The sequence below is a fragment of the Eulemur rufifrons genome, chromosome 1, assembly GCF_041146395.1.
Source record: "Eulemur rufifrons isolate Redbay chromosome 1, OSU_ERuf_1, whole genome shotgun sequence".
Lineage (NCBI taxonomy): Eukaryota > Metazoa > Chordata > Mammalia > Primates > Lemuridae > Eulemur > Eulemur rufifrons.
In genome coordinates this window covers 91,259,948-91,332,036 of record NC_090983.1, presented here as the reverse complement: position 1 = coordinate 91,332,036, position 72,089 = coordinate 91,259,948, and positions in this window count along the sequence as shown.

The following is a 72,089-nucleotide window of genomic DNA, read 5'->3' as shown; positions in this document are numbered from 1 at the left end:
AGAAAATAAAACACTTCCCAACTTTATTCTTTGAAGTCAGTATTGCCCTGATACCCAAACCATACAAAGCCATCACAAGGAAACTACAGACTGAGATCTCTTACGAATATGGATTCAAAATTCCTCAATAAAATACCATTAAACTAATTGTAGCAACACACAAAAATATTGAAAACCATGACCAAATGGGGTTTATCCCAAAAATAAAAGGTTGGTTTAACACTCAATAATCAATTAATCTAATAAAACATAATATAGAACTTTTTTAAAAAAGCGATCTTCTCAATAGATTGGGAAAAAGAATTTGACAAAAAGCACCACTCTTTCATGATATAAACACTCAGCAAATGAGGAATAGAAAAAAACCTTCTCAACCTCTTAAAAGGCACTTACCAAAAAAATAAAATAAATAGTACTATACTTAATGGTGAAAGACTGAATATTTCTCCCAAAAGATCAAGAATAAGAGAAGGATGTCTGCTCTTCCTACTTGCGTTCAACATTGTATTAGAGATTCTAACTATGGCATTTAGACAAGACAGAAATAGAAGTCATCTAGATTGAAAAGGAAGAAGCAAAACTATTACTGTTTGAAGATGATATGATCTTGTACACAGAAAATACAATGAAATACGCTAAATCACTATAAGAACTAATAAATGAGTTGATCAAGTTTGAAACAAAATCAATACGTATTGAAATATGAAATATTGAAATAATATATTGAAAGATGAAAGTACAATTGATTTTTATGTACTGATCTGTATTAAACTTGATCAAATCATTTTTCATTCTCACAATGATTCAGTGTATTAATGGATAACAGATTTAATCCTAAGGCATGAAATAATACAATTTTTACATGAAAATGTTGGAAAAACTCTTATAGATATCAGCATAGGCAAAGAATTTATGAAGAAGACCCCAAAAACAATCACAGCAACAAGAAAAATTAATAAATGGGACCTGATCAAATTTAAAAGCTTCTACACAGCCAAGGAGACTATCACTACAACCTACAGAATGGGAGAAAATATTCACATGCTACACATCCAATAAAGGGCTGATAACTAGAATTTGTATAGAACTCAGGAAAATTAACAAGAAAAAAATCAAACAATGCCATTGAAAAATGGGCAAAGGACATGAACAGAACCTTTTCAAAAGAAGATAGACTAATGGCCAACAAACATATGAAAAATTGCTCAACATCTCTATTCATCAGGGAAATGCAAATAAAAACCACAATGAAATATTACAACTCCAGTGAGAATGTCTTTTATCAAAAAGTCCCCAAACAACAAATGTTGGTGTGGATACGTAGATACGGACACTCATACAGTGCTGGTAGGACTGCAAACTAGTACAGACTCTGTGGAAAGCAATAAGGAAATATCTCAAACAGATACAAGCAGAACTACCATTTGATCCAACAATCCCATTACTGAGCATCTACCCAAAAGAACAAAAGACATTCTATAAGAAAGACATTTGCACTCAAATGTTTATAGCAGCACAATTCACAATTGCTAAAAGGTGGAAACAACCCAAGTGCCCATCAACATATGAGTGGATTAATAAAATGTGGTATCACCATGGAATTTTACTCAGCCACAAAAAACAATGGTGATCTAGACCCTCTTGTATTATCCTGGATAAAGCTGGAACCCATTCTACTAAGTGAAGTATCACAAGAATGGAAAAACAAGCACCACATGTACTCACTATCAAATTGGTGTTAACTGATCAACACTTAAGGGCACATATAGTAATAACATTCATCAGGTGTTGGGCAGATGGGATGGGGAAGGAGGGATGGGTATATTCACACTTAATGGGTATGGTGTGCACCATCTGGGGATGGACATGCTTGAAGCTCTGACTCGGGTGGAGCAAGGGCAATATATGTAACCTAAACATTTGTACCCCTGTAATATGCTGAAATAAAAAAGAAATTAAAAAAAAAAGAATTGAGAGTTCAGAGATAAACTCATGTTTCTACGGTCAGCTGATTTTTTAGAAGGGTGCTACAACCATTCCATGGGGAAAGAAGAGCCTTTTCCTTAAATGGGGCTAGGACAACTGGACAGCCATACACACACACAAAAAAATAAGTGAGGCCCTGACTTCACACTGTATATGAAAATTAAATATATCAAAGACCTAAATGTAAGACCTAAAACCATAAAATTCTTAGAACAAAATGCAAGAGTAAATCTTTATGACCTCAGATTTGGCAATGGATTCTTAAATGTGACACCAAAAGCACACATAACAAAAGAAAAAATAATGGATAAATTGGAGTTCATAATTTTTTTTAAACAGAGGCTTTATAGGACACTATAACAGAATGAAAGAAAATATTTGTAAACTAGGACTACCTGAGCAAACCAGTATGTACAGTAAACCTCCTAATGCTCTTCTTAAAAATTTCCTAGAGAAACAATATGCTGCGTTTCTTACTTCCTTCTCCCTCTGAATGGTTTAGTACTAAGAGGAGTATATTCTTCATATAATGCTGTGTAACAAATTACCCCAAAACTTTTCAATTTAAAATAGTATGCATTTATCATCCCATTTTCCTGTGAGTCAGAAGTCCAATTCTGGCTTAGCTGGGTCCTCTGCTCCAGAGATTCTCACAGGGTTACCCTCAAGGTGTTTGCTTAGGGCACAGTCATCTCCAGTTTTGACTGTGGAAAGAACTGCTTCAGGCTCACTCAGTGGTTGTTGACAAGAGTCAGTTCCTGTGGGCTCTGGACTGAGAGCCTCAGTTCCGTTACTGGCCGTTGGCCAAAGTTGTTCTGAGTTCCTTGCCATGTAGTTCTCTTCAATATGGCAGCTTTCTCAAAGTTAGCCAGACAGAGAGTGTTTGTTAGCAAGACAGAAATCACAGCCTTTCATAACCACATCTCAACACTGGGATATTGCATTCCTGACAGTGAAAGAGAAATTGCATTGCCAATGCACAATGAGGAGAGGGGTAGCACGCCTGGTTACAAAATATTTCCTGGGAAACCTTTTGGTTCTTGCTGAGTTTGGTGTAGATGAGAGATGGACACAGGTCTAGTTAGTACTTATGGATTCCAGTTAATCTTCACTTCCCTGCTATATTTCCATCTTTTCTTTCTGACTCCTAGCTCTGTTGACCCATGACAACTTCAAGTACACCTCCCCAACCTTCCATGGATGGCTCCACCACCTTCCACAATCATGTGGTATCTAATCCCTACAGTGAATCCCTTAGTCATGACATTTATTACAGATTTGCTTCACAGAACAAACCTTAATGAATAGAGAAGTAGCAAAAGAAAGGTAGAGGTAAACAATGAGAAAAAAATAGGAGAGGAAGGGAAAGAGGGAGAGAAGGAGGAAGTAAGGGAGGGAAGGCAGGAAGGGAGGGAGCAAGAGAACATATAAATTCCAATTACTAGGCATGAAAAGTGATAAGTAATATCAAAACTAATATTTTTGAATATCTGCTAGATGCTAGTTTAATGGATTAATTTAATCATAAAATAGTTATTTACTGTGTACTCATTATAATGTTCTATAATGTTTTACCTGTACTGACACACTTAAAACTTATAAAATATTTACAGTGTAGGTACTATTATTGGCTCTATTTTACAGATAAGCAAATCACAAGATACAGTACTTATTTTCATTGCTCCACATTGCAGAACTGGTAACTGGAAGATCTCAGATTCAAACCCAGGCTGTCCAGTTCTAGAGCTTACGTGTTTAAACAGCCTGTTTCTTCACATCTACCATCAGTATCACATTACAAATGAAGTCATAAAACTACCAATTAAAGTAACTTTCTAAAGAATGAATTGGAAATAAGGGCTGAGCTGTGATTTGACCCCAATCTGTCTGACACCAAAATCTATATTCTTGTCCAATATCAAATAGTGAACTGACAGATTGCTATCTGTCTAAAAGTATGATATGTAGCTGAAACTACATTCAGAGTTTCAGTCATAGTTTAATATGTAGCATATTCTCACTCAAAGATACATGAAAATCAATGGAGTCAATATTCAACACTATTTCGAAAAAGAACTCTCAATATGAGGAAAAAATAGAAGAAGTCTACAAATAAAACAGTAAAATTAGTTAAAATATAGAATAACCACATATTAATAAATATAACGGTTATGTATTTGAAAAGACAAAAATAATGAATCAGTTTTTGTAGACTGATCAAGGAAAAAAAGAGAGATAATGAATATATAATATTAAAGATGATAAAGGAGATAAAAAGAGGACTTCCAAAAATCCTTAGGATACAATGCTCCTTTAATAAATTGGCAAGGGTTATTGAAATGAAGATTTGACAGAAAATTGTAAAAATTTTAAATGAGAGCTGTAGAAATAACTACAATAGTCTCCCATCATCCTCAGGGATATATTCAAGAACCCCAGTGGATGTCTGCAACCACAGGTAGCACTGAACCCTAAAACATTCACAAATGTGTTTTTCCTTCTTCACAATTTCAAGGACAAAAATTTGTTCTTACAATAGACCTTAGCAACCTCAGCATATGATATTTTTTCTTTCCTTGTTAAGTCAAGAACTTTCACTTTTTCACTTAAAAGAAGCACTTTCTGGTTTCTTTTGGCATATCTGAATTGCCAGCATCACTACTCTTGTGCTTGGGGTCATTATTAAGTAAAATAAGTGTTACTTGAACACAAGCACTGCGACAATAGGACAGTAGATCTGACAACCAAGAGAGCTACTAAGTGACTAACAGCAGGGAGCATCTACAGCGTGGACTCGCTGGACAAGGGGATGATTCACCTCCTGGGCGGAACGGAAGATTTCTTCATGCTACTCAGAACAGTGTGTAATTTAAAACTTATGAATGGTTTATTTCAGTAATTTTCCATTTATTATTTTCAGACTGCAGTTGACTGCAGGGAACTGAAACCACCAAATGTGAGACTGCAGATAATACTAATGGATCTTGAGAAAAACAAAACTCTAATGTTAGGATTTCAGAAAAATAAAATGTGTCATCTGGGTGGGAAATAATTTGGGGATAGTCAGACCTTCTTGTTACATTTTTATATCACACTACTCAGGAAAAGTTTAATGTATTTATCCTAAAATATTATCTGTGGAACCTGATGATGATTAATTTTTAGTTGGAGAAGGATAGAACACTAAAACTATCACAGGCTGAACATCACAGGATCAGCATTCTCATCTCCATGACCTTCAACAATTCTTCTCACTCGGTTCATCTTCTGTGAAGTAAAGAGGTGGGACCCAATGATATCCAAGATTCCTTCCGGTTGTGCAATTATCTGGAGCGTCAGCTTTCTCTTCCCTAAGATGAAAATTTAAACTTTATTGTGAAAAAAAAGGCGTGTTCCTTTGAGGTGTGATTTCACTTTCACTTTATTATTATCCTTTATATGGAGAGGAGGTTTATTTTTAACAGTAAATGCTTCCTTTATATTATATGAAATTCCATTTTTAAAACCATGGAGGAACTTAGGAGAAAAAAAATCACTAATTTTTTAAAATAAATATTTAAATGTTCAGATTGCCTCTGTCTCTCAAAATTACTGTTTTGGCCTGCTACAAAGGTATATTTGATAGATTGTCAGAAAAATTATACAGTACTGGTGTTACTCAGAGTCACACTCCTTTGTGCATAGTGTCATGTGAGAAGCGATGGCCACTGAAGCATGGTAAGGAGGCAAATTGCTATCATCTTTGTTCATCTAGAGCTTTAAATCTGAGCTACCTTTTTCAGTGCAGGAATTCCTGGAAATGCATTAATTCTATCAGATCTCATAGAATCATAACTCTGAAAAGTAGCTGAGTAGTTATTTTCCTTATTTTGTCAGGGATGTAACTAAGGGCAGGAAGATTAAGAGACTCATTTGGGGTCACCTTGTTAGAGCCAGGACTTGACTTCAAGGCTTGGGACTTGCCGACCACTGACCTCACCTGGCTTTATGCTTGGTCAGTGCTCAAATGCCTTGAGGACATATTAAATCACTTTTATTTTCTCTATTAAACACTGTTAATTTTTTTTTAAAGAATTACAGTAGAAGACAAATTAATACATGTAGCAGAAATGATGAAGTTAGAATAATCAACATTTTGCAATTATTATGGTAATAATTTAGGCAAGAATGACCAGTCAATGCTAAAATTAATGGGTAAGCATTTAATGAAGAACAGAATATTCAGATAATATCAAAATATGTCCCCACAAGTTATCTATTAATACTAAAGGGGAAAATAGTAACTTCATAGTGGAGAAATCTGGCAAATACCTCCTTAATTGGGTGATCAGTTAACACCATGAGTAATGTTGCTTCTATGATGTTCCTGACAGAATGTGCATAGCCTGAATCTAGTCATGATTACACAAACCCAAAGTCAGGGACATTCTGCAAAACTGACCTATAAATTTTAAACATACTAGTGTCTTGAAAGACAAAGAGAGACTAGAACTGTTTCATATTAACAGAGACTATAGAGAAATGACAATGCAGCTTTGAGATTCTGGATTTTATCTTGTATAAAAAAATACTATAAAATATAATATCGGGAAAACTGGTGAATTTTGAAGATGAACTGTCTATTCATAACAGCATTGTACTGATAGTAATTTTTTCATTTTGATAATTGTAGTTATATAAGAAAGTATATTGCTTTTAGGAAATGATGTGAGAAGGAATAGGGACAGAGAGAGAGTGTTAGAGAGCAAGTGCACACATGCACACATGCAATGTGTCAAAATATTAATAATTTACAAATTATAGTAAATAGGAGCTCTTCTTGCAAATTTACTATTAAGCAAAAAAAAAAAGCTTAAAGTCATCTCAAAATAAGCAAATTTTTTTTTTTTTAAGTTCTAAGGTTTTATAAGTCACAATGTCCCTAGAACAATAATCCCAGTGACAAATCCTGAGCCCACTGCCTCCAGGCTACATTAGAATCACCTGAAAGGTCTATAAAATTTCTGATCTCTCATTCTGACCTAGGAAATTTCAATTTATTAGTTATGGAATGGGGTTGAAAGACCTATTTTGCTAGTATTATTTTGTTAAACAAGCTCTTGAGGTTTTGAGATTCATTGTTCTGCAAGTTGTTTCATGTAAGGAGATGAAGGGATTAAATGAGCTTTATTCTAAGTGACTAGGATGTTACTCTTGACTTTGTGCCCAATCCCAGATATTATTGCTAAGGGGACATAGGAGATTACTCGTGTTAGAGTAGAAAGTGACATGAATCTTGGCAACTCTTTGCTGTGTGACCTCAAGTAATCAGATAACTTTTTTGGGTATTAATTTCCTTGCCTGTAAGAACAGGTTTTAGACAAGACAATGATTTTTGCTATCTTTGATCAGGTGACAGGATGTCCTTGGAACTTCTTTTGGGATCACTCCTGTTACAAGTCTGGGCAGTGGTTGAACAAACCAGGCCACACAAGGGTCTCAAGTCGAGCATTCTTCTTTCACTTATTTACAATATTAAATAGGATTGTGTCTGGAGAGACAGCTCCAATGTTAAAAGTCTGGACAAGATGTCTCCTAGGGCCATTCTGGCTCTGCTGTTCTGTAGTTCTGTACAAATAGCCATTAAAAGGAAAATTATACCATACGCTTTGTATGGAACCAAAGACCTTGTTTAGCAAAAGCAATTTTAAGCAACAAAAACAAAATGGGAGGTATTAATTTGTCAGACTTCAAGCTATACTACAAGGCTGTGGTTCTTAAAACTGCCTGGTATTGGCAAAAGTGCAGGGACACAGAGCAGTGGAACAGAACAGAAAATCCAAATATAAAACCATCCTCATATAGCCATCTAATCTTTGACAAAGCAGACAAAAACATACTCTGGGAAAAAGATTCCTTATTTAATAAATGGTGCTGGGAACTGGATAGCCACATGTAGAAGAATAAAACAGGACACACAGCTTTCACTTCTCACAAAAATCAAATCATGGTGGATAACAGACTTAAACCTTAGGTCGGAAACTATTAGAATTCTAGAAGAAAACATAGGAAAGACTCTTACAGACATTGGCATAGGCAAAGAATTTATGAAGAAGACCCCTAAGGCAATCACAGCAACAACAAAAATAAATAAATGAGACCTGATCAAATTAAAAAGCTTCTGCACAGCCAAAGAAACAGTCACGAGAGTAAACAGACAACCTACAGAATGGGAAAAATTTTCGCATACCACACATCAGATAAAGGACTGATAACAAGAATCTATTTAGAACTCAGGAAAATCAGTAAGAAAAAATCGAACAACCCTATCAAAAAGTGGGCAAAGGACATGAATAGAAATTTTTCAAAAGAAGATATAAAAATGGCTAACAAACATATGAAAAAGTGTTCAACATCTCTAATCATCAGGGAAATGCAAATCAAAACCACAATGAGATATCACTTAACTTCAGTGAGAATGGCCTTTATCAAAAAGTCCCAAAACTATACATGTTGGCATGGATGTGGAGAGACAGGTACACTCATACACTGCTGGTGGGACTGTAAAATAAGCAAATATTAACCAAAGCTCTCAAATTAAAATATCAATGTGCTCTTTCCTGTAACAAATGAAATAATCCAAAAATGTATAGAGAACATTACCAAATTCTCCCTTATGGCTCTCATCATTCTTCTCCTGAGATAGTAAATGTAAGCAGAAAAGTTGCAGCATTCTACACATTGCTACGTGCTCATCCAAATATATATGCAGATGTTCACATCAATTCATACATATAATGGTTTGCTCTTTTGTTTTCACAAACAACTGTTTGCACATTACTCTGTAACTTGGATCAGTACATCAAAAATATCTGTTCAGTTTAATATATGTAGAAATAGCTTATTTGCTTCACTAGTTGTGTAATATCCAATAGCATGGAGTGGTCCACTCTTTATCCAGCCATTTCTCTAGCTGTTTGAAATTTAGGTTGCTAATCTCTCTATACTACAACACTGCTGCAATAAACACCATTGCGTGTGTGCACATGTATACATATAAATCCGCATGTGCGTGTTTCTCTCTCTCTCTCTCTCTCTATATATATATATGGACCTGATACTGCTTTAATTCAAATAACAGAGATTTTCAAACATTAGATCAAGTAAAAAATGTATATTTCTATAAATATTGCCATATTATTTTCCAAAGTAATTTCACAATTTTCATTTATAATATATTAAAGTTTGGATTTCTCACACCCTACAAAACATTGAAGCTTCACATATACCACATTATAAAAATGGATATCATTTCTGCTTTTTTGTGATTATTACCCTGATTTCATATGTTTCTAAATATAGTTTTTTTTAAAAAAGAAAACAACACAGAATACATGCCTAATACAAACAGAAAAACAGCAGAAAAAAATGATAAGGTGACAATTGATACTGGCACTGCAACAATTCTAGGATATGTATCTTCAATGCTTATTAATATGATAATGTATTTCCTTTAAAGGATGTATGTGTTCTACTATTGCAAGTCTACAAGCTGCACCAAAGAAATACATTTGGGATGAAGCAGTACTCTTATCTTTCTCTGCTTTATCTTTGTCTTTTATTCTCCATAACTGGCCTTTCTGTTCTCAAGCCACGTCATCCCAGTCACATAGGAAACGTAGGCACTCGTGCTTTGTGGATTCTTCCTGGCACATTGGGACTAGCCTGGCCCTGTCTATCCTGACCCCTCTGATGCTCATGGTGGGCCACGAGGGTTTTACTGGGCTCAGCCTTAGCTAAACTTGACACATTAGGGCTTAAGGCACTGAGTCTCAGGCTTCCGTCTCCAGACAAATAAGCAGAGAAGTGTTTGTTGCTGTTTATGTTTTTTAATCACATAGCTAGAACTTACTCCATAAACTATTGAAACAAAAGCTTTAGGTCTAGAACTGAGTCATATGACTTTTGAAAATATTTTGTTTCGAGGTTGATAGCTGGTTGGTATTTGTGTGACCTATGCTCATTACTTATAAATGATTTGTGCTACCTTTTGCCTTGCCCTTAACAGCTACTACTATATAATTCTTTTATTTGTTCATGACCACATTTTTATGAGTCATCCATTAAAGATGAAAGGGGGCCTTTGTCTTCTAAGGTTAAGTTTTATACACTAATGCTTCTCAAGTTCCTTGTGGTGGAAGTTTTTGGTTTTGTTCTTAATTTTTAAGTTTCCAATTCATCACAGACTGACACCCACTGTTCACACTACAGGTGATTCAGAACTTAAGATCAACCACACCTGAGCTGGTCTCTGACAAGAGGACTCACCTGCGTGTTGCTGCAATGTGTTTTTCAGGGCCGAATCTCAATTTCTGTCCTTTTCTCCTTGTTGATTATTTGCACTTTGAGGTTCACTACTGGGGCCACCTACCACACTGGGATTCAAAGACTGAGAACAATGATTATACTGAAATATATATTTCAGTATATATATATATATATATCTGTGTGTGCATATATATGTATATTTTTGAAACTTCTCTCTTTGCTCACCTCACAAAGTTTGGCTGCTACTACCCTCCTCCTCGTCATTACCATCCACCCATTTTCCTGTCCGTATTATATCTCCCCTCACAAAATGCGGAACTAAACAGTTATATTGAAAGTGATAAATTGGTAAGATAATGTAGAAAATCAGAATAGAAAACAGCAGTAGGAATTACCTAGTTCAGAAAACCATATTCTCCTACCTACCAATCCCCCTCTACTGATTACACAAAATATGTATGATGTTTAGTGTTCTCTGGTTAGACATATGAGTGAAACACCACTCACAAGCTGAAAATATTCAACAATGAAAGCACACAATTGATTTGTTAGGACAATAGGGGGCGGGGGTAATCAAAAGGGATTCATGTGTGCCAGCTTTTATATCTAGCTTTTAGAGTTACATTGTTTTTCCTTTTAATTGAAGCTGATTCTCTGAGTAAGACATTTGTATGACAAAGGCACTTAAGGGGAAAATAGGGAATGTGGAATGTAGATGCATTATAGGACATTAGCTTTTTTCCATGATGGTTGTAAAATATACCCGTACAAAAATACATAGCTTAAACTGTGATATTTTGTTACAGGTACTATTTTTTCCTCCTTTATTTTAAAATCTCATATAAATCTTTGCATATTTCTTAGTTTATTGAGGAATTCTTGCATATGCTCACTATTTGTGCTAGACAATAAATATTTACTAAATTTTGTAGCAAATACCCAATTCTCTTTAATATTTTATTACCAAAACCTTAATTGTGTTGAGATGTTTTTTTCCTCAGAGAGGTGTAAATTAATCGTGGAATCCTTTGTTAATCCTTATTTTAAGAGTGAATATATGATCTAGTTGTGGCCTATTGAATGTGAAAAAAATTTAAAAAAATTATTTTAAGGGGTTTTTAAGAAGGATTTATTAACTTTTAAACAAGAGGCAACTGGGAAGAAGCAGATCATTGTTCCAATTAACATTGTTATGTCTGCAAATGGTGGGTATAATAGCTGTTTATACCCACGAAGAAATCCAACATACTAAGCATGGCAGAACAAAAAGATGGCAAAAGGCTAGGTTCTTGATGACTTCATTTTGTCAAAAATTAATCAACTCTAGAGGTGCTTTATCCCTAGACTTTAGATAAGTGAATTATCTTTTCATATCGTTTTGTCATTTTTAGTTGCAACTAAAATCGTCTATACTCATTACTATACTAGGCATCCATGAAAAATATTTGAACTAGATATCATCTGGCACTTCTGAAATTTGCATTCTGGTGCTGTTTCTCAGTATCTTCAGTGTTAGGTATAATTCATTCTTGTTGATGTTAATTCTGAATTATATATTAGGATCTAGCAATGATTAATAGTAAAATTGGTTATATGAAAAGGATTTAAATCGTCAAGCTATAAGTTTAGACATGGCCACTCTTCTATAAGTATGTAGTTTGGCCAGAAGTTTTATGGCTTATGTGATATATATTTCTTTATAGTTTCATCAAAAAATGTTTTTACCAGGGGGAGAAACCCAAGAATAGGTTGTAGTTCTTGTTTCTGATTAGTGTTTGCTATGTGATATGATAATAATTTGCATCTATGTATAACACTTTTAGGACTGTAATGGATTCTGGAAATAGTTATCAGGTAAGAAAATCCTAAACTACTACTGAAAGTCCTTTGGAAATACCCAGTGCTGTGAAAGTTAAGCTGAATTTTGAAAGAGGTTTACTTATATTCTCTAATATGAGGGCATACATTAAAATAAATAAAATGGGCCAAGTGTGCAATCAACATTAATCAAATATAACAGACACTTCATGTATTAAGGAACAATTTGGGTTTTTTAAATCTCCAAACTCATGCTTGGAAAGATAAGTGACTAAACAGTTTAGTGGTTTTAATATCGGTTGTTTTATTTAGACATACATAGAAGATAGGTGTCCAATCCCGAGTGATACCTAATGGTTAATTTGTAGTGTTGGGAGTATGTGACTACAACTATTGCAGAAGATCACCAATTAGGAATTTTGCCAGTAATTACAAAGAATAAAGTGTCAGAGTAGGTGAGAAACTTGACACTGTAAATTTTTTTCTTAAAGAGAGCATACTTTTTAGAAAAATCTGAAACATTAAAATCTATTAAACAGATGTGGTGTGAAATTCATTTTTAATGAGATTCCTCCTAGTTAATTAGAATCATGGAATATTGCTAGGTGATATAGTTTTGCTGGTCTCAAAACTCTTAGAAAAATCTGATATTTCCGATAAGCTCCCTAAGCATAATTACATTACAGTGTTTAATTAACAGAAATATGCTTTCACACACATACAGTTTCAAACAGAAAGAGAGGATTTGGAATGCACAATCATTGTGTGCGTTTGGTAAATAGAGGCATAAACCAATGTTTGGAGGTCTGTGAGCATTAGCTTGTCCCCCGTAAGCTTCTTTATAGATTATAACCAAAGCAACTGTCCAACCAAACTCTACTAAACATACAGACACTTAATAAAGCAGGCAAAAACAATTGTACAGTCCCTTGTGTAAGCTCGATTACCTTCAGTCTCAATCTTTTTGGATCTCCAAAATACCCTGCATGTCAAATTGACCTGAGGCAAATACAACAGTTTTCTATTAGTAGGACTGGGCTGACCATTCATCACACTGAGGCAACTAAGTGATTCTCCAAATGAGTGGCTCAGCATAGGGTCGGTTGTCAAGCTAAGTAGTCAATACTGAAGAGACTATAGGATTCACGCTTTCTTCATGCAAAATCAGCGGATATCTATAAACTCTTTAAGCTAATCACAATATCTTCAATAACACTAAATTGTCCCAGTGGAAGCCAAATTCTAATAGTTTTAAGCTATTGAATCAATCATTTTCTTCTCCAATTAAAACTTTTTTCTTATCTTCACTATGTTAATTAGAAAATCTTCTGGTATTGATATAGGTATATAACAAAGGTGTCTGAAACATGATCGTTTGGAACTTGCTAGGGGCCATGACTCACAACTTTCTTTTAAAAAGAAATTAGCATTCATGACTCACAACTTTCTTTTAAAAAGAAATTAGCATTCCTGATAAAGTATGTAAGTAATTTCTTGAAGAATTTTATTGGGAATAATATTTGTTCTGAGAATAATGGAGAAAATGTTTATATTCACCACTAGCTGTCTGTCAATATAGTCTAGTGACTGTAACTAGCTTTTGTTTGCTTGTTTGTTTGCTTGTTTCTTTTTCTGCCTAGTGTTGATAACTTTTCCTACAGAAATGCCCTAACAAGAATAACTCTTTAGGTAGTCTACTAGAGGCCTTTTCCCTTTCCAAGTAATATTTTAATATTACTTAAAATTTATTTATTCATTACTTATTTATGAGCAAACTTATGCATGCTCATAGATAAATTGTGTGAGAGGTTTTCTTTGTCTCTTACAATAGCTGACCTTAGAGTGTGATCTTTCTATTAAAATACCAGCCTTGGCGTATATAAGCTACTGATTAGAGCAACTGATTATCCTAAGAATGTTTTTTAACCTAGCTAATAAGCATAGAGCATTATAACATCTATGCTGGAACATTTAAATTTAAATTATATAGACTTGTTTATAGAAAGATGGAGCAGACATACTTTCTGCCATGCTTCCAGATAAGTATAACTAGAAAGCCTGGACATTATATATAAAACCAGCATATAAAAACTCTAAAAGATGGTGAGGAATTAAGAAAAAAAAAAAAAAAAAAAAAAAAAAGACGTTCTAGACATCCCAGAACCCAAGGCACAAGGGAGATGTGCTTGCTGGATTTTCTTTTTGCTTCACATGGCCCAGATTTGATGCTAGAGAAGCCAATAATGTGGAACCACCAATAAAGTGGGGAGAAAAGTCCCCAGTTTCTCCAAAGGACTAGATAGGTAGAAGCAAATAATAGCTCTAAGCTAGGCAAAAACCACAGGAGGAAAAATAAAACCAAAATGGTGGTCCCACTGCTACCCCAACAGCAAAGGTTGATTGAAAAACCTAAATTTTCACCCTCACAAGACTGTAACAAGCCACACCAAATCCCCATCATGGTATATCAGTAAAGGCCGAGCGGGGAGCACGGACTTTCATCCCCACCGAACAGTAATGAGGCCCCTCCCTATAGTATCAGTGGAGAACACACAGGGAACCTGGATCTCCATCCACCCCTGCTGGCCAGTAACATGGGTGCCTCTCTCCCTTTCTGCTACAGTGATGTAAGAGGAGGCCTCACTGTGAGGCCAGACTTTCTTCCCAGTGCAACAGTGATGCAGTCATCTCCTACTCCCCTGTGGTGTTAGTGAAGGCAACATGGAAGTGTTAACAAGGTACTACTCCTACCCTCTCAGCCATAGTGATATCAGTGCAGAACTAGTAGGATCCAGAACTACATGCAGCCAGCAGCAAGGAGGAACTGCAGACCTTGGCGATAACAGGAATTGAGTGGGGAAACTGGACTTCTACCTGTCTGGCAATAAGGAAGTAGCGCACGTTCTTCCTCTGTCAGATAGTGACAGAGAAAGCCAATTTAAACAAAAAGTTTACATATGATCCAGAGTCTCATGCTCAAAATGGCCAGGTTTCAATGGAAAATTATTTGTCACACCAAGAAGCAAGAAAGTCCCAAGATGGAGTGTAAAAAGATAATCAAAACATGTCAACACTGAGATGACAAAGATGTTACATTTTAAAGTAGCCATCATAAAAATAACACTCAAAAACACTATTGATGCATCTAAAACTAAGTTCAGGTAATATATAGGAAAATAATCAAACAACCAAAACAGAAAAGCAATAAACAACAAAGAAACGTCAAAATAGAATGGTAGACTGAAGACTAAATATATCAACATTTACATTAAATGGAAATAGGTTAAATGAACCAATTAAAAGAGATGGAAACTATAAACTAAAAAATAAGATCCAACCCAACTTTATGCTGCTTAAAAGAATCTTATTTAAAATATAAAGAAGTAGATAGTTTGGAAATTAATGGATAGAAAAGAAATGTCATGCAAAAGAATCCTTATTCAATAAATGATGCTGGGAAAATTGGATAGCCACATGTAGGAGACTGAAACAGGATCCGTATGTTTCACCTCTCACAAAAATCAACTCACAGTGGATAACAGACTTAAACTTACATTATTAAACTATAAGAATTTGAGACTAAAATGTTGGAAAAACTCTTACAGACATTGGCCTAAGCAAAGAATTTATGAGAAGACCCCAAAGGCAATCACAGCAATAACAAAAATAAATAAATGGGACTTGATCAAATTAAAAAGCTTCTGCACAGCCAAGGAAACTATCATGAGAGCAAACAGACAACCTATAGAATGAGAGAAAATGTTTGCATGTTACACATCTGATAAAGGGCTGATAACTAGAATCTCTACAGAAGTCAGGAAAATCAGCAAGAGAAAATCAAACAACCCTATCAAAAAGTGGGCAAAGGACATGAACAAAAACTTTCCTAAAGAAGATAGACTAATGGCCAACAAACATATGAAAAAATGCTCAACATCTCTAATCATCAGGGAAATGCAAATCAAAACCACAATGAGATATCACTTAACTCCAGTAAGAATGGCTTTTATCAAAAAGTCCCAAAACAATAAATGTTGGCTTGGATGCGGAGAGATAGGAGCACTCATACACTGCTGGTGAGACTGCAAACTAGTACAACCTCTGTGGAAAGTAATATGAGGATACCTCTGTCAACGGAAAAAAACTAACAAACAAACTCTGTAAAATAATTTTAAAGAGATTTACTCTGAGCCAAATTTGAGAACCATGACCCGGAGCCATGCCCAAGAAACCTTGAGCAAGTGGACTTGGTGTGGCTAGGTTACAGTTTGGTTTTATGCTTTTCAGGGAGACAGGCATTACAGGTAAAGTCATAAATCAATACATGGGAGGCATACATTGGTTTGGCCCGAAAAGGTGGGCCATCTTGAAGCTGGGCTTACAGGTTATACGTGGGTTTGAAGATTCTTTGGCTTGTAATTGGTTGAAGCCATGAAGCTTTATCTAAAGGCTTGGAATGTTTCAACATAAGGAGCTGATTAGCAGAGATAAGCCACTGGACATATATTTGTTGTGTAAATTGAGGACCTGCAGGTTTGTCCTGCATACCCTTAGGCCTGTTAATAGGTTACAAAGGATGTCCCCAAGAAGGGAGGGGGTCATGATAAGGCATGTCTGACCTCCTTCCTTCTAGCAGGCAATTTAGTTTTAGGATATTCCTTTGGCCATGAAGGGGTTCATTCAGTCAGCCAGTAGAGGGTGAGCCTTAAGATTTTATTTTAGTTCACACCTCAAAGAGCTAAAAGTAGGACTACCATTTGATCCAGCTATCCCATTACTGGTCATCTACCCAAAGGAAAAAAAGACATTCTATAAAAAAGACATCTGCACTAGAATGTTTATAGCAGCACAATTCACAATCGCAAAGATGTGGAAACAACCCAAGTGCCCATCAGTGTATGAATGGATTAATAAAATGTGGTATATGTATGCCATGGAGTTCTACTCAGCCACAAAAAACAATGGTTACCTAGCACCTCTTGTATTATCCTGGATAGAGCGGAAACCCATTCTACTAAGTGAAGTATCCCAAGAATGGGAAAACAAGCACCACATGTACTCACCATCAAACTGGCATTAACTGATCAACACTTAAGTGCACATATAGTAATAGCATTCATGGGGTGTTAGGCAGATGGGACGGGGAAAGGGGATGCGTATATACACACATAATGGGTGAGGTATGCACCGTTTGGGGGATGGACATGCTTGAAGCTCTGGCTTGGGTGGGGCAAACACAATATATGTAACCTAAACGTTTGTACTCCCATAATATGCTGAAATAAAAAAAATTATTAAAAAATCAACAGCAGCTAAGAGTGTCTATATTAATACCAAAGAAGACTGCAGAACAAAGAAAATTATCAGAGGGACATTTTATAATAATACAGAAATCAATTTATTAATAACAAGAGCACAATCTTAAATGTGTATGCAAAAAAAAAAAAAACAAAGTTGCAAAATATCTGGAGCAAAAACTGCTGGAACTTGAAAGTAAATAGACAAATTCACAATGGTAGGTGGAGAATTCAACAAAACTCTCTCAACAATTAACTAACTAGACAGAAAGCCAGCCAAGATGTATAAGAAGTAAATAATACCATCAACTGAGAGGATCTAATGAACATCTGTAAAATATTCACTAGAAATGGCAGAGAGTGCATCAATTTCCAGTGCCCACAAAATATATACCAACATCGACCATATCCTGGGCCATAAAAAATAAAAAAAAACTCAACAAATTTAAGGAGTGCATTATCTGACTAAGAAGAAATCAAACTAAAAGTCAATAACCAAAAGATAGCAGGGAAATTGCTAAACGCTTGCAAACTAAACACACTCCTAAATAATCCATATGTCAAAGAGGAAGATATAAAGGAAATAAAAATATACATTGAACTGAATAAACATGAAAATGCAACATATAAAAATTTATGGGAAGTATTAGAATTAAAGCAGTGCTAAGAGATATTTACAACACTAACTGAATACATTAGATAAGAGGAAAATCTCAAATCAATAATTTAAGCAGCTACCTTAAGAATCTAGAAAAATAAGTGAAAAATAAACCCAAATCAAGCAGAAGGAAAGGAATATCAAAGATAAGAACAGAAATGAATAAAATTGGAAACAGGAAAATAATAGATAAAATAAATGAATTAGAGCTGTTTTTTGAAAGTTCAATAAAACTGACCCAGAAATAGATTCATACAAATATATCTGATTTTTTAAAAACATGCAAAAAAATAAATGTAGGAAAGATAGACTTTACAACAAATGAAAAAAAAAATAAAGAAGCATAACACTTTTAGAAAAAAAATAGCAGAAAATCTTCAGGAACTAGGGCTAGGTAAACAGTTCTTAGACTTGATTATCAAAAGTGTGATACTTAAAAGGAAAACTTGTTCAATTGGGCTTCATTAAATTAAAATTTTTTCTCTGCCCAAGAAACTGTGAAGAAGATGAAAAGACAAGGTACAGATTATAATTATATAGTGTAAATCACATATCTGACAAACTGCTAGTGCCTCAAATATATTAAAAACTCAAAATCTCAATAGTAAAGAAACAAACAATCCAAATAGAAAATGAGCAAAGGACGTGGAAACATTTGGTGAAAAAGATATTTATGTGGCAAATAAGAACATGAAAAGGTGTTCAACATCATTAGCCATCAGAGAAATGCAAATTAAAATCAAAATGACATAGCATTACATACCTATTGGAATGGCTGAAGTAAAATCCAGTAACAATATCAAATGCTGGTGAGGATGTAGGAAATTAAATCACACATGCATTGTTGGGAGGAATGTAAAATGATATAGCCACTCTGGAAAACATTTGGCAGTTTCTTAACAGGATAAACATTCAACTGTGATATTCACTACCAATGTATTCCTAGACATTAATCTGAGAGAAATGAAAACTTGTATTCACACAAAAACCTGTACATGAATGTTTACAGCAGCTTTATTTGTAATAGCCAAATAATAGAAACATCCCAGATGTCTTCGAACAGGTGAATTGTTAAACAAACTGTGGTACATCCACACCAAGGAATACTATTTAGCAGTAAAAGAATTAACTACTGATGCCTGCAACAACCTGGATAAATCTCCAGAGAATTATGCTGATTGAAGGAAAAAAAAAAGCCAATCCCAAAAGACTGCATAGTGTAATATAATTCCATTTACACAGTATTTTTAAAATGACAAAATTACAGAAATAAAGAATGATTAGGTTTGGCTACAAAAGGGCAACATGAGGGACCCTTGTGGTGGCAGAAATGTTCTGCATATTGTTGTGATCTTGTACTATAGTTTTGCAAGATGTTGCCATTGAGAAGAACTAAGTAAAGAGTACATAGGATGTTACTGTATTGTTTTTGTACAACATGTGATTCTACAATGATCTCAAAGCAAATAATAGAATTAAAAACCTACATTTTAGGCTGCATAACACAAACCAAATATTAAGTGTCTAAATTCTTATAGAACCAGATAAATTACAACTGACTTTAGTTTAAAAACATATTTACTCCACTCATGAACAGTGATAGTTTTATCTTTTTCTTATAGATTTATTTAGAACATTGGCATATTTGAAACACTGACATATACTTATTTTGATGTTCCCGCTTCTAACTATTTCTGGTCAACCTCAGAAATGAACAGGGATTCCCCATTAACACCTTCTCTTTGGGACATAGTAGGACACATCTCTTCACTCCGGGAAAACTGGTCTTAACTAGTCTTATTTATTCTCCACCCATAAATCACAATATCGTGTCTTAGAATGTAGCTAGGAGTATGAACACCAAAGCTAATCCATCCCAATGTTTTCAAACTACCTTAAGGAAAGGGACAGAGGTATCATTGTTTGTCTGCTCAGAGTTCATTGTTCAAAGTTCAGTTTGTCACAGGTACAATGCTAAATATCTGTTTATTCAAGTAGAGACTACATAGTACCTGAAATTTACTAAGTGACATTATTTCATTAACTATTTAACTATATGCTAATGAAAGTATCATGGAATTCATTAAAATGCATGCTCTATTTATTGCTGTATATCAACCTAGTTTTTAATCCAAAAAAAGTACTTAACAGGACAATTTACTATTTTCTTTGTTCTGGTTATAGAGGCTGACAGTCTCAGCCTGCTAGGGTGGTTTGTTGAATGAATGAATGACTTCAAGTCAATTCAATATATTCTCTATAAAATACTTCTTTTGCCTGTAGTGGCCAGTATTTGGTAAGTATTTGTGGAGTGAATAGCTATATGTGTGTACCTGAGGATAAATGGTTGTTAAAGTAGAACAATATTTCTACTGAGGACCACCTCTGTGGTAGTTGTAGTCTGTAAGTAAACTTGTGACATAATTGTAGAAGTTGCCTATTCCTGTAAAGAAAAGTCCATGAGTTTTTCCTAACACCAAATATTTCTGTTTTATCATTAGATTGAATTGGCTGCATCATCCAAAGGAAAAGTATAAATTTCATTATACTATGTTTGTCTGTAACTATTAGTAAATGCTTATTTGTTAGGTGTTACTTATTAAAGTCAATGTACAAACTTTGTTGGGGTGAAAAAAACACTTAAGGCATTTAAAGAAAGATATTTGTCCTTATAAACCTCTGTCAGGCCTGGTCTCTGGGCAGACTGCTATCCTGGTTCTTTGCCCCCCTTGCTTTGAAAATTCACAAGCAGGGCCGGTGTGATGCAGCGACCTCAGACAGAAGCAATTCCACAGAAACAGCTTTTATTACAGAAAAGAAGGGAGCTATACAAAGTGAGAGTACATTCCAGAGAGGAATGGGTCAGTCTTCATGAGTGAAGAAAGACGTTGAGGACTCCCAGGTGGTTTTCTTTTATTGGCCTGGTCCGGGAGAGGGCTCAGCTCACGAGAGGTGTGGGATGTTACCAGGTGATTGAGATACGTGATTGACAGGTGTTCTTATAACAAAGTTTCAGCTCCACAGGCCAGTGTGCCTCAAAACCTCAAGTTCCTGCTCTTCGCGGTTGTTAGCTGTGTTTTCCTACAGTTCCTCTCCCGGCTTCTCTGCTCCTAGGAAGTGTCCTCCAGGCCTGTATCTTCCATCTGCAGATTTCGTCCCTGCCTAACACCTCTGTCCAACACATCCAAAAAATCAAATATCAGTAGAAATATTGTCTGAGTTTCAAGTGCACAGGCAGAAAGTCTCCAATTACTTTCATCTTCACATGAAACATTTTGTTAATTTAGAATTCAAACATGAAGGACATTTTTTTCTGCCAGGATTTCTAAACCAAATTAGTATGTGAAGTTTAAATCTTTTGTCACCTTCTAATCTTTGAAATCTAATCAGGTGAATGTTTTTGTCCCAATATTATATTATCACATCAAAGATATTGCCAGTTTTCCTACTATATTCTATGTTAGGTCATTTTTATATTTAACTTAAACAAAATGTTACTTGCATGAGGAATTTTTACTTTCTAGTGTCCCTAAAGGACACTCAAAGTCTGTTTTGCTATATGAAATAAATTAGGAGGTATCATTTTCTGAAATAATATTCAAGTACATTGACTGCAAATTAATTAATTAAGAAAATGTTTAATGTACACTATCTCTTCCCTGATTTCAGAATTCTCATGAGAAGCCATTGGTTTCTTCAGCATACTATTTGGAAAGATTTATATTACAGTTAAGGAATGAAAATGAATGATTCAGCAAGAAACATTCTTTTATTTGTAGAAAGTAAGGCCATGGGAAATGATTTCAATGTGTAATACTTTAAGCCACTAATTTATAGAGATATATATCTTGGTAGATAACATAGTCTATGGAAATTTTCTATTTATACTTAAAAATTTGAAAATTGCTATTTACATTTCTGTATTTTTAATCTAAATTATCCTATAATATAAAATAAGCAAACCAGTATAAAAGCAAATATCTATGGATTCATAAATTATTATAAGAAATGTAAACAGATATTTCCGATTAGGTAATAATGACATTTGAAATGTTAGTAAAGTTTATCTTCCCATTGATGGATACAATTTTTGGTGTTGTTGGACTGCTGATTTAAGGTCCTGTGTGGTTTTATGCTATCAAAGTTTTTATAACTTGTAATGACTATTCACACATATATTGAAGTCTACATACCATGGGGAGTTGTTAGCTCTTGAAACTGACTCTAATTTCAGTGATCTACAGTACATTGCTTTTTAAATTCATTATAAAGACATCTTCATGTGATTAATGGATTCAATTGCCAAAAGTATCTTATCTTTTATTTCTCTTTGTAAGGCATCCATAATTTAATGTATTCCTATGGTGTTTTTAACAATTTTCCCCATGTGCTAATTTACAAACATTTCTTTTATCATATATTTTCTCCTCATTGTTTATTGTTTATTTCTATGTCTTCCTCAACCTTCACTTGAATACCTTCCAACACTGCTCATATTTTCTTCATGTTAGGACAGAGTCCTTGTGTTGGCATTCATATTTTGCCTAAAATAATGTGCTCCACTTTGAGTCTGGAACTTTCTTCACATTATCAATGGGGAGAAGATTTACCAAAGCAATTGTTAAGAACCACTGCTATGAGTGATATGAGGCTACAGTGCAGTCGGGATGAATATGGACAGGCTTGCATTAGCTTCCTATTGCTGTCATAACAAATCTTGGTGTCTTAAACAATGCAAATTTAATATCTTAACAGTTCTTAAGGTTAGAAGGCTGACTGAGTTCTCACTGGTCCAAAATCAGTACGTTGACTGGCTGCACTGCTTCCAGGAGGCTCCAGGTGGAAATCTCTTTCCTTTCCAATTTTAGCCTCTAAAGACCATCCACTTGCCTTGGCTTGTAGCCCCTTCCTCCATCTGTAAAGCCAGCAATATAGTATCTGTCTCTGATCCTTCTTCTATAGTCACATCGCCCTCTTAGACTGGTCTGGAAAGGGCTTTCTGCTTACAAGGACTCATGTGATTAGATTTGGTCCACCTGAATAACCCAGTATCATTTCCTTTCTCAAGGTCCAAACCCTTAATCACATCTTCAAAGTCCCTTTGGCCATGTAAGGTAGCTTATTAACTCACAAGTTCTAGGGATTAAGAAATGGACATTTTGGGGGGCTGCTTTTCTGTTTACCACAAGCATAACCTATTTTCACATAGTAAATTAGGAATGAAAGCTGTAAATTGGGATATGAATTTCACTGAAATTCCTCATATTTCACTGAAATCTTTTTCCTGTATTTCTGTAAAAATCTCATTCAACATCCTCTCTTCTATCCTGCCGTCTTCAATGTCAACCACCTTAAATCTATCCTTGTCCCAAAGACTTGCCTCCACATATCATCCACAGCTTAATGTATTTGTTTATCCTTCACAAATTATTTTTTTAAAATAATTCCAGGTCTGTGGCCCTCCATCCTGCCTCATTTTGCTAGAGAAAACACAATGGTGCTATCTAGACTATAAGATGATATATTTTCACTTCTCAAAGTGCTCTGGAGATAGAAAAAAAATGTTACAGACACTTCATTTTAAACTTGGGTCAGTGCAGAAACACATTTGCTACATTAGTGATATAAACTTCTTCCCCTAAGTATTTCAATGAAACCTCTTTTCAGCTTTGTTGTCTAGTTTACATTTATTTTATTTATATTACGTTATTAATATATTATTTTGACATGTAAGATGATGGAGGATTTTTAAAGCACATTTGATTTGTAGATTAAAAATACATGACAAATATCCATTACCTGTTGTTTGAACATGGGCCAGTTGTTTAAACTGACTCATTCCCATTTTTTTCTTTATGAAATAGAGTTGATAATATCTAATTCTTTACTTCAAATTTTAATTTTAAATATCAGATAGGTGTATAAAACATTTGATTGCATTCTTAGGCAATTTAATAAAATAGTGGAAAATAATTACTAAAATAATCATAATTTTAACTGTAATTTATATTTAAGCTGAAATATAAGACAAAAAGCATATTTTAATAATTTTTATACCTTGTTTTTTCTCATAAACTATACATTTATGGAGATGATGCATGCTGTAAACTGTGATTCCTAACATTAGGAAGTTTTTTTTTTTATTAATTTACACTGTTTTTATCATTAAGTGAAAGAAACTCTGACTAGTTCATCATCTCATTAGAAAGGCTAAGAGTTCACATATGGAAATCATGCCCACAGAAAATACAAATATGAACTGAAAGAAAATACGAAAAGGACACTTAGTCTCTATGAACAGAGGCTAAATTTTTCATGCAATGCTAAGAAAAAATTAAGAAGTCAAATGTTTTTCATAACAGTCACCATTTATCAAGCACTTGTATATGATAGGTGAATTATGTATTAAACAATATATAATGATTTAGACTCACAACAAGCCTATGATTGAAATATTGCTGACTGTATTTTACATATGGAAAAACTGAGACTCAGCGAGATTAAGTGATATCCCTGAGGCTACACAGATATTAAATGGCCCTGCCAAGGTATAAATTGTAGTCAGGTTGATTTTGAAGCCTGTGCCCTGTTGACTCTGCTTCATGAAAAGGTCTGTGATGAAATGATGTGATTTAAATTAAGAGGGGCCGCAGCCATTTGAGACCCCAGAGTACTAGATCAAAATTAGATACACTGCTGAATATGTTCTTAGCAAATTTGTGGTTTTATAGCAAGAAAAAATGGTTAAGGACTTACAATGGCTTGCTAAAAGCTATTAATATAATTTTAGCAAAAAACTATCTTTGTTCAATTTTGATATTCTATTTTAAAATAGGTACTTTATTGTTTATTAAAAGTCAAAGCAGATATCCCTTTAATTATCTCAAACAGATGATAAGACGATAATTATAAAACGAGACTCAGAATATAGGGGAAAATGTAAAACTCTTGGGTTACTAGTACTCAACCCACAAAGGGATGAAGTAGTTGCTATTTAATTTATATTTGATTTTGTTCTTTGATTTAGTATCCATTTATTCTGTGAACTATAATATAAATTATCACGCAGTTTATGGGAGACTTTGCGATGATTATAGTTCTAGAGAAGAGACTCTAAATTTGAATTTGATCTCCAACTGAAAGACGTAGTCGCATTTCAGAAGCCTGTGTTCAACGTTTGATGTCTTCAATATATTTTACATTAATTTAATTATACGTTGAGTGAAATTAATGTTTTAACCATCATACTATTTAGCATCAAAACATATTTAAAAGTTTGGAATATGATTGTTGATTTTCAAAAGTGTAATTTGAGCAGTCCCTGCTTGTAACCTAATGCCATTAGATTAAAATAATTTGAGAAGTTTCCAAATTCTTAGAATGAAACACAAAATTATTCACAAAACCCTCCAGGATATGACCCCAGGTTACTTTTCTAGCCCAATGTGTTCTTGATGTTTGTAATCCAGCTATACATTATTTCATTTAATTACATGAATTTTCCTAGTACTGTCTTGCCTCAAGATCTTTGTGCACATAATTTCTCTGATTAGAATATTCTTTACTGTGTATGTTACTATGTAACTCTTACTTAGCATACTGTTCTTCCCATCCTTAACTTGTTCTCACATAAAATTTAATATTCAGAGCTTTACTCAGATCATCATTATGTATGTATCAAGTGCCTGATATGAGCCAGATGTCTTCAGTAGGGTAGAAATACAGCTGTAAACAAAATTGTCCAAAAGCCTTTATCCATAAATTTGATCCCAGATACTGTATTTCAGAGTGACAAGCTCTGGTGATAATGAAATGGTAGTCTGATTTTGTTTTCATGAATATTTTGATAGGATTCTCCCAAGAGTTTTGTTTGTTAATGATCTCAGCTATAATAAAATAAATTTACTCAGTATAATTTGCTTTGAGAAATTCATTTGTATAATTTATTATATTATTAATAGTTTTTCAAATCAAAGACCATTTGATCCTAGAAGAGTGAGTTGATCAATTTTATAATTACAGGGACCTGTATAAAATGGTGAGATCCCCACAGTCATATCTTTATACCTGTTAAATTCAGGTTTCCACATGTACTCTGTGCACTTTCATTTTGTCAACCTCCCTTTGCTGGGCAGTTAATTGTTAAAGTAGTTATCTTTACAATTAGCCATATAATTCACTCTTAATAACTTACTGTGATTACACTTATAAATTACTGTTAACAATAACAGTCACGATATTGTTCATAGTACCTGGGAACAGTCATTACTTTTTACAACCTTTTATTTAAACTCCTTGCACATTATCCCTGTGAAACTCTTGGGATGATTATTTCTGTAAACTCATTGACAATTTTATTTTTCCTAAAGGGTGTTTGTGAAGTGTGTATGTATGCGTATTGATGGGGATTGGTGGAAGCAGAGGCTACATTGTTACTTTTGAGTCCTGAGATACTTGATTAGCAAGTTTAGGTTCACATTCACTTTATTTACTTTATGAGAGTAGAGATTTCACACTGATTCTATTTAAATTCTTATACTTACTACTTATTACTATAAGGGAAATTTCTATATGCATGTAAATTCTGCTCTGTCACTTTGATTTATTCTCTGATCTTTTTTTTTTAGCTTGTATATACCTTTATACAGGTGTGCTAACTGCCTGCTAATTCAGCCCTAAGTGCAAATTAATTAATTTACCCATTTATTCAACAACTATTCATTGAATATTGACTATGTGCTTGGCCCTAGAGATCCAAATTCATAGACTATGATTTAAAGAGTTTATATCAAATGAAATAACCAGAAATGTAAATAAGCAACTGAAAGCTAAAAATGCCACAGCAGGGCAAATCCAGTGTGTTAGGAGAGCGTAACGATAGGACAGAATAAAACCTTGCCCAGGAGTGAGATGGTTTCTGAAATAGGGAACAAGTGAGTATTGTCTTGAAGAGTGAACAAGAGTTAACCATATGAAGATATGAGGCAATGTTTCAGGCAGAAGGAAAAGCATGTTCTAAGGCATGATGATATGACTACGTTGTCTATCTAACATATAATGGGCATTGTAACTGGACCAGAGAATGTGTATCACTGAAGTTAATGGGAGATAAAAAAGAAAAAAGAAAAGAATGGTTAAAAATCACATACTTGTCAAAGCTACCATAAGGAATTTGGATTTAATTGTGTGAAAAAACTTCACAGGTGAATATTTGAATTCCAGAGTTTAATTTGTACTTCCTAGAAAACTAGGAGCCATTACACAGAGACACTATCAGCTTCCTGACAACAACAACAAAACAACAAATAACAATTTTCAGTGCCATCATGTACTATTTCATTTTCTGCAATGAGATATGTCCTAGCTTCTGTTCAAGTTAATTGTTTTATTGGACTCTGATTTAAATTTCTTCATACCTTCTCAGTGATCTTGTTCCACTAATTTTTTCTTTAATATATCTAACCCTTCTAGCTACTGAACCTTTCTCATCTCATCAAATTTACTTATTAAGATAAACAAATAAATAAATGTTAGACAGCAAACAAACATTATTGACATTATACCTGGGAGAAAGTATGGATGGAGTCTTTCTCGGAATGTACTCCTTTTCTGCCTGATGGCATGATGAGAACAGAAAGAAATTTTAAGCAAACCTCAAAAGACAGAAGTTATACAATCTAAGTAATGTAACCTCAGAAATCATAATAAATATTAATGTAAAACTAATAAGATAATTGATAAAAAAAATATTCTTGCTGAATGGGCCAAAGGCCTGATTATATCCTTCTTAGAACACGTGAACAATTTCAGCATAACATATCACATGATAGGCTGTTGCTTATCTATAAAATTCAGGGCTGTAAATTATTAAATAGGAAAGAGTGCAGTATTAACTCACTTTTTTAAAATGAAGAAAGCAGAAGAGATAAATTAAAGATTAAATGAAATGGTAATTATTTAGTAAGTAATGGTAAAAAAATAAAATTACTTAAAAGTTCAAAAACTTTAAAGAAATATCAAATAAACAGGAGAATACATATATGTGTTTGGTATAAATAAACAAAACAATATTTGGAATATGAAAGGGCACAAAATCAAAATATAGAAAATATACATTACAAGACAATGTTTAGTGTAAATCTATGTTAATAAATATGAAGTAAAATTTCATTCTGTACTTTTGGGATAATTTATATCACCAAATTAAATGAAAAAGTAAAAATTTAAATAAACCAACACCCATGAAATAAATTTTCACATTTTTTGGAAAACTGTATCCCAAAACAGCATTAGACCCTTATGGTTTCTAAAGAGGCTATTTGTAAAAGTTCTATTTGTGAGTTTACTTAACTTTCAGTTATGAGAGAAATGCAAAGCTGGTTTGAGCTTGGGTGTGAAGAAATTTTTCAGAGCAGATTGTATTTCTCCTTTAGGAAATGAAACCAAACTCCAACACTGAAACTGTAAGTTTTCAATATATCTCACAGACAAGGAGAATGTAATACTTATATATATAGTATATATTCATATAATATATATTCACATTATATATCATATACACACATTTATATTCATATATGTGTGTATATTTCTATACATATATTTACATACAGATTCTTATGGTACTAAAAACATGTAACATAAATTTTCTTTCTTAAAACATTTTTTAAAATTTCAAAATATTACAGGGACACAAATGTTCTTGTATACATGTATCAATTTTGTTATGCTTGAGTCAGGGTTATAAGTGTGAGCAACCCGGAAAGTGTTCCTTGTACCCATTAGGTAGGTTTCACCCATCCCCTTCACCCCCCTTCACCCTGCTTGACTTCAGCTGAGTTTTATTTCCCTCTGTGCACACGTGTACTCATCAGTTAGTTCCAATTTACTAGTGAGTACATGTGGTGGTTGTTTTTCCATTCTTTAGATACATCACTTAGGATAATGGTCTCCAGTTTCATCCACATTTTTGCAAAAGGCCTTAATTTATCCTTCTTCAGGGCTGAGTAGTATTCTATAGTATACAAGTACCACATTTGTTAATCCACTCATGACTTGATAGGCACTTGGGTTGATTCCACATCTTTGCAATTGTGAATTATGCTGCAATAAACATTTGAAAACATTTGAGTGCAGTTTATTTTTGATAAAATAAATTCTTTTCCTTTGGGAAAATAACCAGTAGGGTTACTGCATCAAATGGTAGGTCAACTTTTAGTTCTTTGAGGAATTGCCATACTACTTTCCATAGAGATTGTACTAATTTGCAGTCCCACCAGCAGTGTATAAGCATTCCTTTCTCTCTGTATCTATGCCAGCATCTATTGTCTTTGGAATTTTTAATGAAAAACTATTCTAACTGGGGTCAGATGATATCTCATTGTGGTTTTAATTTGGATTTCCCTGATGATTAGTGCCGTTGAGCATTTTTTCATATGTTTGTTAGTCATTTGTCTATCTTCTTTTGAAAAGCTCTGTCCATGTTTTGCCCACTTTTTAATGGGGTTGTTTGTTTTTTCCTTGTTGATTTGCTTGAGTTCTTTGTAGATTTTGGTTATTAGCCCTTGATTGGATGTATAGATTACAAATATTTTGTCCCATTCTGTAGGTTGTGTATTTGCTCTGTTGATTATTTCCTTAGCTGTGCAGAAGCCTTATAGTTTAATCAAGCCCCATTTACTTATTTCTGTTGTTGCTGTGATTGCCACTGAGGTCTTCATAAATTCTTTGCCTAGGCCAATATCTAGAAGAAATTTTCCAACATTTTCTTCTAGAATTCTTATGGTTTCATGCCTTATATTTAAGACTTTTATCCATCTTGAATTAATTTTTCTGAGTGGTAAGAGATATTGATCCTGTTTCATTCTTCTGGATATGGTTATCTAATTTTCCCAGCACAATTTATTGAATATAGATTCTTTTGTACAGTGTATATTGTTGTCTGCTTTGTCAAAGATCAGTTGGCTGTATGTCAATGATCTCATATCTGGGGTCTCTGTTCTGTTCCATTGGTCTATGTCTCTATTTTTTTTGTCAATGTCATGCTGCTTTTGTTACTATGCCCTGTAGTATCATTTGAAGGCTGGAAATGTGATGCCTCCAGATTTGTTCTGTTTGCTTAAGACTGCTTTGCCTATTTGGGCTCTTTTCTGGTTCCAAATGAAGCATAGAATTTTTCTTTCTAGATGTATGAAATATGACATTGGTATTTTAATGGGAATTGCATTGAATCTGTAAACCACTCTGGGTAGTGTGGACATTTTAACAATGTTGATTCTACCTATCCTTGAGTGCGCTATGTTTTTCCATTTGTTCATGTTGCCTGCGATTTCTTTCCTCAGTGTTTCCTAGTACTCTGTAGAGATCTTTCTCCTCCTTGATTAAGTACATTCCTGGTTATTTTATTTTCTTTGTAGCTACTGTGAATGGTATTGAGTCTTTGATTTGACTTTCAGCTTGACTGTTATTTGTGTATAGGAATGCTACTGATTTGTGTACATTGATTTTGTAATCTGAAACTTTGCTGAATTTATCAATTCTGGGAATCTCTTGGTGGAGTCATTGGGGTTTTCTAGAAATAAGATCATATCATCATCAAAAGTTTGACCTCCTCTTTCCTGATTTGGATACACTTAATTTCTTTCTCTTGTCTGATTTCCCTAGCTAGGATTTCCAGAACTCTGTTAAATAGAAGTGGTGACAGTGGGCATCCTTGTCTTCTTTTGGCTCTTAGTGAGAACGTCTTCAACTTTTCCCCATTCAGTGTGATGTTGGCCTATGAGTTTGTCATATATGGCTTTTTATAATCTTGATATATATTCCTTCTATGCTTAATTTGCTGAAGGTTTTAATTACAAAAGGGTGAGTAATTCTGTTAAATACTTTTTCTGCATCTATTGAGATTATCATATGGTCTTTGTTTTTGCTTCCATTTGTGTGATGAATCACATTTATTGATTTCTCTATGTTTAACCATCCTTGCATCCCTGGGATGAAGTCAGTGTATAGTATATTAACTATATATACATTGTTGTATGACAGATCTCTGGAACTTTTTCATCTTGCATGACTGGAACTCTATCCCAATTTTACAATTCCCTCTGAACCCTTCCCTCCAACCCTTGGCAACTACATTCTATTTTCTGTTTCTGTGACTTTGGTTACTTTAGATACCTCAAATAAGTAGAATACTGCAATATTTGCCATTTTATGATTCAGTTATTTCACTTAACGTAATATCTTCAACGTTCTTCCTTTTTGTATCATTTACCAAGATTTGCTACTTTCTTAAGGCTGAATAATAATATCTCATTGTGTGTGTGTGTGTATATATATATGTATATGCCACTTTTAAAAAAATTCTCTGATGGACATTCATTTTGCTTATATATCTTGGATATTATGGGTAATGCTGCAATGAGTGTGGAAGTACAAATATCTCTTAGAGACCTTGTTTTTTCCATTCTTTCAGGGATATTCCCAAAAATAGGACTGCAGGATCACATGGTAGCTCTCTTTTTTTAGAATCCTCCGTATTGTTTCCCATAGTGACTACATTATTTTACAATCACATCAACAGTACATAAAAGTTTTAATTTCTCCACATCTTTGCCAAATTTTTTTCCTTTTGTTTTGATAGAATCCATCTTAATGATGTGAGATAATATATCTTGGTGGTTTTTATTTGTGTTTCTATGATGATTAGTGATGTTACACATCTTTTCATATGCCTGTTGACCATTTCTATTCATTTTTATTGGGTTTCCTTTTTACTTATTGGGTTATAGAAGTTCTTTATATATTCTAGATAGTAATCTTTTATTTGATGTATGTTTTGCAATGCTTTTTTCTCATTTTATGATTGGTCTTTTAACTCTGTTGATTGTTTCTTTTACTGTACAGAAGTCGAGTTTGATATAGTCCCATTTGTCTATTTTTCCTTCTGTTGACTGCATTTTTGGTGTCGTATTCAAAAAATTATTACTCATGATAATGTCATAAACCATTTTCCCTTTGTTTTCTTTCCAAAGTTTTAGAGTTTCAAGTCTTATATTTATGTCTTTAATTTATGTTGAGTTAATTTTCATATAGAAAGTAAAATAAGGGTACTTCTTCATTTTTTTTGCATCATGATGCTCAGTTTTCCCAGCACCATTTGTTGAAGACACTATCCTTTCTCTATTGTGTAATCTTGGGACCTTGGTCAAAGATCATTTGATCATATGAATGAGGATTTATTTCTGGGATCTTTATTATGTTCTGTTGCTATAAATGACAGTCTTTGTGTTAGTACCATATTATTTTGATTATTATTGCTTTGTAATATGTTTTAAATTAGTTAGTGTCATGCATCCAGCTTTGCTCTTCTTTCTCAAGATGGTTTTGGCTATTTGGGATCCTCTATGATTCTATATGGATTTTAGGATTATTTTTATATTTCTGCAAAAAAGTGCCATTGGGATTTTAATATGGATTATATTGAATCTGTAGTTTGCTTTGGGTAGTATGGATATTTTAGCAATATTATTTCTTCCAATCCATGAGCATGGGACATCTTAATTATTTATATGTATCTTCTTTAATTTCTTTGAGCATTGTTTTTTTAGTTTTTAGTGTACAAATCTTTTACTTCCTTTGTTTATTGTTAAGTACTTTATTCTCTGGGGTTGGAATTCTAAATGGGATTTTAATATTTTCATTTCAGATTATTTTTCATTAGTGTATAGAAAGGCAACTGATTTTTTTATATCATGTTTGATTACTCACACGTGATACAGTTTATTTATTTTTATTTTTTATTTTTATTTTTAGCTTATTATGGGGGTACAAAAGTTCAGGTTATGTATATGACAACTCATTGTTGAATGTTGATTTTGTATTCAGCAATTTGCTAACTTTATTTATTTATTTATTTCTTTTGAGACAGAGTCTCGCTTTGTTGCCCGGGCTAGAGTGAGTGCCGTGGCGTCAGCCTCGCTCACAGCAACCTCAAACTCCTGGGCTTAAGCGATCCTACTGCCTCAGCCTCCCAGGTAGCTGGGACTACAGGCATGCGCCACCATGCCCCGCTAATTTTTTCTATATATATTTTAGTTGGCCAGATAATTTCTTTCTATTTTTAGTAGAGCCGGGGTCTTGCTCTTGCTCAGGCTGGTCTCGAACTCCTGACCTTGAGCGATCCACCCACCTCAGCCTCCCAGAGTGCTAGGATTACAGGCGTGAACCACCGCGCCCGGCTCATTTATTATTTCTAAGTTTTTTTAATTGCATGAAATCTTTAGGTTTTTCTACATACAAGAAGATGTCATCAGAAAGAAGAGACCATTTTTACTTTTTTCTTTCCAATTTGAATGCCTCCTGTATATTTTTATTACCTAATTGCTCTAAAATACTTTAGTACAACATTAAATAAAATTGGCAAGAGTGGGCATCTTTGTCTTGTTCCTGATCTTAAAGTAAAAGCTTTTATTTATTTCTTTTTACCATTGAGCATGATGTTAACGTACTAACATCTTAGACATGTTCATCTTAGAGAAAATTCCCATACACTTGAGAAGAAATGTGCATTCTGATATTGTTGGGTGGAGTGTTCTATAAATGTCTGTTAGGCCCATTTGGTCTATATTGATGTTCAGGTCTTCTGTTTCTCTACTAATCTTCTCTCTGATTGTTCTGATCATTATTGAAAGTAATATATTGAATTTTCCCACTATTACTGCTTTACTATCTCTTTTCTTCTTCAGTTCTGTAATGTATGCTTCATATATTTGGGTGCTCTAATTTTAGATGCATATATTGTATATTTATAATTGTAATATTTTCCTTGTGAATTGACCCCTTTATCATTATATAAAATCACTCTTTGTCTTTTGAGACTGTTTTTGAACTAAGATTTTATTTTTTTCTATTATAAGTATGACCATCCCTATTCTCTTTTGGTTACTATTTGCACGGAATATCTTTTCCCATTCTTTCACTCTCAGTCTGTGTGGGTCTTTACATCTAAGGTTAGTCTCTTATAGAAAGCATATAGTTGCTTCTTGCTTTTTGCTTTTTAAATCCATTCAGCCACTCTATGCCTTTTGATTTGGGAGTTTAATACACTCACATTATGAGTAATTACTGATAAGAAACAATATATTATTGCTATTTTGTTTATTTGTTCTGTTGGTCTTGTAATAATTTTTGTTCTTTTCCTCTCCTGCTGCCTTCCTTTGTGGTACGTTGATTTTTTTTTTGTGTGTGTGTGTGTTAACATGCTTTGATTTTCTTTTTTTTCTCATTTCCTTTTGGACACTGTCTATACGTATTTACTTTGAAGTTGCTGTGGGGTTTATGTAAAATATCTCACAGTTATGCTTACATATTTTAAGCTGATAATAAACTATACACAAAAACTATACTCTTTTGTGTATCCCACATTATTTTATTGATGTCACAAATTGCATCTTTATATATTATACATCCAATGACATAGTTTTACAGTTATAGTTATTTTTTATGCTTTGGTCTTTTACATTCTATACAAAAATTAAAAGTGCTTTATGCACAACCATAGCTACATTAAAGTATTATGTACTTATCTATATATTTACCTTTTCTAGTGAGTTTTTATTTTCATATGCTTTCAAGTTGCTGTCTAGTGCCCTTTTATTTCAACTTGAACAACACTCTTTTCCATTTCCTATAGGGCAAGTCTAGTGGTGATGATCTCCTCCAGCTTTTGTTTATCTAGGAAAGTATTTCTACTTCTTTTTTAATGGTTAGTTTTTATGGAGATAGTATTTTTTTATTGGCAGGTTATTTTTTTTTCTTTCATCACTTTTAGTATTTATCCCACTTCCTTCTTACCTGTAAGATTTCTTGGAGAAACCTGCTGATAGCCTTATGGAAACTCTCCTGACTCACTTTTCTCACTCTGCTTTCACAATTCTCTTTGTCTTTTGATTTTTGCCAGATGATTATAATATTTCTACTTGTTGGCTTCTGTGTGTTCATTCTAGTTGTAGTTATTGGAGCTTCCTGAATTTGAGTGTCCATTTTCTTCCTCAGACTTGGGAAGTTTCTGGTCATTATTTCTTCATATGAGCTTTCTGTCCCTTACTCTCTCTTCTTCTCAAACTTTCATAATGTGTATATTGGTTGGGTTGGTGGTATATCAAAACTCCTTTAGGTTTTCTTCACTTTTCCTCCATCTTTTTCTCCTCTGACTAGATAATTTTAAATGACTTGTCTTCAAGTTCACTGATTTTTTTGCTTAGTCAAGTTCACTGCCGAAGCCCTCTAGAGACATTTCAAATCAGTTATTGTATTCTTTAGCTTCAGAACTTGTTTGGTTCCTTTTTTAAATTTCTATCTATTTGTTGATATTCTCATTTTGTTTGTGCATTATTTTCTTGATGCTATGTAGTTGTCTATATTCTCTTGTAGATCAATGACCCTCTTTAAGGCTACTATTCTGAATTCTTAGCCAAGTAATTTATATATCTCCATTTCTTTGGGTTAGTTTTTGGAGATTTTTTTTTTGTTTCTTTACTGGGCCATATTTCTCTGTCTCTTTATGTGCGTTGCAATTTGTTTCTAAGATTTATGCATTAAAAAAACAGGTCCCTTTCCCAGTCTTTGTGGCTGGCTTTATATTGGGGAAGATGATCAACAATCAGCCTGGCAAGAGATTCTCAGGGCTCATAAAACCTTTTGGAGTGGGATGCAAATTCTCTGGGCTTCTACATGTAACTGCCCAATTAGAGGAGTTTGCTATTTTTCTTTTCAGGAGCTGGTAATCTCATGCTCTTTCTGGTGCCTGTATGCAATACTGCAGATTATGTGGTGCTGCAGCAGGAAGTCTCTCTGCACACCAGTCCAAAGCATCCAAATATTCTGGCTCCTTGTCAATGCTCTAAATCATGAAAGACAGAAACCTGTGCACCAAGCAAGACTCTGGAAAACCAGAATACCAGACATATGCTCCAGTCTTCTTGTCACCTCCTGAGGTCTCCCACAGTTGGGCATTTTCTTCCAATTATGCTGAGCTATATAAGCCTCTGTCTATGTCACTGCTCTTTGCTTTCAATATTCCCCAGGCATCTAAACTATGCCAGTACGGACAGTTTTTTCGAGGCAAGTGTGGCAGAAACTGAACTTTTAGTCAGCCCTCCAAAAAGCCAGAATACACTTTCTATTCTTCATTTTTCTCCCCAAGGGAGAAGCTGCATGCTGGGCTTTTCTCCTGATGCTACTGAGCCATGTCAGATGGAGGTGGGGTAACTGCAGGTAAATTAATTGCTCTTCTTACCTATTTCAATTTGGCTGTTCTCAGTTTTGCCCTCGCTTGGGGTACAGCAACTTATTGATTTATGGTGTTCTCATAAAGGAATTTTGGTCCATCTGTTATTTTAAAGCTAATGTCTCTATGAGGGAATGAGGGTTGGGTCTTTCTATTCTGACATCTTGCTGAATTACATATACTCCTTTAGCAACATTTATACTAAAACACAAAGTTTATTTAATGTTTTAGTGTTTAATTTATCACCTTCTATTTAGAAAAAGAAATGCATATGCATATGAAAATAATATAATTGAATAATCCTAAGTTTGAACATTTCCAACCTGAAAGCTTGGTTCTGCCAGTATTTTACAGGTGCACTCTGGCTTGGCAGAGGAAAGGTAATTGCCACTGAAGTTTATTCCCCCAAGTGTCCTTGCACATCTGTTTCTATTTTTAGAAAATGTTGCTATAAAAATAAGCAAAATATATAAATTTTGGTTTTCATATTTATAGATAATGAAAGGTTTGTTATACTCCTTGGAGATGCCTTCAGAACTCTAGGATATTTGGGAATTAATATTATGTTAAACATGAAAATTGCCATCTTAGATTTGTGACCATGGCCTTTCAGCTGAATTTTTAGAGTTTCATGTTCCTAATCATTTTGATTAAAATATATAATCTTATATCTGGATGTACAGATGCCTTCAGAAGCTTTGATACTGCAATAAAATTTTCTTTGTTCAAAACTAAACAAATTGCTCTCATGAAATATGTTTCAGAGCCTGTGGAATGTGGCACAAAATAGTGAAAATGATTTTCTATGGTACATAAAATGAAACTGAGACATTAGGAAAAGAAATCCCAAACAAATTCTGAGTGTTGTTTAAAAGGTAACCTTAGGGTTTTCTCAAATTTTTGAAATTCTAAAAAAATTTATGAAGATACTATTAAGAGCAAAATACTATTTGATATTATCAATTTTTTAAACCTTTCATCCTTAAGCATCATATTACCTTAGTTATTCAGAGCCCTCATTTTTATATTGGATTTCCTTAGAAACTTTATGACTATCAGAAGTATTTTCTAGTGTCCATGAATTCTCCATATTTTTAATCGTACACTGTTTTTTAATACTAAAATGGAATATTAATAAAAGCACAGTGTAATCATTAGGCTATCAATTATATTGATAAGCACTATCAGGCAATTTCCATATTGGTATTTACACTTATATTTCAAATTGTGTTGATTCAGAGACATATAAATATATGGAGGCAGATTTAATGTAGGAACAATATACTTAAGTTGATTGAAGGGAAAATAATGTACAGGAATACTATAAATAAAATTTTAACTCTAGATCAAACAGAGAATAATAGTGAAAGAATTAAACCATAACATGGTGGCTGATGATTGTACTAGAATGCCAAACATAGCAGAATCTGAATATCACCAGTCAGGACTCTGTTGATGTTCACGTTTGCTTGTATAAAATACTTCCTTGAACTTATATTAGAAAGCTGTTTCATTTAAACAAAATAATAGTATGAGTTATGTTTCATTATTCTTAGTGAAACATTTAAAATTTAAGGTTTTTACTCGTATTTTTTAAATTGTATAAAAGTTATAAAGATTATAATAAGCAGTTTCCATTTGCATGTTCAAGTAATGTTAAAATAAAAATGATTGAAGGCAATATTTTTTCTCTCTTAAAAATGTTCTGAACTTATGCAAGTCTAATGAACACTGATGGAGTACAAGGTGCTTCCAAGGATATGGTTCAGTTTCTGAGGAACCCAGAGGCTGCTTACTCCCAAGACCAAGTATACACTGCAACTCTTTCTAGGTAAGACATGCATAAAGGTTGATCAAGAGGTTGATGACTCATGATATACATTTCTTGAAGCAATATGCAATATTACAAGGCAAATATTATTTTTACCATTTTACTCATGTGGAAATAGAGGCTAAGAGAGAGATTCACTAGGATAAGCATTACCAGGGCAATAAGCAGAGACAATGTGGGCTACAGAGCTGGAATTCAAAACATTGCTAATCTGATTCCAAAGACTAACAATAAATAGTCAAAACTGAAAATAAATAGTAAAATATTACCCACGATCACTGACGTTTCTTATTAGGGGTTTTCATTTAATAAATACCAGACTTTATGTTCTACAAAGCAAAGTAGGCTAATATGTGTTAGGATATGGCAATATTATCAAAAAAGGGGGATTTTTAAATGTTCTATTTTTCCACAAGGAATGATGTGGAAAATATCTATTCATAATATCAATGCTACCAAAACATTTTTTACTAGTGAATTTTTGCTTTGTGAAATTATTGACTGTTACAGAAAGAGAAAAATGGGCTAGAAAGCACATGAATGTATCCTATATTTTTATGATACCATTATATTCTTGAGGCAACTACCTAGAGAAATGCATAATTTAGATATTCAGACTGCATTCTACTTTCTACCGTAGTAAAATTTCCTGTGTACCAAGCCAACCAGTTTCTTAGCAAAGTGTAAGATTTACTTCATTATCTGGCTCCTGATTCCCCCCTAGTTATGTCTCCTAACACTTCTCTTGGGTGCATATAGACTGGCTATGCCCTTCTTGCTATTATTCCCTGCAGATGACATCCACTTTCACGTCTCCACACCCGTGCTGCTTCCTTTGCCAGGCATCCAATTCTCCTCTCACTTTATTCTTCCTGATTCCTTACTCTTCCTACAAGACTCTGCTTAATTTTAAATCTTTCTGGAAGCTGATTAGACTAATCCCACACCTTATATACTCATTACAATAGCTCACAACTTTTGCCTCAGGATTCAAATAACACCAGGTATTATGCTTTATTAGTGGTTGCTCCAATAAGACTTTTAAAAATCACAATTTTTTAACTAAACACTTGTCTATGGCAAGAAACATGACTTTATCACCTTTATGTCTGTAGAACCCAGTTGGATCATCACATAATAGGTACTAAATAAATCCGTGTGAATGGATTGATGCAGCTTATGTGAAATAACTGCAATCAAATCATCAACAAAGAAGACAAATTACAACTGTCTTGTTTTCAAGAGAAGAAATTGAGCTTGATCAGAAAATGTCAATTTATAGAGGAGACACTTGCCAAGGGATGAAATTTTATCTTAAAAATGAGGGTAGCACAAGCTTATATGCAAAATAAGAAGTTATAATTTGAATTTTGTCTGTGAGGTACTAAATAATTGATATGGACGTATATATTTTATTTTTTGATTTAAAATATTTTATTATGAAATTAGCATAAAGTATAGTTTAGAAAGCATGTAAAATGAAGCAAATTAAGATTATATCAAATAATTTATAATCAGCACTACACAGGATGTCTCATGTGAAATTTGTGATGAATTTCTTTCTACAGTCACACACATCAGGGTGCCCTTTTAAAAAAAATACATTGTGTTTACTAACCAACGCTATATTTCATGATAGGCCCTTGAGGATTCAATTGTGAGAAAAATTAAACAAAGCCACTCTCTTTGTGAAACTAAATTAAAGTTTTAATCACAAAATCCAAAAAGTATATGAATAATTAAAAATAATATAATGTATTATAGCAAAAAATATATAGCATTATGAGCTCATATGTCATAGGCTCATGATGCAGAATGGAATTAAGGGAAATTTTCACTGAGAAAAAAACCACAAAACTTGAAATCTAAATACTAAAATCTGATCATTTTAATATTTTTTAAAAATGCCAAAGTCCTTCATTAAATGAAATAAATATCTGGTCATATCACTTTTCCTAGATAAATACAATCCTTCAATGAATTTTGTCTTTTTAAAAAAATTTATTTCAAAATATTATGGGGGTACAAATGATTTGGTTACATAAATTGCTTTTGTACCATTTTCATCCCCCAGATAGTGTGGGTAGAAGGAGATGGGTAAAATCACACCTAACAGGTACAATGCACAATCCTTGAATGAAGTTTGAATTTATCACAACACAAATGGGAAATCATTGGAGATATTTTTGCACATTGAATAAATTCAATAGATATAACTTAGGTCATTTGATTTTTGTGAAAAATTAGGCACAAAACCTTACATAATTTATATGAATAGGGGCAAAATGTCATGCCCCACAAGCCAAATGTGTAAGATTGGGAAGAGTCAGGAAGGCTCATGTTCTCCTTTAACTTTGTAGCCCCAAAATAATTGTCACTCCTTCCAAAGGATATTCAGGTTACAGCTCATCAAACACAGGTATGCACCATTTTTCTGGAAGTCTCTTCAAACATAAATCCAAGCATAAGAATGGATAAATCTTCTGTTTATAGAAGAATTTACCATAAGCTTTCTTTATATAGTTTCTAATGTGCATTTCACATGAGGCTTACTGATTTGTGTTTATATTCAATTGTTTTTTTTTTCTAAAACACATTTTCAGGAAAAAGTATACTCTTTCTTACCTTGAATCTAGCAAGTTTGAAATTCAACTTAGCCTTTTCTCATTCTAATGGAGTAGTAGAAAGGAAGACAAAATTTAAACATGTCTGCAATTTCTAGTCTACAATCCAATGCTACAGTAATGTACTAGAATGTTCTCTTTAGGTCTGAATACAAACAAACAAACAAACAAAAGACAATAATTCATGAGAACAGACTAATTTTATGCGATGTAGAAATACATACTTATTTATCTGTGCCTCAAGCACATTTTTGCAGTGACTGTTATACATCTCTAACTAAATGCAGAAAGAGGTTCCTTGGTAGCAAGTGTCATACCTATGTAATGGGAATGGGACAGTCAAACTTAGTACCTGTGGGATTCAAACTATAAACAGTAATGAATGCCATGGAATCTGAAATTCTCATTCAGTGACTGCGTATTAAGCCCAACCTTTCAAAAGCAGACATAGCTTTGCATCCTGTTTCTGCTACTTGATCACTGTGTGAATTCAGAAAATTACCTAACCTCTCTGATCTGCAAAATAAGAATAACAACACATACCTGACAGCATTATGGTTGGGAGTAGATAAAGAGTTGCAGGTAAAATGCTTGGCATAAAGAGGCTTGGAAGCACTCCAACTGAGGAGATGGGTTCTTAATCAAAGGATAAAACAAGTTAACTAAAACTAGTATTCCTATAAGTATTAGTTATTTTATATATATATATATATATATATATATATATATTTGTCTAAAATGTGTATGTGCATATACATAGAACATAACTACATACACATATAACATATATACACACACACACAGAAATTCCAGACTAACTAATGGCACTCTGAAATCACTGAAATCACAGATTTCCTCTGAAGAACTTTTGGGGCAAAAAGTATTTAGGCAATAGTATCACAGATGTTTGAACAGATGGACAATAGTATCCGAAAAGCATGTGTCACACAGAAAGTGTTATATGGAGTAGAGAAATTAATCTTGATGGTCTGACAAATGTAGATAAAATGTAATGTTTTAGTATTTCTATTTTGAAGTTTAGAAAATTTATGGCTCCCCTAATTATATGCTTCCTTTCCTTCCTTCATTTTCCTTCGTTCCACTCATTTGGATTCTATTGTCATCTAGCTTCATCTGAATTCCTGGCCACAAGTTAGAATTACTTTTCCTACTTCCATTAGATGACTTACTGATCCTGCTCTTCCCACTCAGATGAGCCCATCTCAGTGTGGAAACCTACCTTTGCTCCTCAATAATTGTCTGAAGCATCTGTCAGTCCATCTCCACCAACACGATGTAGAGACCAGCTCAGGTAGGAACTGTTCTCAACTAGGATCCATTTTATCCTCATACACATAGACATACCCACTCACACCAGGAAGAAGAATAATAGCTATTTTCAAGATGTGAGATTAATGGTATTCTTGTTTGCATTTCTATATTTTTGACAATGAACTTGACTGGGATATTTTAAATAATCTATCTTTTATTGGTATTACCTATAGGTCCATATTTTTGTGTGGGCACTCAAATGGGTAAAATTGTAATAAATTAAGTCAGAATATGTAGTGAATACAAATGATTTTAAGAATGACAAAGATATTTAGGGATGAAACTGTGAATGCAGGCTTGCAAGCACATATGTATTCATAATGAGAGTTTGCACCTTCCTGTTCTCTCTTATTACTGTGAAATATGCTCACTTTAAAGTTTATAACTAACAGAGAGCAGATGGTGAAGGCAAAGATAAAAGGAATAGGTTACTCAAATGACAGCGTGTCCTTCTTTCTACATTCCATAGAAAAATGCATTCTTGCATTATTTCAAAAGATACTCCTCAGAGTAAACTACATAAAACAGCTAAACAAGTTTCTACTGATTCAAAAACATTTTATGCTATCTGTGTCAATCTGAATTACCTGTTTTCTATCAATCTGATACTTTTATAAGAATATTGCTTAGAATATCATTCTTATCAATCATTAATATTCTAAAAATTAAAATTGCCACCATGATGTGTTATATATTTTGTATTCATCTCAAAATGTTCTATTCTTCATTACTCACACTTACAAAAATATTAATATTAATATAAACTAACAAACATTATGAATATCTTAATAAGACAGCTTTAATCACATACGCAAAAAGAAAATATTTTGTTGGCATCTCCTAAAAGTGATTTAGGAAACAGTTCATATATTTGATTTTATAAGAAAAATCAAATATATTTTCCATTATGACAATAGTTTGATTTCAAAATAATTTTAAAAAATGAATATCTTTTTGTATTACTCAGTTTTTAGTATATATATAGCTACTTCAGTAGATAATTATTTAGAGAAAAAGATCAATTTGAAACTCAACATAGAATATAAAAAGAGAGAATATCTTCCCTTATAATTTATTTATCAGAAGAGCTAAATCTTTCTGAACAGTGATGGAAATCTTTATGATGGAGTGGCAATTAATTCTCTTTATCTCTTTTTCTTGTAAATTACATATTGCATCTTAAAATCTGCAATACCACATATGACTACTGAAGTGATTGTAATTTCATGAACAATAAAGGACTCTATGATTTAACATTTTATTATAAGAAAATATTGAGTATCAGAACTTGTTTGTAGTTGATCAGATTGATGATTTTGTTAATGAAGAGTTATGTAATTCATGATTTTCTTAATATTTGCCATGACTATAAAATTGACAGTTTACAAGTGCAAAGTAAAATATTGTTAAAGAAAACTTCAGTTAAATTTGGTTACAAACTATCTCTATATAATATGGAGAAACTAGATTCATGCCCTTCAGAAAAATTATTTTATCTTTTGCCATAGATAATTCATGTTGGGGGTTCAAAGCCTCCTGAATTTTGAACAAATAAATAGATCTGAGGGAAATAAAAATATGTCAGAAAACATTGTAGAGACAATGCCTGGACATTGGTTGAAAAGTTCAAAGATAAGTACTTTATTATCAGGAAAAAATAGCAAATCCTGGAGATTTGATAAAATTTCATTTTATAATTTTTATTTATAATTGATGCATAATTGTACCTATTTATGGGGGTACAATGTGATATTTCAGTGCATCTATAAACAGAATAATGATCAAATCAGTGTAGTTACCATGTCCATCACTTTAAACATTTATTATTTCTTTATGGTGTCAACATTCTAAACCTCTCTTGTAGCTATCTTGAAATATATGCTACATTGATCTTTGCTACGGTTACCCTACCGTGTAATAGAACACCAGAACTTATTCTGTCAAACTGTAACTTTGTACGCATTGACCAACCTCCCCTGGTCCCCCACTCCCCCTTCCTATTGCCAGCCTCCAGTAACCACTATTCTACACTCTACTCCTATGAAATCAACTTTTTTAGATTCTACATGAGTGAGGCCTTGGCAGCATTTGTCTTTCTGTATGTATCTGGCTCATTTACTTAACATAATGTCCTCCAGGTTCATCCATGTTGTCATGAATGACAGGATTTCTTTCTGCTTTATGGCTGAATAGTATTCCATTGTGTTTATATGCCACATTATCTTTATCCATTTATTATTAGATGGACATTTAGGTTGATTCCATATGTTGGCTATTGTGAACAGTACTGCAATAAACATGAGTGGGCAGATGACTCTTCAACAAACTGGTTTCATTTACTTTGAATATATTTTCTTTGGGATTGCTGGATCATATGGTAGTTCTATTTCTAATTTTCTTGTGGAAGCTTCATACTGTTGCCATAATGACTCTAGTAATACATTAATATATTCCCACCATGAGTGTATTTTTTCTTCTACATCTTCACCAGCATTTGTTATTTTTTGTTTTTATGGTAATAGTCATTCTAACTATGGTGAGCTAATATCTCATTGTGGTTTCAATTTGCATTTCTCTGAAGATTAATGACGTGGAGCATGTTTTCATATACCTGTTAGCCATTTACATTTCTTCTTTTGAGAAAAGTCTATTCATGTTTTTCACCCATTTTTAATCAGATTATTTGGGTTTTTTTGTTTGTTTTTGTTTTGCTACTGAGTTGAATTCCTTATGTATTCTAGATATTAACCCCTTGTCAGATGCATAGTTTACAAATACTTTCTCTTATTCTGTAGGTTGTGTATTCACTTTATTGATTATTTTCTTTGCTGTTCAGAAGCTTTTTAGTTTGTCTGTTTTTGCTTTTGTTTCCTGTGCTTTTGAGGTCTTGGTCAAAAATTCTTTGCCAAGTTCAATTCTATGAAGCATTTCTCCTATGTTTTCTTCTAATAGTTTCATAGTGTGGAGTCTTACATTTAAATCTTTAGTCCATTATATATTGAGCGATATGGCTCTAGTTTCATTCTTCTGCATGTGGATATCCAGTTTTCTCAGCACCATTAACTACATTAACAGAATAAAGGGGAAAAAAAGTGATCATTTCAATTGATGCTGAAAAAGCATTTAATAAAATTCAACAACACTTTATGATAAAAAACCCTCAACAAACTGGTTATATAAGAAACATATCTTAACACAATAAAAGCCATATATGACAGACCACAGCTAATATCATACTGAACAGAGAAAAGTTGAAAGCTTTTCCTCTCAGATCTAGAAGAAGACAATAATGCCCATTTTCACCACTTTTATTCAGCATAGCACTAGAAGTTTTGACCAGAGCAGTTAGGCAAGAGAAAGAAGTAAAAAGCATCCAAATTGAGGAAAGGAGGAAGTCTAATTGTGCTTGTTTGCAAACGACATAATTATAGATATGGAAAACTCTAAGGACTCTACCAAAAACTATAACAACTGATAAGTGAATTTAGTACAATTTCAGGATACAATTTCAACACAAAAAGTCAGTAGCATTTCTATACATCAATAGCAAAATGTCTGAAAAAAGAAATCAAGAAAGCAGTCCAATTTACAATAGCTACAAAAAGTGTCTAGGAATCAACTTACCCAAGGAAGTGAAAGATTTCTGCAATGAAAACTATAAAACATTAATGAAAGAAAATAAAGAAGACAAACATATATGTAATGATATCACATGTTTATGGATTGGAAGACTATTGTTAAAATGTCATATTGCCCAAAGTGATCTACAGATTCAATGTAATCCCTATCAAAATACCAATGACATTTTTCACAAATACAGAAAACAAAATCTTAAAATTCATATGGCAAGACAAAAGATCCCAGATAGCCAGAAGAATCTGGAGCATAAAAAGAGCAAATTAGCAGCATCATTTACCTTACTTCAAAATATTCTATAAAGCTATAGTAACCCCCCCGAAAGCATGGCACTGGTATAAAGCAAACACATAGACCAATGGAACAGAATAGAGAACCCAAAAATAAATCTGTGCCCTACAGCCAACTGATTTTTAATAAATGTGCCTAGAATACATATTGGGAAAAGGACAGTCTCCTCAAACTCCATTTTTAAAATTGTAATTCGGTTAGAGCCATTGACTTATGCAAACCAGAAGTGATTTCTTTTTTAAATACTAATGGCAGGAAAGAACAATGTACTTGGTAATCACAGTTTAAAAGCTGGTGAAGTGAGATATCTTTAAGAACTTCTCTTCTACCTCCTTATTTGACATTGGCATGCTGTTTAATTTGGATGTGTTGCAATAATATATGAATAGTTCTCTGTTGGGAATTATGAAATCTCCCAGTCTTGCCATAAAAGTGAATTATTTAACTTCTTTGAGCCTCAGTATTTTTAGTTGAAATTTGGAATTATAATGACTTGAAATTTCCTGTAAAATGTAAATTAGGAGACACAGAGATATGTAAACTTATCTTAAAAAAGTAAATGGCTCTTAAGTCAAGAAAAGTTTGGAATGAAGATATTAGATTATCTTGTTATAATACATAGAACACAATAAGAGTTGGGCAGCTTTAGAGAAATAGAAAACTAAAAGTAGGTGAGGCTTATTGTAGCACATTCATCTCACTGTATGTAGGGGGGATGGCACCTATGGACACTTGATTGATTTTTTGTGTTTTATTTCAAAGTATTTCAGGGGAATGCTTTTGGTGACAAGGATCACTTTTGCAATGCTTGAGTCAGGGTTAGAAGTGTGCCTGTCACCCAGATAGTGTTCATTGTACCCGTTAGGTAGGTTTTCATCCATCCCCTCTTCCTCCCTCCCCCTGGTTCTATGTATCTTTAACAAGAGTTCATGAACTCTTGCTATTATCACATTGATTCTTTTAGTTCTTTCTTGATGATTATCAAATGTAATATGGTTAAGAACACAGATTTAAAACCAGATCAGCAGGATTCAAAGCTCTGCTACTCTGATAGTCTATGTGACTTTGAGAAAGTAATCTAATATCTCCATATCAGGGATGCCTCACCTGTAAATGTGTTGTTATAAGGACAAGAAGGACTAATATTTGTAAAGTGCTTATAATAGCGTCTAACACATAGCAAGAACTCTATAATTGTTTGAAATAATAATAATCTTGCTTTAAATTTATAGCCACCTACAAAAACAGAAAACCTGGTTTGTGTAATATAACTTTCCCCCTAAGGGACAGATCACTCTTACAGGGAAACACAAGACTAGATTTCTGAACTTTCAAGTCTGAGGACAAGACTCAGAACTGTGATACATTCTCCAAAGTAATCGATGCCACTATAAGAAGGCCCTTAGTGTAGAGCTAAGAAGAAGTTATGATGATTCCTGACTTGCCTTCTGGAAGTGAAACTTCAATGATAGATGCACATTAGAGACTTGGAAAGTACAAATGAAAGAGCCACAGTTTGGAAGAGCTGAGATGAAAGACCTAAAATTCAACTAGAGTTTTCAAATTCCAGAGCCTGAATTATGTCTGCCTATTTTTTTTAAAACATTTTGTTATGGTGAATTTCAAACATATATAATGGTAGGCAAAATAATATAAAGAACTCCCATGCACCCATCACCAACTTCGACAGCTATCAACTCATGGACAACTGTGTTTCATTTTTATTTTTTTTCCTCATTTCTTGCCTTCAGATATTTAAAAAAAAGAAAAAAAAATAGTTTGTGTAAATTTTCAAGTAGTGAAAAAATCCTAAACTGTGAATTAAATAAAAAGCAAAATTCCTTTTGTGAGTTTCTTCAAGGTTTTACTCTTTTCAGACCAACCTGGTCAATTTTTATTGATGAATATTATAATGTGAATAATGAAAATATAAATATATAAATATAAATTTAAAATTTAAAGCAAAAATATAGAGCAGGAAATCTATTGTCTGTAATATAGAACTCTTGGATTTATTGAATATCTCACAAAAAAGTAAACGAAAAGCATAAACTAAGTTTGAAGTATGGTGGGATTAAATTGACTACATTTACATTATATTTCCAACTTAGAGTATATATAATGTGATGTCAATGTCATTTTAAATAATTCTCCAATTTCTTGGGCAAGATTGACATGAAATTACCTCCTTGCCTGTTTATGGTTTACTTTCTGTAGTCTCCTGCTTTTAATCCTTCTGAGTATTCCTATATACTCCCTTTGTGTCCCTGTGCCTTTGCTAATAATCATTATTCTTCCTCAAATGCTCTTGTTATTCATGTTAATTAGATCTGCTTGTCAAGCAAAACTCAGCTAACATGCTACCTTGTCTAGAGGGCCTTAAATCCCTACTCCTGTAGAACTTATGAGGTATCCTGCTTTTGGGATTCTCCTCTGAACTCTTGTGACACTTGGTGATTGGTATAGTCAGACTTCTGAGTTGTTGACAATCTAGTGGGTATAACCTAATGGGTGTAAAATGGAATGCCATTGTGGTCTTAGTTTTTTTTGTTTTTTTTTTTTCTGTTTGTGTTTGTATTTTTCCCCTTTTGAATAATGTAAATATTTTGTGTCATGGTTATCATTATGATAGCACATGTTATATAGTAGTTTGACACATTTTCTTGTTTGTTTCCAACATTGGACTATGTACTTTTTGAAGGACCGAACATATTCACTTTGTCTCTTTATCATTAATATCTGGCCCAGAGCTATTTCTTTTCAAGGCATTCCACTAACTATCAAAAAATAATCACTAGCTGTCACATTGCAGCTGTATGTATTTAGATTGATTGAACATTGTCAAAGTCTAAGTATTTAAAATATTTCAAGGAAGATTTCCATATTTACACCCAATTCATTTTCATCTAAAAACTCTACTCTTATTTTTTAATATCAGCATGTTGTTCTTTGCCAAAATATAAGTAGAGGTTGGCAAGTTCCACTATGATAGGCACCCTTTCAAACTACCAGCCTGTCAGGCAAAATACATTTGATTTACTCATGGGGGTGGGAGGGCAGGGAGAAGATGTTTGTGTTTTTTGTTTCTTTGTATTCTTGTTTTTATCTGTCCATAGAAACCAGAATCACTGTGTTCTAAACAAGCAAAATTACAGAGAACACATTTCAGCTCTTGCCTGGCTCCAATATGTTTCAATAAACTAAAGCTCTACCTAACATTAGGTAATAGAAATAAAAGATTTTTTTAACAGCCTATTTTAGATAAATAAGAATATAATGAAACCAGTTAACATTCACACATTTCACAACCCCTGTTCCCCAAAGAGAATTCACACAATCTGGGTATCTTAACACATAATGGATTTGGCTGACTAGAAGTGTGATATAATGCAAATAACTGCCTCCACACACATACACTTCTTACACTGAGAGTTGGCTTTCATTGAACTCCAAATTCTGATTGCTTTATTTATCCATGTAGGGGACAATGATGATAAGGTTTAAATTGAAGCCCAAAGTCACTTAACCAAATAGATGTGCAGAGTGCCCACTCCCTACTGAGGTTCACTCAGCCTTTCCTCCACCATCTGGTCTGAGATGGTGAGAGGTTCGAAGATTTCTGACCTTTGTCCTCTAAAAGTATGTCAGATAGGAGGAGCATTTCCATCACATACGTGTTATCCTTAAAAAATATTTAGAAGATGTAATTAAAATTTTTCAAACTATTTTATCTTGACTACACAGACAAGATTTGTTAAAATAAGAATAAAAACATACAAGCTAGATCACCTCAGCCAACACAAAGTTATCTATGAGTCATTGTATTATTTTTAAGAAAAAACATGTATAATTTAACTAAGGAGGTAAAAGACCTCTACAGGGAGAACTATGAAACACTGAAGAAAGAAATAGCAGAGGACGTAAACAGGTAGAAAACCATACCATGCTTGTGGGTCGGCAGAATCAACATTATTAAAATGTCTATACTACCCAAAGTGATCTACAGATTCCATACAATCCCTATTAATTTACCAATATCATTTTTCACAGATATAGAAAAAATAATTTTACGCTTCGTATGGAACCAGAGAAGACCCTGCTTAGCAAAAGCAATTTTAGGCAATAAGAACAAAATGGGAGGTATTAATTTACCAGACTTCAAACTATACTACAAGCCTATAGTTATTAAATCAGCTTGGTATTGGCACAAGAACTGGGACATCAACTAGTGGAACAGAACTGAGAACCCAGATATAAAGCCATCTTCATATAGCCATATAATCTTTGACAAAGCAGACAAAAATATACACTGGGGAAAAGAATCCTTATTCAATAAAGAGTGCTGGGAAAACTGGATAGCCACACGTAGAAGACTGAAACAGCATCCACATCTTTCACTTCTCACAAAAATCAAATCACGGTGCGTAACAGACATAAACCTAAAGTGTGAAACTATTAGAATTCTAGAAGAAAATGTGGGAAAAACTCTTATAGACATTGGTTTAGGCAAAGAATTTATGAAGAAGACCCCAAAGGCAATCACAACAACAAGAAAAATAAATAAATGGGACTTGATCAAATTAAAAAGCTTCTGCACAGCCAAGGAAACTACTATGAGAGCAAACAGACAACCTACAGAATGGAAGAAAATGTTCACGTGTTTCACATCCAATAAAGGGCTGATAACTAGAATCTCTATAGAACTCAGGAAAATCAGCAAGAGAAAATCAAACAACCTATCAAAAACTGGGCAAAGGACATGAACAGAAACTTTTCAAAAGAAGATAGACTAATGGCCAACAAACATATGAAAAAAATGCTTAACATCTCTAATCATCAGGGAAATGCAAATCAAAACCACAGTGAGAATGGCTTTTATCAAAAAATCCCAAAACAATAAATGTTGACATGGATGCGGAGAGATAGGAACACTCATACAGTGCTGGTGGGACTGCAAACTAATGCAACCACTGTGGAAAGCAATATGGAAATACCTTAAAGAGGTACAAGTAGACCTACCATTTGATCCAGCAATCCCATTACTGGGCATCTACCCAAAAGAACAAAAGACCTTCTGTTAAAAAAAAAAAACATTTGCACTTGAATGTTTATAGCAGCACAATTCACAATTGCAAAGATGTGGAAACAACTCAAGTGCCCATCAATACATGAGTGGATTAATAAAATGTGGTATGTGTATACCATGGAGTACTACTCAGCTATCAGAAACAATGGTGATATAGCACCTCTTGTATTTTCCTGGATAGACATAGAATTCATTCTACTCAGTGCAGTATCCCAAGAATGGAAAAATAAGCACAACATGTACTCACCACCAAATTGGTTTCACTGATCAACACATAAGTGCACACATAGGAATAACATTAATCGGGTGTCGGGCAGATGGGGGGGGAGTGGATGGGTGTATACATACATAATGAGTGTGATGCTCACCATTTGGGGCATGGACGTGCTTGAAGCTGTAACTGGGAGGTCGCAAGGGCAATATACGTAACCTAAACTTTTGTACCCTCATAATGTGCTGAAGTAAAAAAAAAGAAAAACACGCATAGAACTTGATCTCTGAAGATAAATCTGCCTTTCTATTTTTTACAAAGGAGAATAAACACACCAACAGAAGATATTTGTCAATATACAAGCTGACTCCTTGTTTCCATTTTAATCACAGTGAATGTTAGAAATCTGAAAGCTAAATTTGTAAAATGTGCTCTGTACTTTGGTGAATAGAGAATTACTTTAAATAGGTTGTAGCCTACGCCTACAAAGAAAATTCAGCTCTGCATTTCTATGTAATTGAGATTTGTAAAATAAACCGTGACTATGATCACACATTTAATGACAAGAAAACAAAATGGTTTGGATAACTCATGGCTGATGTTATGATTGAGGATCATAGAAAGCTTTAGAACAATAATATCTTTCAAAGAAATGTTGGTCAGGGATAATTCTGCCCAAGAATCTGTATTTTAGAGGTAGTATTTATTTTAAGAAAGTCCTTAGGGAAGTGTTACTGAAAGTATGTGCTAATACTGTAACAATTTGTCGATACAACTATCAACATCCTTATATCATTGTAAATACTGAAAATTTGTACTTTGGCAGATGTGTTCCATAAAGGCAAAGTGTAAGTCTGTGTTGTCCTTCATTTTGTACCTTGTCTTCGTCACAATCCCTGTCTCAGAGAGGATAATCCAATCAACAGGCATTGTATAGATGGGTTATTGCAGGAATCTCAAATGTTTAACTGCTTCTAAACCATATCTACTTACTTCTATACCCACATACTCCATTAACAAATATTTTTAACTTGTCTATATACAAACACACAGCAGGATGCATTGTTTTCATTTATTCTAATATTTTTATTGAGTATTTCTATGTATGTATTGAAGTACTGGGAGACAAAAATGGACAAAAGCACAGAAAAAGTTTTCATTTCATGGGAACTTCTCAATGATAGATATTGAAAGGGCAAAATTTACAGGAAGATATCTAACCCCACAATTTTCTAGTAACAGTTAAAGATCAATCCTATGAGTTCTCTCACAAGCAGGCACCCTACAGGAGTTCTGTTTTGCACAACTTTTGAAAAGAACTGAACAGAAGGAAAAAGATGTTAATCTTTCTCTTTCAAAATTGCCCTTGAAAATCTGCTTTTGTACAGTCTGGAAAGTTCCCTAGTGAACAGCAGGGAGCGAGCTTCAGGCCTCAGCCATATCTGGAGGGCAGAGTCACTTCCCCTGCAATGAGCCCATCCCCAGGAAAAGGTGGGGGAGCCAACTCTTGGACTTTGACATCCTGCCAGTTTCCATTATTATCCCGCTGCCAAGAAAAAAGAACAGTGCAGATGTGGCAGTACCCTGTTATTTTGGCTACAGCCATAAACCTTCTTCACCGGCTCAGTTAAAAGCCTGAATATCTGGTTCTCTCTGGCAACATTCTCTACCTCTTTCACTTCTGTGTTGGCCCTTTTCTGCCCAAGAAAAAGTAAATAAACTTCTTTCTATCCTAATCATTGTCTGGAGAAATCTTTCTCAAAACCCATGTGTATTAGCTCTGATACCCTGACAGATACCAAATAAGCACACACATGAAAATATAATTACAGACTGAAAAATGGCTGTTGAACTCTACATTATGCATGAAATGTATAATATATAAACCTGATCTAGATAGATGAAAACAGCTTAAGAGAAAAAAAATATGGAATATAAAGTTCCTCTAGAATGTAAGATCTATGAGAGTAAATAAAGGTTCATATTTGTTTTCTCTTGTTCCCAGCACCTGGTACAGTATTACATATATGGTTGCTCCATAAATATTGATTACATAAACTATGAATAGGAAAATTAAGCTACACTTGGAATCTGAAAGATCAGTAGGAGAAAAAGGGAATAGAATTTCATACAAAGCCTTGTGCAAAAGCTAGATATAATCGTATGCAGCATTACGGAGCTTGATACTTTGAGGAATGGAAAGCAAATCAGTGTGACTGGTATGTTGAGAGCAAAGAGCTTGCTGTGCAAATACACTGCAGAGTCTGACTACTCAATCCCTTATTGTCCACGTAAAAGACTGTAGTCAATATTCTAAAATCAATGAGAAACCATCAAAGGGTCTAAGTATAACTAAAATTACCTTTTGTAGAAAAATCACCCTGGTTGAAATGTGGTGAATGGATTTGTGGGAGTTAAGACTAGGTGATGGAGATGAGTACAGAGAAGACAGTCCAATTTAGGAGATTGCTTCAATTGCACATGCAAAAGATAACACTTGTTTATACTAAGTTAGCTGTGGTAGGCAGAATACTGGCTCCCTAAATTAGATGTCCACGTCCTAATCTCCAGAACCTACAAATATGTCATCTTACACAGCACAAGGAATTTTGTGGGTTTGATTAAATTAATAATCTTGAACTGATGAAATTACTCTGAATTGTCTGTGTGGGTCCAATGTAATCACTGGGTTTTTATAAGAGGAAAATAGGCAGATCAGGGTCAGAGAAATAAAGAGAGAGTCAGAGAGAAAGACAGAGAAAGAGAGACAGAGATAGGAAAATACTCTGCTGGTGACCTTGAAGATGGAAAATGAGGCCAGGAAGCAAGTAATGCAGGTGGCCTCCAAATCTAGAACTAGCATAGGTGTTTATGGTGAGGAGTATAAGTATTCAAGGGATATTCATGAAATGAATAAGGATAAGTTGTACACAGCCTGGATAGAGTAGTAAGAGAAGGAGAATTATCAAGAATGACTCCAGCCAGGCAACTCTGGATGGTGGTCTCTTCTACTGAGGTTGATAACAGCAGAAGAGGACCAGATTTAGAGCAGGAATATTATGAGTTTCTTCTTGGACATGAGAAAGAGTTGCCTTTTAGATATTTAAAGGGAAATGTCAAATAGGCTCCCAAGATTATTCTTTTTAATCTCAAAGAACAGATTCAAGCTAGAGGTCCTATGGAAGATGAAAAATAATCACTAGCTTCAACAACAGTGAGGGCACTGAGTTATGAATAAGAGTGGGCTAGAACAAGACATGGGGCAGAAGCCAGACTGGAGTAGAATGAGGAAGTGAAGATGGAAGGTACAAATACCTTTTAAAAAGTAGTTTGGTTGTGAAGCAGGGAGAGAATTCTAGAAGGATATGAGGTCAAAGGAAGTTTAGAAGGATTTTTTTTTTTAAATTGTTTTACTATCAGAGAGCATGTATACATTTTCATGGTATTTTGTTTTCTGTTTAGGAAATACTAAATAGAAAGAAGAAAGAAAGCATAACTGACATTGCCAAATTTTCTAAAAGATGAACAGGCATAGGAACCAGATCACATGGAGACATCCATAGACAAGAGAATGATCAACTTATTTATTGTAATGAAAGAGGAAGAGTGAGGAAGAAGATTATTATGGATAGAAAATTTTGGTAGCAAGAGGTTAAGAGAATTTGTGGTTAATGGTATATGTGTGTGTGTGTGTATGTGAATATCATTAATCAATATGTATATTGAGAGAGAAAGAGAGAAACAGAGAAAAAGGAAGAGAGAGACAGAAACAGAGGAAAAGAAGACCTGATGTTACTCATCCACTAAGAGTGAGCCTGGGTAGGCAAGAATACTGGGGAGAGAATAAAAGCGAGCATAGACTTTGAGTTATAAATTTTATACGGCTTATCCATGTATTCTCTAGAATCTTGCAAAGTGTCTCATAAATAAAATACACAACAAATATTGACAACTACCCTATTTCTCTATAGACTTTCTTACCATAAGCATTGTTCACACACTATATTGTTTAATGTCACCATTGTTTGAATACATAAACTCTCTTGTGGATATGTATTCTTTTTAATTTCTCACTCGAAATGACTCACAAAGCTCCACACATGACCATATTTCTTCTTTAATGTTATTAAACACCATTCCACATCTTTTACTAATCTATTAACATGAGGGCCACTGCACAGACACTTCCCTTTGTATGTACTACCCAAAAGGGAAAGAGGAGTAAAGGCAAGAAACTGAGAGAGGGAGATAAATTTGATTAATATTAAATTTGAAAGCACAGAAAGGGCAAAAATGTGCAAAACTGGCACAAATTAAAAGACAGAGTAGCAATGATTTATGAGGACAAAGCATAAAGAAAAAATGTTTAAGTAAATAAATACTGATAAATTAGCTAATGCTATGAAGATAACAAATGCAAAACAGAAAGAACAGAATCTACCCCCATCATTCTTGCAACTCATTTCAAACTTTAAGGGTAAAATAGCCAAAAATAGATGAAAATGAAGTAAAATTATTATATATGAGTAGCTTCTTTGTGGTGGATATTATTCTTGATATATTCAGTAAAAGAAAAAGAAAAAAGATGAACGGTTTGATAAAATGACTACAGACGTTTCACAGTCACAACATTTAAGGTATTCATTGCCTTCTTCACTTAATTTTAGCTGTATGTTTTAAAATTTAAGTGACATTTAACAACATTATTCAATATTTAGATATTATTTTAATATAACTGTCTTCCTTTGTATGTTTGCTAAATCTATATTTTTGATCTTTGTTTTAACAAAAGTAGGAAAAGGCACAAAAATCAGTATATGATATGCTCTAAAAACATGAAGCCTAGGTCAACATGTTCCATATTCAAAGGTCTAGCTATACTCAATTGTATTGCATTCAGTTTCATGGAAGAGAGCAAGGTAATTGATTATGTTATTGTTTAAATAAAATGCCAGTGAAAATAATAATTTAAAAACCAGTTTGAACCGCCCCTACAATGTTGTACATAAAAAGACGATCCACGAAGAAATCAATATAATTGAGTAAAAAGACAAATCTCAGTTGCCAGCAACCATATAAATAACACCCATTGCAAGCTGCTTGCTGACATTAACTCCAGTCCTATATACATACCCTTGCTGTAGCTAAATATGGAAGGGGGTGTGCATACTTAGGTTAAGCTAATGGGGGGAAATTAGGGATATAGAATAGGAAAAGAGAATGTGCAGTATTGGCACTCAACAAAATAGATTAGATTAGAAAGATGTTTGCTTTGGGAGAAAGCAGTGGAGATATAAAGTAGGACTGCTTTAAGAAGGTTCTCAGCTGACATGATAGATTTATGGATCTAGGTACCGTTTTCCCATCTGTAAGCACAAAATTGTATTGACAATCATGAGCTAACACTGTCAAATTCATTGGGCTTGTGTTAAAAGTCCCTAAAAATTTTGCATGCTTAAATCTTTAGAATGTCAAGCAATAAATGATGGAGGTTTTCTCCCTTATTTAAGCCATCAATATCTAATGCACTCTGATGAAATGGTACAGTGCCCAGTTACATATGATACTGATTTTATAGAATTAAGATAAACATAAACTACAACATGGTCACATGGTTGAGATTGGCTTGAGAACGACCACCACAACCATTCAGGAGATAATAAAAGTATATTGATGACAAAAGCTAAAATGACCACATTCCTCCTATAGAATTGGTTTAAAAATCAATAAGACTGAATTTTGTCGAATGCTTTTTCTGCATCTATTGAGAGGATCATATGGTCTTTATTTTTACTTTTATTTATGTGTTGAATTACATTTATAGATTTGTGTATGTTGAACCATCCCTGCACATATAGTAGTAACATTCATAGGCTGTCAGGAAGGTGGGAGGGGAAAGGAAATGGATGAATATTTTCACATCTAATGGGTGCAGTGTGCACTGCCCGGGGGATGGACACACTTGAAGCTCTGACTCTGGTGGGGCAAAGGCAATATACGTAACCTAAACATTTGTACCCCCGTATAAGCTAAAATAAAAAAAAATCAATAAGTCTATGTGTACATTGGGGAGAAACATAAAGTTAATAAACATGAAGTTTACTGAATATGCTACAGGAAAATGGAGTACAGATGACTGCTAAAGCTTAAAAGTGTCTTTTTTTTTTTTTTTTTTTTTTTTTTGAGACAGAGTCTCACTTTGTTGCCCAGGCTAGAGTGAGTGCCGTGGCGTCAGTCTAGCTCACAGCAACCTCAAACTCCTGGGCTTAAGCGATCCTACTGCCTCAGCCTCCCGAGTAGCTGGGACTACAGGCATGCGCCACCATGCCCGGCTAATTTTTTGTATATATATATTTTAGTTGTCCATATAATTTCTTTCTATTTTTAGTAGAGACGGGGTCTCGCTCTTGCTCAGGCTGGTCTCGAACTCCTGACCTCGAGCGATCCACCCGCCTCGGCCTCCCAGAGTGCTAGGATTACAGGCGTGAGCCACCACGCCCGGCCAAGTTTTATACGTAATCTAGAGAAAATTTAAAGTATATGGGAGGATGTGCTTAGCTTATAAGCAAATACTACACCATTTTATAGGAGGGACTTGTTCATCTGTGGGTTTTGGTACTTGCAGGGGTCCTGGAACCAACCCCATGTGGATGTCAAGGGACAACTATATAATTAATGTACTCATAAGTAACTGCATAAAAATAATAAAAAACAGTGCAAATTTTTACAAGTACATTTGTTGTTAGACTCTCCATGACAAATCTCATTAGCTTTAGGATTTTGGCCTCAGTTTCTTTATCAGTGTAGTGCTGTGAGAAAAATAAAATTAGAAAAGCATATGTAATGTTTTTGGCAAGGAACTGAAATTCTATAAGAAGGTGGTATAAGAGTAAAGATACATATACACACATATACATATATATGTCTCAAAGTTAAAAATCTAAAAGCAACATTTAGATGTTCAGTCATCTAAATGTTTATAAATACCCTGTAATGGGTTAGTCCAGACACCGAGGTCATTGACTTGATGTTCCGGTTTTCCTGTAGATTTCAGTTTATGTGAAGACAGGCCTTAACTACACTAAATAAGCATATATCTTGTTCATACTTAATTTGTCTATCATTCCTGGTAATAGAATAATTGCTATTCAGTGTGGAAAATAGCAGTTGAGGTTTTACATTGTGATAATAAGTGAAAAAGGTGCTAATTTTAAGCATCTGTTGTCTTGAAGCACTGCTTAATTCACAGGCACTTCAGCTTTTTCTCAAGGTCTGAACCACTGATAATAAATTTCAGAGGAAATATAAACACATGATACAGACATACATTCATATCCTGTAACTTCTTAAGAGGTCTTGAGTGCTATACTTTCCTCCTTTATGCTTCGCTTTTCATCTTTTTAAAAAGTTTTAAATTGTAAGTTGACAAATTACAGTTGTATATATTTATATGGTCAAAGTGACATTATGATTTATGAATACAATGAGAAATAATTAAATCAAGCTACTTAACATTCTGTCACTTCAAATACTACTTTTTTGTGGTGAGAACGTTTGAAATTTACTGTCAGCAATTGTGAAATGTACATTCTTATTTTATTTATTGATCCTGTTGTGCAAAATATCTCAAAGAAACTTATTCCTCTTGTCTGATTGAGGCCTTGCATCCTGTGACCATGGTCTCTCCATTCTCTCCCCGCCACCCCAGCCTCTGGTAACCACCACCCTACTGGCTGCTGCTTTGGGTTGGATTGTTTTAGATCCCACATATGAGTGGGAACATGAGGAATTTGGCTTTCTGTGCCTTATTTCATAGCATAATGTCCCCCAATCCATGTTATTGCAAATGACAAAATTTCTTTCTTTTTAAGGCTGAATAGTATTTCCTTGTGTATTCAATCTTTAAAGAGAGAAGCTTAGACATAAATCATGGACAAAATGTTGTCCTCATGGGCATGCACTTAGACCACTGCACTGTAGGGGAACAGGGTGCATTTTGGTAGAAGATATTTTAGAATGAAAGTTCTTTTCCTTCTGGTTATCTTCCTTTCTCTCCTACCTCTCAGGTGGCTACAGCATATCCGGTGGGTTAAGGAGCATAACTGTGGAGCCAAATTGAAATGACACACATATCAAAACTTCCTTACGAGTGGTCACTTAATGACAAAAGTGCCCAATTGAAATCTATCCTCATTCACACAAGTGCTGATGCTGAAAGACAGGGGGCCTTTGGTAACGCATAACCAACGCTTCTCATTTTTTTTTTCCCCATAGTTTAAGCCAGAGCTGGCAAGCTTTTTCTGTAAATAGTCAGATAGTAAATATTTTAGGCTTTGTAAGTTATAAGGTCTCTGACACAACTATTCAATTCTGCTGCTGCAAGACAAAAATAGCCATAGATAATTTATTTAAAAAATGATAATTAATATTGAAAAAAGCACAAGACTCTGAGGAATGCTGAGTGAAAATATTAAAAAACACCAACCTTGTCCTTGATAATGTCCTTAAGCCGCTTATATGCCAAACTTAGCACCGCCCTGCCTCCTTGTTAGGTACGGTTCTATGTTTTCTATTCTAGAAGTCATTTGTAGCTGTTTTGTTGTTATTGTTATTTTTCATCCTAAATGAATTAATTCCCTTTAGCTAAATAAATAATAAAATGTCCAACCCTAACAAATTATAACTTAACACCATAATAGGTCGTTTGTGGAAATCCAGTTTAAAATTAACTATTTAGTGCTAATTGGGCTAAGTTATAGGTTTGATCTTCATGGGGTCAGATATAATTGTTATGCTTTATTATTATGGTCTTCCATTTTCTAGATATTCTCTTCAGTTCAGGAAATTAAAAGAGCACAGTTGAGTATCATTTTATTCATCTATTCCATATTTATTGATCAGCTTTCTTGCTCAGGGACTGAGGTTGCTATTAGGATTTAATGGCATGTAAAGCAGACACAGACTCTAAGTACATGCAGCATGCATCCTTGTAGGTGAGAAACACATCAATCAGATAATCACAAAATTATGTCTTTATAAAGAGTGATAAGAGCTATAAAAGAAAAAGTAGAGAGTCTTGAGAGTTATAATAGTGACATATATTCTAATCTGGGGATTAGAAAAGATTTTCATGATGAAACAATGCTTGACTTGAGAGCTGAAGGATGTTTAAGAAAAGAAAAGAAGAAAGCTTAAGGGCAAGGAAAAAATATTCCCAGCAAGGCCCTGAGGCCATAAGGCATTCAGGGAACTGAAAGAAAGACAGTGTGACAGAACCTCTGAGAGCAAAGCAGACCTTGGTGAAATGAGGCTGAGAAGGAAGAAGTGACCAAACCCTCCAGGACTATGTAGCTTTTTTATGGTCAATATTACCTAAGTGAACTATGTACCAACTCTTTCATTAAACCACTTAATATCAAAAGTGGCAATTGTTCTCAACCCTGAAGTTGCATGAGAAACATCTGCAGGACTTAAAATACAAACTTTAAAATACAAATTTCTAGTCCCCATACACAGAGTTTCTGACCAATAGGTGTAGGTTGGGGCACAAGAATTTTCTTTTTTAACAAGGTGCCAGGGGACGCTAATGTTTCCTGGTTGAGAATCACTCTCATATGATTTGATGAAGTGAATCTTTTTATTTTTGATACTTGTATCATGAAAAAGACAAACATATAATCAGTGACATGTCTCTTCGTTCCCAATCATAAGAGCGTTTGTCATATTTAGGCACTAGAGATTTGGAATCAAGAAACACATCACCAGTTATGGACTTGTTCTTAACCTATATAGGACTCAGGGTCTTTATCTGTTCAACATTCTACATCAACATGTTTACTCAGAGACACTTTCAGGTAGACCTGAAATTATTATAACCTTCTGTTAATGATTCAGCCATCATTAAACGGCTTCTATATAGACACTCAGTTAAAATGGGGCTGAAGCCAGAGCTTTATTTAAATCTCTTCATTCTATGTGCCTTACCCTTTCAACTTTATATCATTTAAATTAACATTATGTTTTCTTCCAACAGTAACAGTTGATGTTTCTATTAAGTGCCTGATAAATTTTCTTAATAGTCATAACCCTACACTATTAACTGAAAATTAAAACACAAGTGGTTTCTTATCCTATCATTATTCTGAAGTGTAAAGTCAAGTTTATATCACTTGATGTCCTCAGTAAGTAACTTCAATGTGATTCTCTTCAACACAGGGACTAGTATCTCTCATATACCCAAGTAGAATTTTACAGAAAAAAAAATAAGAAATGAACTAAGAAAAACTAACATTATCATTCATTCAAAAGATGGCAGTAGGAATAATCATTAAAGCATCCATTTCATCAAGGGTAGCAATTTGGGCATATGTGTCTGTGGGGGAGGGCATGGAGGAGGGGATGGGTTACTGGAAACTATTTTTGTGGGTTTATGTAGGGGGTTCTGTTTAATTTTTTCTGTTAAAGGACTTGGCATCAAAATTTCTCCCTTCTTATAGCATAAACATTATAACCTCATTTCCCATGTGAATGTAGCAGTTGATAAAGATGATTTGTTTTGTATTTTTTCATGTTCTATCATATGGACTTAGAACTGATGAGACACTAATCTCTAGTTGCTTTTTCACGGTATTGCCAATCGTATTTCAGAATTTTCTTGTAATATTTTTGTATGATTTACAGTGTTTAAGTAATTGTTCTCACAGTGCATAATGAGGTAAAATATTAATTGGATTTACTAATGAAAACAAGCATCACTAATGTACTAATGGGAAAGATTGCAGAGACAAATTAGTCTTCTTGTCAACTACACTAAGCAATTTGTTTTGTATCACTATTTTTCCAGGTAATACAGTTATAATAACATATCAAATTTACAGAGGAATAAATGCACATTAAATTCATGATGAATATTAATATAAATATACACACACATCCACATATACATATACATATAGATACATATACACATATATAATCAAAACAGAAAAATAGCTAAAATTCTTGACTTCATATTATGTTGCTATTGTCACACTTCTTTTCAAAAATGTCCTGATAGATTTTAAAGAAGGGAAGCTCTTAGAGAAAACTTTGTTTAGAAGTTTGTTAGATACACCTGTTTTTTTACTCATTCACTTACTCCCTCACGGAAGGCCATAGAACTCTGTCAGGGATACTTAAGAAAGCAGATACAAAATTCATATTGCAAAGAATTACATCCCGGTGGGGAAAAATAAGAAATTATAGAAGATAGATAGATTAGTTGACAGTAAACTCTATGGAGAAAAATAAAACTCAGAATTTACAGATAGAGAGTTGGAAAAGTTGTTCCAATTTGACACAGGGTAGTGAGGTAATGCTAACACAGAAAGTGACGCTTGAATGAAGACCTGAATAAAATGAGGAAGAGCACCCTGCAGCTGGTTATCTGGACAAACGCCACCACCAAAAAAGAGAACAGAAAGTGCGGCGCAGAGATGTGTCCACTGTGTTGAAAGAGCAAGAGACCACTGTGGAGGAAGCTGGAAGAGCAGAGGAGCATGAGACTCAGAGTGGGAGCGGTACCGTTTACAGCCTCGTTTGAAAGTTAACATTTTGACGAGCAGGGTGCTGTGGGGCTACACCCATTAGACTTGCCATATTTGTGACTCCTTGAGAAATCTTTCAGTGGCGTCTCCAAAGTATTTAAATCAAAGAGCTGTGTCTCTAAAGCATTTAAAGTTTTATGACATTAAAAGCCCATGGCAAAGCAATAACAGTTCAGGGGTGCTTCCTTTTACTTCTAGAAATAACTGCAGACTGTCAGTGGCAGAACATGCTCCAGTCACCGTTAGAATGAATGGAGGTAGCGCCTTTTCTGCACTAGGGCCATGTGAAGAGCGCCCTCTGCTGGAAGGATTGAAATATCCCAGATTTTGCTAAACAACGTTGGATTGAGTAAAATTTGTGGTTCTTTGATTTAACATAGGAAGAAGGGATTAAAGAAAAATCTCTTATGCCAAGAGAATTGGGGTGGAGGGTGAGATCTGAAACCACATTGTGAAGAAGTACGACATGTTGATTACATACAACATTTGCATTTGTATTTGTGCACTTACGTCATTGTCCCATCTATAAACGTGGGACTCTGGGAGGCACAGGACAAGTAGAGCAGGGACTTTTGCTTCTGTTTTTCTATAGAGCACAATCCCCGGCACAGAAGAAATATTCACTGTGTGTTGCGCTCAAATGATAAATAAGGATATCTAGTTATAGATGTATACTCATGCCATTGTTGCCTAATGTCACAAAATTTTTAAATGATTGTATGTCCAGGGTTCTTGGAGATAACATTTCTGCCTCTTACAGCAGCACAATTTACATTAATTATGTCACAGCCCTTTCTATTTTCTCACTCCACATGGATAATGTCATCTTGTGCCTTTGTACCAGCCTTCAGGATGGGGAGGGTCTCCATGTATGTGCCTGTGCTGTTCTGAGTGTGTCTGTGGACCAACAGCATCAGCATCACCTAGGAATTTGCTAAGAATGAAATTCTCAGGTTCCAGACCTCTGACTCACACCCAGCAATCCATGTTGAGAACCACTGGTGCACACTGACTTCTTAGCTGGGACTATTATATTGTTTTATTTTGCGATTTTTCTGCTTTCCTATGTTCATGACCTGCTCTCAATTATCTGTATTTCATAAATCCACTTGATTATTTTTCACCCCTTCTTTTCTTTGGATTCCATGGCCTTTTTCAATATTAGCTACTTCAGCAAATTATTCTATTTTTTTGCTTACAGAAATTATAAGGAAAAAACGTACCACAGGCCCTTGGAAAGGGTGATATCAGTGAATGTGTACAAATTATGTCAGTACAAGAAGATCCCATGTTGTGATGAGCACAGAGAGCTGCAAATGATTTTGGGGATGCTCATTTTCAATGAAGAATAAATAAGATAACTGGATTTGGAATGTGCTCTTCTTTCATGGAAAATTCTATGTCAGTTTTCCCAGTATTTTTCTCTTTTGTTCTTGCTGAAAATGAAGGGACATTGAAAGTGACAAATGAAGATAAAAATATATAATTTTGCCAGAGCCCTGATGGATTAAAATGAAGTTAAACAATACCGCTGCATCCCCAGTCTTCTTACTGCCTCCCCTTACCCCCAACACACAATTAATTTGCCTGCAAAGAAATCGTAGGCAATTAGACCTACTAAGGTACAAACAGCCCATACTGTTGTCTTTCACAAAACACATTGGATATGCATTATAGTTTTTGAATGAGCAAGAAAAAACTATGACTGGCAAAACTTCTGAACTATGTCACTATGTCTCATCTAACTCAAGCAGTTTGGAACATTCCCTTACACCACTTTCTTTTGCTCTCATGGCTTAATGTGTTTAGGACCATAACTATGCAACTGTTAAAGAGGCATTTATGAAGAGAGATGAGTTTATCAGCCTGTTCATTGCTAATTATTTATATGTAGTCAGAGTTTAATAACAGCATGGGTAAGGTAAATAAGTAATTGGATCATGTAATGATACCATGTACAACTAAAGGAATAAAAAGACATGTAGGATTCTGAATAAGGGGGAAATTGAATTAAAAGCCAGTAGCTTGCAGTAGAAAAAATACTCAGTTAGAAATCAGAAGACCCAAGTCCTCTCCAAGGTTTGTTAATATTTAATATATTATCTTAGAATAATAATTTCACATATTACTTTTTCTTTTCTATTATAATGTATTACATATAAAGTTAATCATGAATATGAGATTCCATTTTTATAGTCTTACCTATGATATCTGATTTTATCATGGTTTATACCTTTGCCACGTGATATATAATGGTATAATAAAAAACTACAACTATATTTCAGTGAATGAGATGAAACACATTTATGTAGACATATTTTTAATAATGGAAATATCGTCACACTTTAGGGCCCCACACTTTCCTTCAGCACGGTCACACCCATGCTGCCCGCATGTGGACTTTCTAATTTTATTTATTACCTTCCCTCCTCTTTTCTATGTCCACCATTCTGTAAAATAATTATCTTAGAAATGATGTCCCTTTAGCCAACAGTGATAAATATATGAGCATTTGTGTATGACAATGAGTAATAAATCATGGCAGTCTTTATTTGTCTGAAAGCTTGGGTTCTCAGAACGCAACATTAAGAAATGAAGCTCTGATGGCATTATCCCATTACTTTCAATAACATATCCTCTAGTAGACAGACTAATGTGATTTTCATTGCTTTTAATTTGAAGTCCATCAGATTATATGCATCAATAAAAAGACCTGGCATCAGAGTCTGCACAGGGCTTGAGAGAAACAGAATCTCCATAAAGAAATCCCATGCAAGGCTTATCAGTTACTAACACCAGGTAAAATGCTAAGTAACACACAGTCAGGAAATCAATACCTATTCATGTAGAGTTTTTTCTCCTGCAATAGAAAGATAACATTAACATTCTGACATATTAAAACATTTTGTTTGTACTGCTTCAGGTAGGGGACCACATAATAAAAACGTTTCAATCTCTAGAGATTTACAGAATCTCTGTGATTCATTGAAGCCACATGAAGTCAGAATACTTATTTGAATGTATACAGCACAAACCTTTGGAGATTGTTTCTTACCCTTGTTGTTTGTTTGGGTCGCTTCTCTCCCTCCAGTTCCCTTTAATTACTTGCTATAACATTTTTGGAAACTTTACGCTTTCATGTGTAAAAGCCACTATTCCAGTACTCAGACAGAAAAAATATTCTCCACCAAGAAGTATTTTCTTGCTTTGGAGCTGAAATTAATGCACTTGGATTTGTTTGCTATGTATTACCCTAGCAAGGCCTGTATTGAAACAAAAATATACTGTTGGACAAAAGGTACATTACTGAATTATCCTATCCATGGGCACTTCATCATTGATTTGGGATATTGGATTAGCCATTATCTTGTCAAGGCTGTAAGCCAATGGCTTCCAGCACTGTGTGGTTGTATAATAACTTGGACAAGGTCAAAGACTTGTCTTTCTGGGTTCTAGAATGATCAGACTGACAAACTAGAATCATGGAAATTCTATTTTCCTGTTATTCTTTATTATAACCTGCAGTAGTAACAATAAATAACCCTACTATTCTATTTGCTTTAGCAAAAAATAGTTTCCAATCTCCAAAAAAAATTCAACTCAATATCAACTTATTTATCATGAAATTCTTTACTTGGTTACCTCACCATCTCATAAGATGACTGACGTGTGTGTATTTGTATGTATTCATATGTACTACATACATGCACAGGAGGAATTCTTAAGTTAGCCAATAGAAAATGGAATATTTTTTATTGCATTATTGCATATTTTTCCCTCATCCATCTCATATTAAGGAGAAATAAAAAACAAATCTGTACTGACAATCTTCACTATCACATTGCTCCAAAACACTAGAGAACTATAAAAAGATCTAGAAGAAAATGTTGGAAAAACTCTTATAGTCATTGACCTAGGGAAAGAATTTATGAAGAAGACCCCAAAGACAATCACAGCAACAACAAAAATAAATAACTAGAACCTGATCAAATTAAAAAGCTTCTGCACAGCCAAAGAAACTATCATGAGAGCAAACAGACAACCTACAGAATGGGAGAAAATATTCACATGCTACACATCCGATAGAGGAATGATAACTAGAATCCACATAGAACTCAGGAAAATCAGCAAGAAAAAGTCAAACACCCCATTAAAAAGTGGGCAAAGGACATGAAAAGAAACTTTTCAAAAGAAGACAGAGTAATGGCCAACAAACATGAAAAAACCCTCAACATCTCTAATCATCAGGGAAATGCAAATCAAAACCACATTGAGACATCACTTAACTCCAGTGAGAATGGCTTTTATCAAAAAGTATCAAAACAATAAATGTTGGCATGGATGCGGAGAGATAGGAACACTCAGACACTGCTGGTGGGACTGCAAACTAGTACAACCTCTGTGGAAAGAAATATGGAGAAACCTTAAGGAGCTACAAGTAGAACTACCATTTGATCCAGCAATCCATTACTGGCCATCTGCCCAAAGGAAAAAAAAAGACATTCTATAAAAAATAAATCTGCACTCAAATGTTTATAGCGCCACAATTCACAACTGCAAAGATGTGGAAACAACCCAAGTGCCCATCAATACATGAGTGGATTAATAAAATGTGGTATATGTATACCATCAAGTTCTACTCAGCCACAAAAAACAATGGTGATCTAGCACCTCTTGTATTATCCAGGATAGAGCTGGAGCCCATTCTACTAAGTGAAGTATCCCAGGAATGGAAAAACAAGCACCACATGTACTCACATTCAAATTGGTATTAACTGACCAACAATTAAGTACATATATAGTAGTAACATTCATCGGGTGTCGAGCAGGTGGGAGGGGGGAGGAGGAGATGGGTATATTCACACCTAATGGGTGCAGTGTGTACTATCTGGGGGATGAACATGCCTGAAGCTCTGACTCAAGTGGGGCAAAGGCAATATATGTTACCTAAACATTTGTACCCCTGTAATATGCTGCAATTTAAAAAAAGAAAAAAAATTAAAAATATACATATATATTCTTATTGACATAGAGCTTCTAGTGAATTCTTGACTGTCCTTCTTAACTCCCACAAGACGTAGTGTGAGGGCTCTGAGTGTGAGAAGATAATGTTGTAATGAGGGTGGGTGCAATGAGGGTGAATTGTCTTTGCTAGAACTAGAAGGTGAGGATGGATAGAGACTAAAATAATTATATTTGTAGAAATCACCTAGGGAATTTTTAAAAAAGCTAAAAATCACCAGTGCCTTAGTAATACATTTCCACATTATTGTTATTGTATAACTACTTCTAACTTCTCTCTTATGTGTAACAGTAGTACAACATCTGATAACTTGAACAAATTCAACATTTAACTAGATTCTCTTGTCACAGACAATTCTCAAATAATCCATAAATCCATGCTGGCTATCATTAACTTTTCTGCCATTTTGCTCTGGTCTAGCACTTCACTTTCTATTCTTGCTACTTTAAAATAAGTGGTTTTAACTAACCGATACTGTTATTCCAATACCTGTATCCCAATACTAGTCCCTAGATAGCCATTTTGTGTCTCCTGATAACATAATCATCTTATAGTCCCAGAACCTATCCTATGTCCCACACAATAGAAATACCCTCAATCATGCTGTCCTCATCCAGAGTACAAGCTTGCTTCTTTAGGGTTAGGGAATAGAAAATACTTTCTTTCCTTATTCACTTATCTCAGTCCAATAGCCTCCTCAATAACATGATTTCAAAGAACATAACTCCTCTCTGCAGGAAGAGAAACTCACATGCTGTCATAAATGGCAGTTTAGGTTTTTATTTATTTATTTTTTTTTACAATTTATCATTCCTGAAGACAATCTTTTCTTTATATAACAAAAATTTCATTAAAATATTTCTTTCGAAACCATGGCCACATGTGCTCCAAAGTAATATGTTCTGTTTCTTCTTTTAAAGTAAAAATAAAAATCAATAGCAGCAGCAACAATAAAAACTAACTAGCAGACTACTTAAAAAAAATCTCATATATGTCAATACAGAAGTCTGCTGTCAGAGAATCTCATTAAAATCAATCTGTTGACTGAAGTTAGTCAATATGTGATTAAGAATGAAGGAAAAAAAGAGGGACTTTGGGTTTGTTATGCTCTGACAGAATATGTTATGTACAGCCAAAATTATATATCATTATGTATTGGTCAGTGCAGGTATGGAAGTGTTTTCTGACACATAACTAAAGTCATTTCAAATAAACCGAGGAAATCCTAACTCCATGAAGGGGTGTACCTATTAATCCCTATGGTACGATTCCAACTTAGCAGCTATCTTTCACAAGAGGAAATACCGGGCTGAGTTATAGAAATTGAAGCTAATAAAGATTAAATAACTTGCTGAAGGTCACACAGTTGCTGCTTAGAGAAGAAACACATTTCTAGGTCAGTCTGAACCACAGTAGTAATTTTAATTTATGATAGATAAAGTATAGCAATTTTTTTTAAATCAACAGGTAGATAGCATTTAACTATACAGCTGGAGGTAAGGTCAAAAGCAACAACAAGAACAATAATCATAAAAATAATAAGTAGGAAAAGTAGTTAAAGAAGTAGAAATAACTCATTTTGGGTTCCACATTGCTGTGATTTCTTTACATACTTTATAAGAATTAATCATCACAATGCTGTAATTTTAAAGGTTACATATTTTCTCAGTTTTATGAGTGAAGTAATTGTAGCTCAGTGGTTAAGTTCTTTGCACAAGGTTACATGATGATTCGCTGACCCAGGATTTGAACCCAGCAAAAGGTATGAACACATACAACAGTCTCCTATTCTATTTTATTCTATTTATAGTGAGATTGCTGAAAGGTGGTAGATGTAAGTTAAAGAAATTCTACTAATACTTAATGTTGCTTTCTCAAGTATTGCTCAGCCAAGATATTTTTCCATATAGAACTTAGAAGATTCATTAAATCTATTTAGCTTCTTCAATTTCTTATTGCACCCCATCTTCCTCAGTGGCTTGCTTTTATCCTTATGCCTTATAAATCATGCCATCAAATACAAGACTCCAGGCTCACGTAATACTCTAAGAGAAAACTCCTGTAAAGGTCCTATAGACATACCAAATGCTGTATATGTAAAGCAGAACCCATTATCTCTACACTTATCCTACTTCTAGCAGCACAACCTTAAACCAGTTTCTATCCTTGTATTTCCTGCCTTGGTTGATGATGACAAAATCTGTATCTCACATCCCAAGCCAAAAAACAGGGAGTAAATGTGGTTCACTCCTGCTCTCTCATTTCTTCCATTCTAGCCCTATAGATTCTGCCTCAAATTCTCTTCTGTTTTCCCATAAGTTGATTTAAACTAGGCTTCTTTTATTCCTTTTACAGATGAAGGAAGAACCCTGTGATTTTCTCTAAATCTGGAATAGGTGGCTTCTACCTATGGCTACCAAGTTGGCTTGATTGCTCACCTACCACAAATATTTTATCTCCAATAAAGCCTCATAAATCTAGTGAAGCTCTGTACTTGCCTTGTACTCAATCTGGTCCAACAAGTTCTGCCACAGATTCTCCCTCTTCTTGGAACGATTCCAATGTCTTAAGAAATGATCTGTTCATGAAACCTGAGATAAATATTGGAATGCCAAGAAGTGTTTTAAACTTTCTCAGCTGAGAGGCTTAACCCAATGCTGTATACATCTGGTGCTACACTCCACACATCTAATCACTTACGCTAACTTATCCCAGTCTCTTATTTCTAATTGGTGGAGTGGCTTGCACAATTTATACTCATTAAAAGAAACACTATGGATTATTTTGGATTGATGTCAATTGAATCATAAACCTAATAATCTTGTGGTTATGTTGGAAAGATATTTTTGGTGTAGTACAGTTAGATAATGCACATCAAATCCAATATCCTACTTGTCAGAACTACAAAATTAAAAGCAATAAAAGTAGACAAACTTTAGGCCACTGACTAGCTTAGTTATGCAAGAAAAAGAGACACAAATCAAACTCAAAAATTAAATTTGAAAGCTATATAAGCTATTCAAAGTCATAAACAAGTATATGGAAAAAGGTTATAACAAAATATACTGAAAGGTTTCTTAAATTTTTCTTTATAAATGTTTCTCTGGAGATTCTATCTTTGTATCTCATAATTGCTCATATAATCTTCTTTCTTTTGTGCTCTCAATTCTCCTCTTCACCACTCATCTATTTATGGTCTCATCACAAGCAGCCAACATCTATTCCCTCAATATCTGCTCTCACATGGCATCATTTGGCCAGCTTTCATCCTCTATTTTTCTCCCTTCCTTGCATCACAGACAAGTCAAGAGAGATTACTCAATAATCAAAGAATTCTTCCTTTTTAGTGGTGGTGAAGGGGTAGCCAGAAAGTACTTATAATCTAACTATTTTGGATTTCGTTTAGCTCAAACAGAAACATATTATATATAATATGCTCTATGATTTTATGTTTCAGTTTATTAAATTATATATACTTCAAGTGAAAATAATTTCCCTTTTCTTGGTAGTAAAAGAAGTTCAGTGCTTTTCAATGCAACTGGAAAATCAGAATCCTAAATGGTAAATAGAAAATTTTTTAAAAATTATCCTATAGAGATTATTTATTTATTTTTTTTGGCATGCCATCCCATAGGACAATGTCCAAATTTTGAGTTGAAAGGGAAATGGAAAAATTATTTTTCTCAGTGACATTTCAAATGGAGACTTCTGACAATGTCTGGTAAATTGAGTGATTTGTAATTCAATTTATAATTAAATGAATGCCTGGGACTCTCTTCTCTCTCATTTTCTATAGTCTCTTTATTCAGACAGAAACACAGCTGTGTGTATCTGGCCCACTCAGTATGCTTATTTTTGGAAACAAAATTAAGCACATATGTAAACCTACCTTGTAGATTTGACAAGGGCCTGAAATATAGTTTCTTGAGTAAAGTCAATGCTTTAGTATGGCCTCATGATCTTTTGTTTATTAAATACTGACAAGCATAATTAGAATTCCCTTTTTGTGAGTGTGAAAAAAGAAGGACATGTTCCAACCTGGTATTGAATAGCTTTATCAATTACAATCACTTTTGTAACTCTATAATATACCTGATTTCATAGAGATGGTGTAGAAA